At 52.0% G+C, this 71816-nt stretch overlaps 1 protein-coding gene across 1 annotated transcript; it reads right to left on the reverse strand.

Moving 5' to 3' along the window:
• Positions 1-28299: 28299 nt before the first annotated feature.
• Positions 28300-44403, reverse strand: LOC143773841 (uncharacterized). The gene is made up of 4 exons (XM_077261175.1): positions 44286-44403; positions 33385-33580; positions 33069-33231; positions 28300-31419 (listed from the first exon to the last, which is right to left on the reverse strand). The coding sequence occupies exons 1-4, from the start codon at positions 44301-44303 to the stop codon at positions 30978-30980; spliced, it is 819 nt and encodes a 272-aa protein (XP_077117290.1). The 5' UTR covers positions 44304-44403; the 3' UTR covers positions 28300-30977.
• Between the last annotated feature and the right edge of the window lie 27413 nt (positions 44404-71816).

Here is a 71816-nt window from a genome sequence, read left to right on the forward strand (position 1 = left end):
CCGATACCGCAAGTATCGGGTATCGGCTGATACTTGCAGGTATCGGAATTCCGATACCGAGATCCGATACTTTTGTGGTATCGGGAATCGATATCGGGATTAATATCAATGTGTAAAATTAAGAATTAAAATAAAAAATAGGGATATTCTCACCTCTCCGGCGGCTCCTGGAGTTTACCACCGTAACCGGGAGCCGTTGTACCTAAGAATGCGCGCTTGCAGGGCCTTAGATGAGGTCACTGCGCTCTGATTGGTCCGTAGCGGTCGCGTGACCGCTACGCGACCAATCACAAAGCAGTGACGTCACCTAAGGTCTTTCAAGCGCTTGAAATACCTTAGAAGACGTCCGCAGCTTCTGATTGGTTGCGTAGCGGTCGCGTGACCGCTACGCGACCAATCACAAAGCAGTGACGTCTTCTAAGGTATTTCAAGCGCTTGAAAGACCTTAGGTGACGTCACTGCTTTGTGATTGGTCGCGTAGCGGTCACGCGACCGCTACGGACCAATCAGAGCGCAGTGACCTCATCTAAGGCCCTTCAAGCGCGCATTCTTAGGTACAACGGCTCCCGGTTACGGCGGTAAAGTCCAGGCTGCGTCGGAGGGTGAGTATATCCCTATTTTTTATTTTAATTCTTTCTTTTACACATTGATATGGATCCCAGGGCCTGAAGGAGAGTTTCCTCTCCTTCAGACCCTGGGAACCATCAGGGATACCGTCCGATACTTGAGTCCCATTGACTTGTATTGGTATCGGGTATCGGTATCGAATTAGATCTGATACTTTGCCGGTATCGGCCGATACTTTCCGATACTGATACTTTCAAGTATCGGACGGTATCGCTCAACACTAGTCAGCAGCGCTACTATAAAAGTAGTATGTAAATATACAGATAATAAACAAACTTAAAGTGAGTACTACAATGTCAATCCCAAAGGAAACAAGTAAGCATATGCCTCTAACACAGCATGCTCCCATGCACTCAGTGGCAATATAAATCTCCCTTTTTATGTGCGGGAGAATGCAGAAAAAAAAATCAGGCCCACTGTATTACACTACACAGTTTGAGTGGCAGAAAGTGGCTGGCAGATATGCCACAAACAGGACTGACGCAGATGCACTCAGTGGCAATATAAATCTCCCTTTTTATGTGTGGGAGACAGCAGAAAAATCAGGCCCACTGTATTACACTACACAGTTTGAGTGGCAGAAAGTGGCTGGCAGATATACCACAAACAGGACTGACGCAGATGCACTCAGTGGCAATATAAATCTCCCTTTTTATGTGTGGGAGAATGCAGAAAAAAATCAGGCCCACTGTATTACACTACACAGTTTGAGTGGCAGAAAGTGGCTGGCAGATATGCCACCAGGGCCGCCATCAGGGCATTACAGCCGTGACTGGCGTATGGGGCCCGGTGGCCAGAGGGGGCCCGCATCGGGCCCCGTCTCATCTGCTCACTGGGCCCCTACCGGCAGCCGCAGGCTGAACCGGGCCCTTAGCGTCAGCCGGCGCTGCAGCTGTTTAACGCTATTGACATGCGGGCCCGCGCCCGCACGTCAATAGTTAACAGCCGCCAGCCAATCTGAGGCTGGCAGCTGACGTTAGCCGCAGCGTGCATGTCGCCGGCATCTGACGTCATTGTCAGTCACTGGCGAGTGCACGCTTCAGCTGCGTGGAGAGAGCAGGAGCGCGGCAGGTAAGCAGAACTTGTTTTTTTTTTTTTGAGAGCGGCGATCCGGGGGGCCCAGGGCAGAAAGCTGGACAAAGGGGCAGAAAGCTGGACACAGGGGGCAGAAAGCTGGACAAAGGGGGCAGAAAGCTGGACACAGGGGGCAGAAAGCTGGACACGGGGGCAGAAAGCTGGACACAGGGGGCAGAAAGCTGGACACAGGGGGCAGGATGACAGACATGGCGGCATTACTGGAGACACTGGGGCATTACTGGAGACACTGGGGCATTACTGGAGACAGATGGGGCAGGATTGGAAACAGATGGGGCAGAATTGAGACACAGGGGGCATGATTGGAGACGGGGCAGAATGGTGATACGGGCATGATTGGAGACACTGGAGGCAGGATTGGAGACAGATGGGGCAGGATTGGATCATGGGGCAGGATGGATACGATGGAGACAGATGGGGCAGGATGGGGAGATCATATGGGGCAGGATGGATACTCATTAGGGCAGGATGGGAGAACATATGGCTGACGCCAGGAATGAGACACATGGGGGCTAGAATGGCGAATATTATTACTATAGGGGCTAATTAAGGGATATTATTACTACAGTGATGTATTTATTTTATTTTTTGAGTACACTGCTTTAAATGGAGGGGCGGTCCTATTACTGTGTAGAGTGATACTATGTCGCCTTCTTCATGTGGTGTAATGTGGAAGTTGGGAAAATTAAGTAATGTGTTCTGCAAGTGGAGCTCGAGATAACTGTGCTATTTCCTGCAGAGATGAGCCCTGGCTGGATGAAGTGATGGCGGTCTGTGCGGGATGAAAGATGAAGGACTTCACCTAGAGACGTCACTGGTGAGTCAGTGTGTTACCTATACACTGACACTATACACTGTATACTATATACAGAGGTCCTGTGTATAATGTCACCAGTGATCACTGTATTACCTGTACACAGACACTGCATACTAAGTACAGATCTCCTTTGTATAATGGCACTTATGGTGATAGTATTGTGGGGGGTTTTTTATTATTGATCAGTATTGTAGTATTCAGTCACTATGTGGTGTGTTATGACCCCAATGGCGAGGGTCTCAGAGGAACGTGGAAGTCTGCAGAATACAAAAATCCAGCTCATAGGGCAGTGGTAACTGGGTTGACCATATATCTACTCCTAACGCCAACACTAGAAGTAGCCGGGGATCATTCCTACGTTGATTCTAGATGACACGCTCCAGCCGGAGAATCTAGCTACCCCTAGTAGAGGAAAACAAAAGACCTTTCTTGCCTCCAGAGAAGGGAACCCCAAAGCTGGATAGAAGCCCCCCACAAATAATAACGGTGAGGTAAGAGGAAATGACAAACACAGAAATGAACCAGGTTTAGCACAGAGAGGCCCGCTTACTGATAGCAGAATAAAGAAAGGTAACTTATATGGTCAACAAAAACCCTATCAAAATCCACACTGGAAATTCAAGAACCCCCGAACCGTCTAACGGTCCGGGGGGAGAACACCAGCCCCCTAGAGCTTCCAGCAAAGGTCAGGATATAGATTTGGAACAAGCTGGACAAAAATACAAAACCAAAACAAATAGCAAAAAGCAAAAAGCGAACTTAGCTGATATAACTGGAACCAGGATCAGTAGACAAGAGCACAGCAGACTAGCTCTGATAACTACGTTGCCAGGCATTGAACTGAAGGTCTAGGGAGCTTATATAGCAACACCCCTAACTAACGACCCAGGTGCGGATAAAAGGAATGACAGAAAAACCAGAGTCAAAAAACTAGTAACCACTAGAGGGAGCAAAAAGCAAATTCACAACAGTACCCCCCCCTTAGTGAGGGGTCACCGAACCCTCACCACGACCACCAGGGCGATCAGGATGAGCGGCATGAAAGGCACGAACTAAATCGGCCGCATGAACATCAGAGGCGACCACCCAGGAATTATCCTCCTGACCATAGCCCTTCCACTTGACCAGGTACTGAAGCCTCCGCCTGGAGAGGCGAGAATCCAAGATCTTCTCCACCACGTACTCCAACTCGCCCTCAACCAACACCGGAGCAGGAGGCTCAGCAGAAGGAACTACAGGCACAATGTACCGCCGCAACAAGGACCTATGAAATACATTGTGAATAGCAAACGACACAGGAAGATCCAGACGAAAAGATACAGGATTAAGGATTTCCAATATCTTGTAAGGCCCAATAAAACGAGGTTTAAATTTGGGAGAGGAGACCTTCATAGGAACAAAGCGGGAAGAAAGCCATACCAAATCCCCAACGCGTAGTCGGGGACCCACACCGCGGCGGCGGTTGGCAAAGCGCTGAGCCCTCTCCTGTGACAACTTCAAGTTGTCCACCACATGATTCCAGATCCGCTGCAACCTATCTACCACAGAATCCACCCCAGGACAGTCAGAAGGCTCCACATGACCCGAAGAAAAGCGAGGATGGAAACCAGAGTTGCAGAAAAAAGGCGAAACCAAGGTGGCGGAACTAGCCCGATTATTAAGGGCAAACTCAGCCAACGGCAAGAATGTCACCCAATCGTCCTGATCAGCAGAGACAAAACACCTCAAATAAGCCTCCAAAGTCTGATTGGTTCGCTCCGTCTGTCCATTAGTCTGAGGATGGAAAGCAGACGAAAACGACAAATCAATGCCCATCCTACTACAAAAGGATCGCCAGAACCTGGAAACGAACTGGGATCCTCTGTCTGACACAATATTCTCAGGGATGCCGTGCAAACGAACCACGTTCTGGAAAAACACAGGAACCAGATCGGAAGAGGAAGGCAGCTTAGGCAAAGGAACCAAATGGACCATCTTGGAGAAGCGATCACATATCACCCAGATAACGGACATGCCCTGAGATAGCGGAAGATCAGAAATGAAATCCATGGAGATATGTGTCCAAGGTCTCTTCGGGACAGGCAAGGGCAAGAGCAAACCGCTGGCACGAGAACAGCAAGGCTTAGCTCGAGCACAAGTCCCACAGGACTGCACAAATGACCGCACATCCCTTGACAAGGAAGGCCACCAAAAGGACCTGGCCACCAGATCTCTGGTGCCAAAAATTCCCGGGTGACCTGCCAACACCGAGGAATGAACCTCGGAAATGACTCTGCTGGTCCATTTATCCGGGACAAACAGTCTGTCAGGTGGACAAGACTCAGGCCTATCAGCCTGAAATCTCTGCAACACACGTCGCAGATCTGGAGAAATAGCTGACAAGATAACTCCATCTTTAAGAATACCAACAGGATCAGCGACTCCAGGAGCATCAGGCACAAAGCTCCTAGAAAGAGCATCGGCCTTCACATTCTTTGAACCTGGTAAATACGAGACAACAAAATCAAAGCGGGAGAAAAACAATGACCAGCGGGCCTGTCTCGGATTAAGGCGTTTAGCAGACTCGAGATACATCAGATTTTTGTGATCAGTCAAGACCACCACATGATGCTTAGCACCCTCGAGCCAATGACGCCACTCATCAAATGCCCATTTCATGGCCAACAACTCCCGATTGCCCACATCATAATTTCGCTCGGCAGGCGAAAACTTCCTGGAGAAAAAGGCACAAGGTTTCATAACAGAGCAACCAGGGCCTCTCTGCGACAAAACGGCCCCTGCTCCAATCTCTGAAGCATCCACCTCAACCTGAAAGGGAAGTGAGACATCGGGCTGGCACAAAACAGGCGCCGAAGTAAACCGGCGCTTCAACTCCTGGAAAGCCTCCACGGCAGCAGGAGCCCAGTTAGCTACATCGGAGCCCTTCTTGGTCATATCCGTCAAAGGTTTCTGTCATGATCTCAATGGCAAGAGAACATAGTATAAGCATATATAGGAACTAGCTCTTGGAAGATGGGAACTGAGCTGACCATGAACTAAACCTAACGCACAACTAGCAGTGGCCGGGTAGCATGCCTACGTTGATTCTAGATGCCCAGCACCAGCCGGAGGACTAAATAAAGCTAGCAGAGGGAAATATTAGTCCTAGCTCACCTCTAGAGAAATACCCCGAAAGGAGACAGAGGCCCCCCACATGTATTGGCGGTGAGTTAAGATGAAATAACAAACGTAGTATGAAAATAGGTTTAGCAAATTTGAGGTCCACTTACTACATAGCAGAAGACAGAAAGGACACTTTCATGGTCAGCTGAAAACCCTATCAAAACACCATCCAGAAATTACTTTAAAACTCTGGCATTAACTCATAACACCAGAGTGGCAATTCCTGTTCACAAGAGCTTTCCAGACACAGTAACGAAACTACAGCTGTGAACTGGAACAAAAATGCAAAAACAAACATGGACCAGAGTCCAACTTATCTAGTAGTTGTCTAGGAGCAGGAACAAGTACAGAGAGGCTTCTGATAACATTGTTGACCGGCAAGCAACTAACAGAGCAGCCAGGTTATATAGCGACTCCCACATCTTGATGGGAACAGGTGAACAGAGAAGATGAAGACACCAGTTCAATTCCACCAGTAGCCACCGGGGGAGCCCAGAATCCAAATTCACAACAGTACCCCCCCCTCAAGGAGGGGGCACCGAACCCTCACCAGAACCACCAGGGCGATCAGGATGGGCCCTATGAAAGGCACGAACCAGATCGGAGGCATGAACATCAGATGCATTCACCCAAGAATTATCCTCCTGGCCGTATCCCTTCCACTTGACCAGATACTGGAGTCTCCGTCTGGAAACACGAGAGTCTAAGATTTTCTCCACAACGTACTCCAACTCACCCTCAACCAACACCGGAGCAGGAGGCTCAACGGAAGGCACAACCGGTACCTCATACCTGCGCAATAATGACCGGTGAAAAACGTTATGAATAGAAAAGGATGCAGGGAGGTCCAAACGGAAGGAAACAGGGTTAAGAATCTCCAATATCTTATACGGGCCGATAAACCGAGGCTTAAACTTAGGAGAAGAGACCCTCATAGGGACAAAACGAGAAGACAACCACACCAAATCCCCAACAGAAAGCCGAGGACCAACACGACGGTGGCGGTTGGCAAAAAGCTGAGTCTTCTCCTGGGACAACCTCAAATTGTCCACCACCTGCCCCCAGATCTGATGCAATCTCTCCACCACAGCATCCACTCCAGGACAATCCGAAGATTCCACCTGACCAGAGGAAAATCGAGGATGAAACCCCGAATTACAGAAAAACGGGGACACCAAAGTGGCAGAGCTGGCCCGATTATTGAGAGCGAACTCCGCCAATGGCAAAAAAGCAACCCAATCATCCTGGTCAGCAGACACAAAACACCTCAGATATGTCTCCAGGGTCTGATTAATCCGCTCGGTCTGGCCATTCGTCTGAGGATGGAAAGCGGACGAAAAAGATAAATCTATGCCCATCCTAGCACAGAATGCCCGCCAAAATCTAGACACGAATTGGGTCCCTCTGTCAGAAACGATATTCTCAGGAATACCATGCAAACGAACAACATTTTGAAAAAACAGAGGAACCAACTCGGAAGAAGAAGGTAACTTGGGCAGAGGAACCAAATGGACCATCTTAGAAAAACGGTCACACACCACCCAGATGACAGACATCTTCTGAGAAACAGGCAGATCTGAAATAAAATCCATCGAGATGTGCGTCCAAGGCCTCTTAGGAATAGGCAAGGGCAACAATAATCCACTAGCCCGAGAACAACAAGGCTTGGCCCGAGCACAAACGTCACAAGACTGCACAAAGCCTCGCACATCTCGTGACAGGGAAGGCCACCAGAAGGACCTTGCCACCAAATCCCTGGTACCAAAAATGCCAGGATGACCTGCCAACGCAGAAGAATGAACCTCAGAGATGACTCTACTGGTCCAATCATCAGGAACAAACAGTTTATCAGGTGGGCAACGATCAGGTCTATCTGCCTGAAACTCCTGCAAGGCCCGCCGCAGGTCTGGAGAAACGGCTGACAATACCACTCCATCCTTAAGGATACCTGTGGGCTCAGAGTTACCAGGCGAGTCAGGCTCAAAACTCCTAGAAAGGGCATCCGCCTTAACATTCTTAGAACCCGGTAGGTATGACACCACAAAATTAAACCGAGAGAAAAATAATGACCAGCGCGCCTGTCTAGGATTCAGGCGCCTGGCGGTCTCAAGATAAATCAAATTTTTGTGGTCAGTCAATACCACCACCTGATGTCTGGCCCCCTCAAGCCATGGCCAAAAGCTCCCGATTCCCAACATCATAATTCCGCTCAGCGGGCGAAAATTTACGGGAAAAGAAGGCACAAGGCCTCATCACGGAGCAGTCAGAACTTTTCTGCGACAACACTGCCCCAGCTCCGATCTCAGAAGCGTCGACCTCAACCTGAAAAGGTAGAGCAACATCAGGCTGACGCAACACAGGGGCAGAGGAAAAACGGCGCTTAAGCTCCCGAAAGGCCTCCACAGCATCAGGGGACCAATCAGCAACATCAGCACCCTTCTTAGTCAAATCGGTCAATGGCTTAGCAATATCCGAAAAACCAGCAATAAATCGACGATAAAAGTTAGCAAAGCCCAAAAATTTCTGAAGACTCCTGAGAGAAGAGGGCTGCGTCCAATCACAAATAGCTTGAACCTTGACAGGATCCATTTCAATGGAAGAGGGGGAAAAAATATATCCCAAAAAGGAAATCCTCTGTACCCCAAAAACACACTTAGAACCCTTCACACACAAAGAATTAGACCGCAAAACCTGAAAAACCCTCCTGACTTGCTGGACATGAGAGTCCCAGTCATCCGAAAAAATCAGAATATCATCCAGATACACAATCATAAATTTATCCAAATAATCGCGAAAAATATCATGCATAAAGGACTGGAAAACTGACGGAGCATTTGAAAGACCAAAAGGCATCACTAAATACTCAAAGTGGCCCTCGGGCGTATTAAATGCGGTTTTCCACTCATCCCCCTGCCTGATTCGCACCAAATTATACGCCCCACGAAGGTCAATCTTAGAGAACCACTTGGCCCCCTTTATGCGAGCAAACAAATCAGTCAGCAACGGCAATGGGTATTGATATTTAACAGTGATTTTATTCAAAAGCCGATAATCAATACATGGTCTCAAAGAGCCGTCTTTTTTTGACACAAAGAAAAAACCGGCTCCTAAGGGAGATGACGATGGACGAATATGTCCCTTTTCCAAGGACTCCTTTATATATTCCCGCATAGCAGCATGTTCAGGTACAGACAGATTAAATAAACGACCCTTTGGGTATTTACTACCCGGGATTAAATCTATGGCACAATCGCACTCTCGGTGCGGAGGTAACGAACCAAGCTTGGATTCTTCAAAGACGTCACGATAGTCAGACAGGAACTCAGGAATTTCAGAGGGAATAGATGATGAAATGGAAACCACAGGTACATCCCCATGAGCCCCCTTAACATCCCCAGCTCAACACAGACATAGCTCTCCAGTCGAGGACTGGGTTGTGAGATTGCAGCCAAGGCAATCCTAGCACCAAATCATCATGTAGATTATACAGCACCAGAAAGCGAATAATCTCCTGGTGATCCGGATTAATACGCATAGTTACTTGTGTCCAGTATTGTGGTGTATTATTAGCCAATGGGGTGGAGTCAATCCCCTTCAGAGGAATAGGAGTCTCCAAAGGCTCTAAATCATACCCACAGCGTTTGGCAAAGGACCAATCCATAAGACTCAAAGCGGCGCCAGAGTCGACATAGGCGTCCGTGGTAATAGATGACAAAGAGCAAATCAGGGTCACAGATAGAATAAACTTAGACGGTAAGGTGCAAATGGAAACAGATTTACCAAGCTTTTTAGTGCGCTTAGAGCATGCTGATATAACATGAGTAGAATCACCACAATAGAAACACAACCCATTTTTCCGTCTAAAATTCTGCCGCTCGCTTCGGGACAGAATTCTATCACACTGCATACTCTCTGGCGACTTCTCAGTGGACACCGCCAGATGGTGCACTGGTTTGCGCTCCCGCAAACGCCTATCGATCTGAATAGCCATTGTCATGGACTCATTCAGACCCGCAGGCACAGGGAACCCCACCATAACATCCTTAATGGCATCAGAGAGACCCTCTCTGAAAGTCGCCGCCAGGGCGCACTCATTCCACTGAGTAAGCACAGACCATTTACTGAATCTTTGGCAGTAAATTTCCGCTTCATCTTGCCCCTGAGATAGGGACATCAAAGTTTTTTCTGCCTGAAGCTCCAAATGAGGTTCGTCATAAAGCAACCCCAAGGCCAGAAAAAACGCATCCACATTGAGCAACGCAGGATCCCCTGGTGTCAATGAAAAAGCCCAGTCTTGAGGGTCGCCCCGGAGCAAGGAAATCACAATCCTGACCTGCTGTGCAGGGTCTCCGGCAGAGCGAGATTTCAGGGACAAAAATAATTTGCAATTATTTCGAAAATTCTGAAACCCGGATCTATTCCCCGAGAAAAATTCCGGCAAAGGAATTCTCGGCTCAGATACAGGTGCATGACAAACAAAATCTTGCAAATTTTGTACCTTCGTGGCGAGATTATTCAAACCTGCAGTTACACTCTGAAGATCCATTACAAACAGGTGGACACAGAGCCATTCAAAGATTAGAAGGAGAGAAAAAAAAAAATAAAATTTCAGCAGACTACTTATTTCTCTCCTTTCTCAGCCAAGGATTTTAACCCTTTAGTAGGCCGGTCAAACTGTCATGATCTCAATGGCAAGAGAACATAGTATAAGCATATATAGGAACTAGCTCTTGGAAGATGGGAACTGAGCTGACCATGAACTAAACCTAACGCACAACTAGCAGTGGCCGGGTAGCATGCCTACGTTGATTCTAGATGCCCAGCACCAGCCGGAGGACTAAATAAAGCTAGCAGAGGGAAATATTAGTCCTAGCTCACCTCTAGAGAAATACCCCGAAAGGAGACAGAGGCCCCCCACATGTATTGGCGGTGAGTTAAGATGAAATAACAAACGTAGTATGAAAATAGGTTTAGCAAATTTGAGGTCCACTTACTACATAGCAGAAGACAGAAAGGACACTTTCATGGTCAGCTGAAAACCCTATCAAAACACCATCCAGAAATTACTTTAAAACTCTGGCATTAACTCATAACACCAGAGTGGCAATTCCTGTTCACAAGAGCTTTCCAGACACAGTAACGAAACTACAGCTGTGAACTGGAACAAAAATGCAAAAACAAACATGGACCAGAGTCCAACTTATCTAGTAGTTGTCTAGGAGCAGGAACAAGTACAGAGAGGCTTCTGATAACATTGTTGACCGGCAAGCAACTAACAGAGCAGCCAGGTTATATAGCGACTCCCACATCTTGATGGGAACAGGTGAACAGAGAAGATGAAGACACCAGTTCAATTCCACCAGTAGCCACCGGGGGAGCCCAGAATCCAAATTCACAACAGGTTTCACAATGCTAGAAAAATTAGCGATAAAACGACGGTAGAAGTTAGCGAAACCCAAGAACTTCTGAAGACTCTTAACCGACGAGGGCTGAGTCCAATCAAGAATAGCTCGGACCTTGACTGGGTCCATCTCCACAGCAGAAGGGGAAAAAATGAACCCCAAAAAGGGAACCTTCTGTACACCAAAGAGACACTTTGAGCCCTTGACAAACAAAGAATTTTCACGCAAAATTTTAAAGACCAACCTGACCTGCTCCACATGCGAATCCCAATCATCAGAAAAAAACAAAATATCATCCAGATAAACAATCAAAAATTTATCCAGATACTTCCGGAAAATGTCATGCATAAAGGACTGAAAAACTGAAGGCGCATTGGAGAGCCCAAAAGGCATCACCAAGTACTCAAAATGACCTTCGGGCGTATTGAATGCGGTTTTCCATTCATCACCTTGCTTAATGCGCACAAGGTTGTACGCACCACGAAGGTCTATCTTGGTGAACCACTTGGCACCTTTAATCCGGGCAAACAAGTCAGACAACAGCGGTAAAGGATACTGAAATTTGACAGTGATCTTATTTAAAAGCCGATAATCAATACAAGGTCTCAAAGATCCGTCCTTTTTTGCCACAAAAAAGAATCCCGCACCAAGGGGGGAAGAAGACGGACGAATATGTCCTTTCTCCAGAGACTCCTTGATATATGAACGCATAGCGGTATGTTCAGGTACCGACAGATTAAACAGTCTTCCCTTAGGAAATTTACTGCCTGGGATCAAATCTATAGCACAGTCACAGTCCCTATGAGGAGGCAGTGCACTGGACTCAGACTCACTGAAGACATCCTGATAATCAGACAAATACTCCGGAACTTCCGAAGGCGTAGAAGAAGCAATAGACACAGGCAGGGAATCCCCATGAATACCACGACAGCCCCAACTTGAGACTGACATAGCCTTCCAGTCCAGGACTGGATTATGGGTCAGTAACCATGGCAGCCCTAAAACAACCAAATCATGCATTTTATGTAAAACCAGGAAACGTATCACCTCGTGGTGTTCAGGAGTCATGCACATGGTAACCTGTGTCCAATACTGCGGTTTATTTGCTGCCAATGGCGTAGCATCAATACCCCTAAGAGGAATAGGATTTTCTAATGGTTCAAGAGTAAAACCACAGTGCTTAGCAAATGACAGATCCATAAGACTCAGGGCAGCACCTGAATCTACAAACGCCATGACAGGATAAGACGACAGTGAGCAAATCAAAGTTACAGACAGAATAAATTTAGGTTGCAAATTACCAACGGTGACAGGACTAACAACCTTAGCTATACGTTTAGAGCATGCTGAGATAACATGTGTAGAATCACCACAGTAGTAGCACAAGCCATTCCGGCGTCTATGAATTTTCCGCTCATTTCTAGTCAGGATTCTATCACATTGCATTAAATCAGGTGTCTGTTCAGACAACACCATGAGGGAATTTGCGGTTTTTCTATCACATTGCACCGAATTAGGTGTCTGTTCAGACAACACCATGAGGGAATTTGCGGTTTTGCGCTCCCGCAACCACCGGTCAATTTGAATAGCCAGTGCCATAGTATCATTGAGACCTGTGGGAATGGGAAAACCCACCATAACATTCTTAATGGCTTCAGAAAGGCCATTTCTAAAATTAGCGGCCAGTGCACACTCGTTCCAATGTGTCAGCACGGACCATTTCCGAAATTTTTGGCAATACACTTCAGCCTCGTCCTGCCCCTGAGACATAGCCAGCAAGGCCTTTTCTGCCTGAATCTCAAGATTGGGTTCCTCATAAAGTAAACCGAGCGCCAGAAAAAAACGCATCAATATCAGCCAATGCCGGATCTCCTGGCGCCAGCGAAAAAGCCCAATCCTGAGGGTCGCCCCGTAAGAACGAAATAACTATTTTTACTTGCTGAGCAGAGTCTCCAGATGAACAGGGTCTCAGGGACAAAAACAATTTACAATTATTCACAAAATTCCTAAACTTAAACCTGTCTCCGGAAAACAGTTCAGGAATCGGTATTTTAGGTTCTGACCTAGGATTTCTGATAACATAGTCTTGTATGCCCTGCACACGAGTAGCCAGCTGGTCCACACTTGTAATCAAGGTCTGGACATTCATGTCTGCAGCAAGCATAGCCACTCTGAGGTAAAGGGGAAGAAGAAAGAAAAAAAAAAAAAAAAAAAAAAACTCAGAATCTTCTTTCTTATAATCCCTCTTCTGCAATGCATTAAACATTTAATACTGGCCTGGCAAACTGTTATGACCCCAATGGCGAGGGTCTCAGAGGAACGTGGAAGTCTGCAGAATACAAAAATCCAGCTCATAGGGCAGTGGTAACTGGGTTGACCATATATCTACTCCTAACGCCAACACTAGAAGTAGCCGGGGATCATTCCTACGTTGATTCTAGATGACACGCTCCAGCCGGAGAATCTAGCTACCCCTAGTAGAGGAAAACAAAAGACCTTTCTTGCCTCCAGAGAAGGGAACCCCAAAGCTGGATAGAAGCCCCCCACAAATAATAACGGTGAGGTAAGAGGAAATGACAAACACAGAAATGAACCAGGTTTAGCACAGAGAGGCCCGCTTACTGATAGCAGAATAAAGAAAGGTAACTTATATGGTCAACAAAAACCCTATCAAAATCCACACTGGAAATTCAAGAACCCCCGAACCGTCTAACGGTCCGGGGGGAGAACACCAGCCCCCTAGAGCTTCCAGCAAAGGTCAGGATATAGATTTGGAACAAGCTGGACAAAAATACAAAACCAAAACAAATAGCAAAAAGCGAACTTAGCTGATATAACTGGAACCAGGATCAGTAGACAAGAGCACAGCAGACTAGCTCTGATAACTACGTTGCCAGGCATTGAACTGAAGGTCTAGGGAGCTTATATAGCAACACCCCTAACTAACGACCCAGGTGCGGATAAAAGGAATGACAGAAAAACCAGAGTCAAAAAACTAGTAACCACTAGAGGGAGCAAAAAGCAAATTCACAACAGTGGTGGTAATATGTGGTCTGGTCATGATGTTGTGGTATTTGTTCCTTGTATTTGATATTATTCGATCACTGTGGTGGTAATATGTCATCTGGTCATGGTGTGGCGGTATTTGTGCCTTGTAGATAGTATTATAGGTCACTGTGGTAATAATATGGTGTCTGGTCATGGTGCTGTGGTATTTGTTCCTTGTATGTGGTATTATAGGTCATTTTAAAAATTGAAAAATAAATAAAAATATACCTAAATTGTATTGCATATTTTAACAAATATTTAATAGGTTACAGTAGAGTAGGGCCTGGCCAAAAGTGTCTACCTTGTCATTTTGGTGGCTTAAAAAATCTTTTAATAATCAAAATAACTTGGCACTCTGGAGAATATTTGCAAGATGATTATTCCATTTTATTTGTGCATCCAGTTAAAGAATTAAACGTTTTCGGTCCATACATCAGACCTTCATCAGAAATTCCTTATTATCAAACTGGAAAAAACTGCACGTAGGTGTATCAGTGCCAAATACAGAGGGAACCTCTGCCTCCACGCCACATAGCTGGCATATAAGCGCCGTCCGTAGTGGCGATCTTGGCGCCAGTACCCAATACAGCCTCTTCAGGAACACAGAGGCGTGTTTCGCCTCTCTTCATTTTGTCCCGGGGCACCCAAGGCAGGCCTATTTGGCACTGATACACCTACGTGCAGTTTTTTCCAGTTTGATAATAAGGAATTTCTGATGAAGGTCTGATGTATGGACCGAAAACGTTTAATTCTTTAACTGGATGCACAAATAAAATGGAATAATCATCTTGCAAATATTCTCCAGAGTGCCAAGTTATTTTGATTATTGGACTTACGGGCTGGAAACCCTACTTGAGCACCACATAGGAACCTTGAGTGCCGTGTGTAATTCTATTAAAAAATCTTTTGGCCAAAACAAAAGCTGCCGGCTACATGTGTGATCTGGTGATAGGAACTGTCAATGTGTGATAGGTGAGAAGTGGAGTTTTTCCAAGAGAGAGCGGTGGGACTGTGGACAGTTTGAGGGGTGGAGCGTGGAAGCGAGGCTGGGGTGGAGCCTGGGCGGAGTCTCAAGGAGGCCCCAGAAATTTTGCCAGTATGGGGCCCCGAAATTTCTAGTGGCAGCCCTGTATGCCACAAACAGGACTGACGCAGATGCACTCAGTGGCAATATAAATCTCCCTTTTTTATGTGTGGGAGAATGCAGAAAAAAATCAGGCCCACTGTATTACACTACACAGTTTGAGTGGCAGAAAGTGGCTGGAAGATATATAAAAAAATACAAGGGCTGTAGTAGAATTTCAATCTCCCTACAGTGATCAAAGGACAAGTATGGCAGCAATAAGGCTACGTTCACATTCGCGTCTTTGGACGCAGCGTCGTCGCCGCAACGCACGACGCAATGAAAACACATGAAAAACGCATGGTTTTTTGACGCATGCGTTCAACGCATGCATTGGAAAGCGCTGCGTTTTTTGATAAAACCTTTGCGTTGTTACCAAAAAACGCAGCGTTTTCAGAAAAGCGCTGCGTTTTTTGATAAAACCTTTGCGTTGTTACCAAAAAACGCAGTGTTTTCAGACGCATGCGTTTTCCTAAAGTGATGTCATTCTTCAAAAAAAAAAAACCCAAATAGTGTCTAGACACTAGATAAAGACCACCCATGGCTAGAAGAGGGTGGGTGTAATGTAATTGTGTATATATACACTGGCAGAGATGGATTCCTCAGATTTTGCTTGTGTTTCCAGCATCATGATGGAGCGTCCCATGGAGAGTATCTACATGGATATGGAGCTGGATGTTGCCTTGGCTAATGCCTATGCTATTGCCTATTACCAGCAAAGGAAAAGGGATAAACAGAGAAGGAGTCATCGGCGCTTTTGGCTACACCCTATATCCGGGAGAGCCGTGGAGCCTACCATTGCTTGTTTGGCGAGCTAAATGACAACCTGGAAAAACATTTTGAGTATACCAGGATGTCTCAAGACAGCTTCCGCTATCTGCTGCGTCTGGTGGAAGGAGCCATTACCAGGCAGGACACACAGCTCCGGAGATCAATTTCTGCAGAGGAATGGCTGCTGGTGACTCTACGGTACGTAATGTAGCTCTTTGAATGACTGTGATATGTTCTTCCCTTTTTTTTTTCTTTTTTTTTCATTTGTTTGGGGTTGGGTATGGTCAATGTAATTTTAATTATTACAATGTACTTTAATGTAATTTCTTTATTTTTCTTCTTGGCAGTTTCCTGGCTACCGGAGAGACCTTGAGATCCCTGCATTTCCAATTCAGGATTGGAGTCTCCACACTTTCGGGAATTATTGCCGACACATGCCACGCTTTGTGGGACAATCTCCGGGATGAATTTTTACCCCTCCCTACCACAGAAATATGGGAGGACAACGCCAAGAAATTTGAACAACTGTGTTCTTTCCCTAATTGTATTGGAGCGGTGGATGGGAAGCACATTAGAATTACAAAGCCTGCAAGAAGTGGATCTCTGTTTTTCAATTATAAAAAATATTTTTCCACCGTGCTAATGCCAATTGCAGGTGCGGACTGCAGGTTTCTGGCCATGGACATTGGAGCGTTTGGCCGTGCAAATGACTCACGGACATTTAAGGACTCTGATATGGGCCAAAGGTTATATGGGAACAATTTTAATTTCCCCCAGCCACGACCTCTTCCCAACACCGAAGGCCCGGCCATGCCATTTGTTGTGGTTGGGGATGAGGCTTTTCAAATGTGTGCCAACCTACTGAAACCCTACTCCAGTCGGGGCTTGGAGCACACCAAAAGTATTTTTAATTACAGACTGTCCAGGGCCAGAAGAACAGTGGAGTGCGCCTTTGGCATCCTGGTCTCCAAATGGCGTATTTTAGGATCCACCATTAATCTGAAAATTGAGACAGTGGATGAGGTGGTGAAGGCTTGGGTGGTTCTCCACAATTTTATTATGGCCAAAGAGAGACTGAACGTGGAACTTGATGAACCCATACCAAACCCATTGCCCGATTACCAAGATCATCTTCTGAGGACAACTGTTGAAATTGCACAGATGAGGGATCGATTTGCTTCCTATTTTGTATCTGATGTTGCCCGTGTGTCATGGCAAGATACAATGGTGTAGTGCTTATGTTTTGTACTGTCATACTTTATTCAGCTTTCAAATTAAAAATAATACCTTTAGTGCTAAAAAAAAAAAGGTATAATGACAAGAATTCTACACTATTATGTCCAATAAAGTTCACCAGTAGGTGCCTACTGTAATGTTATTTTAAATTGGCCATCTACCTATATTTTCTAAATGTTTGTGTTTTCACTAAACTTACTTTAATGTGCCCTAGAACTTACTATCCCTTTTTTTCAAATGTTGTGTTTTAATAAAAAAAATTTTTACACTTCTTCAAACTCCATTTGCCTACCAACTCCTGTAAAACTTGGTAAAAAAATGCCGAGAATGTTCGGAAGTGATCACCAGCTCCCATATTTACTCAGCAAAAACAACACACTGTTGTTGACATGGCTGTGTGTTCGATAGTTGAGCGAACTTCATCGGCTCCCTCCTTGGCAAACTGTCAAGCTTCCAGACTAGTTGCATAGGGAACACGGCTTTATTGAGCGCGCTGGCTGATCAACTTTTTTCACCCACCGCAGCAGCATGTGTCGCGGCAGTGTGACAGGCAGTACACATGCATGGCGAGGCCAACAAATAGGCTTCGGTTGTTCATGTGTTGTGCCAGTCACACAGCCTTGAAACATGCGGCAGCGTTGCCGGAAAAAAGCAGATCAACCGCACACACGGAGCCGGGTCCATATGCAAGTACTTGGAAAGTGTTTAGCCTGCCAAGGAGGGAGCCGATCTTGTTCGCTCCACTCTTGCGAGTCAAAACTATTGAATTCAGGATGCACAAATACATCCTGATTCAAACAGTGACGACACTTGGCCACGTGAACATTGCAACCACCTCACCAGAGCCAAGACCTTAAGGTACCATCACACATAACGATTTTTTTAACGATATCGTTGCAACGTCACATTTTTTGGTGACGTAGCAACGATACCGCTAACGATCTTGTTATGTGTGACAGCGACCAACAATCAGAACCTTGCTGGGAGATCATTGGTGAATGATCAGGACCATTTTTGGGTCGGTGATCACCCGCTGTCATCGCTGGATCGGCGTGTGTGACGCCGATCCAGCGATGTGTTCACTTGTAACCAGGGTAAATATCGGGTTACTAAACTTAGTAACCCAATATTTACCCTGGTTTCAAGTGAACACATCGCTGGATCGGCGTCACACAGGCCGATCCAGCGATGACAGCGGGTGATCACCGACCAAAACATGGTCCTGATCATTCCCTACGCCCAACGATCTCCCAGCAGGGGCCTGATTGTTGGTCGCTGTCACACGCTAACGAGATCGTTAGCGGAATCGTTGCTACGTCACCAAAAAGGGTGATGTTGCAACGATATCGTTAACAAAATCGTTATGTGTCAAGGTACCTTTACTATACCTTTCTTGTAAGTATACAATCTAATCCTGTTAGTGTTTGTAAACACCTCATAGAACAAAGAGAGACACCCAAAAAAATTAACTTAAAAATGATAAAATAGTGTCTGACATTGCATATAAATGAGGTGTTTAAAACACTAAATGTGTGTAGATGGCGCACGGTGTGAGTTGCCGATAAGTATAGTTTACAATAAATACAAATATTATTTGAAAAAAAAATGTTTATTTGGGGACAACAGAAAGAAAATGGGGGAAGCAAACTAGGGGGTATCAATAGATGCAATCAAATGAGATTGGTAGGTCTGTCATGATCTCAATGGCAAGAGAACATAGTATAAGCATATATAGGAACTAGCTCTTGGAAGATGGGAACTGAGCTGACCATGAACTAAACCTAACGCACAACTAGCAGTGGCCGGGTAGCATGCCTACGTTGATTCTAGATGCCCAGCACCAGCCGGAGGACTAAATAAAGCTAGCAGAGGGAAATATTAGTCCTAGCTCACCTCTAGAGAAATACCCCGAAAGGAGACAGAGGCCCCCCACATGTATTGGCGGTGAGTTAAGATGAAATAACAAACGTAGTATGAAAATAGGTTTAGCAAATTTGAGGTCCACTTACTACATAGCAGAAGACAGAAAGGACACTTTCATGGTCAGCTGAAAACCCTATCAAAACACCATCCAGAAATTACTTTAAAACTCTGGCATTAACTCATAACACCAGAGTGGCAATTCCTGTTCACAAGAGCTTTCCAGACACAGTAACGAAACTACAGCTGTGAACTGGAACAAAAATGCAAAAACAAACATGGACCAGAGTCCAACTTATCTAGTAGTTGTCTAGGAGCAGGAACAAGTACAGAGAGGCTTCTGATAACATTGTTGACCGGCAAGCAACTAACAGAGCAGCCAGGTTATATAGCGACTCCCACATCTTGATGGGAACAGGTGAACAGAGAAGATGAAGACACCAGTTCAATTCCACCAGTAGCCACCGGGGGAGCCCAGAATCCAAATTCACAACAGTACCCCCCCCTCAAGGAGGGGGCACCGAACCCTCACCAGAACCACCAGGGCGATCAGGATGGGCCCTATGAAAGGCACGAACCAGATCGGAGGCATGAACATCAGATGCATTCACCCAAGAATTATCCTCCTGGCCGTATCCCTTCCACTTGACCAGATACTGGAGTCTCCGTCTGGAAACACGAGAGTCTAAGATTTTCTCCACAACGTACTCCAACTCACCCTCAACCAACACCGGAGCAGGAGGCTCAACGGAAGGCACAACCGGTACCTCATACCTGCGCAATAATGACCGGTGAAAAACGTTATGAATAGAAAAGGATGCAGGGAGGTCCAAACGGAAGGAAACAGGGTTAAGAATCTCCAATATCTTATACGGGCCGATAAACCGAGGCTTAAACTTAGGAGAAGAGACCCTCATAGGGACAAAACGAGAAGACAACCACACCAAATCCCCAACAGAAAGCCGAGGACCAACACGACGGTGGCGGTTGGCAAAAAGCTGAGTCTTCTCCTGGGACAACCTCAAATTGTCCACCACCTGCCCCCAGATCTGATGCAATCTCTCCACCACAGCATCCACTCCAGGACAATCCGAAGATTCCACCTGACCAGAGGAAAATCGAGGATGAAACCCCGAATTACAGAAAAACGGGGACACCAAAGTGGCAGAGCTGGCCCGATTATTGAGAGCGAACTCCGCCAATGGCAAAAAAGCAACCCAATCATCCTGGTCAGCAGACACAAAACACCTCAGATATGTCTCCAGGGTCTGATTAATCCGCTCGGTCTGGCCATTCGTCTGAGGATGGAAAGCGGACGAAAAAGATAAATCTATGCCCATCCTAGCACAGAATGCCCGCCAAAATCTAGACACGAATTGGGTCCCTCTGTCAGAAACGATATTCTCAGGAATACCATGCAAACGAACAACATTTTGAAAAAACAGAGGAACCAACTCGGAAGAAGAAGGTAACTTGGGCAGAGGAACCAAATGGACCATCTTAGAAAAACGGTCACACACCACCCAGATGGCAGACATCTTCTGAGAAACAGGCAGATCTGAAATAAAATCCATCGAGATGTGCGTCCAAGGCCTCTTAGGAATAGGCAAGGGCAACAATAATCCACTAGCCCGAGAACAACAAGGCTTGGCCCGAGCACAAACGTCACAAGACTGCACAAAGCCTCGCACATCTCGTGACAGGGAAGGCCACCAGAAGGACCTTGCCACCAAATCCCTGGTACCAAAAATGCCAGGATGACCTGCCAACGCAGAAGAATGAACCTCAGAGATGACTCTACTGGTCCAATCATCAGGAACAAACAGTTTATCAGGTGGGCAACGATCAGGTCTATCTGCCTGAAACTCCTGCAAGGCCCGCCGCAGGTCTGGAGAAACGGCTGACAATACCACTCCATCCTTAAGGATACCTGTGGGCTCAGAGTTACCAGGCGAGTCAGGCTCAAAACTCCTAGAAAGGGCATCCGCCTTAACATTCTTAGAACCCGGTAGGTATGACACCACAAAATTAAACCGAGAGAAAAATAATGACCAGCGCGCCTGTCTAGGATTCAGGCGCCTGGCGGTCTCAAGATAAATCAAATTTTTGTGGTCAGTCAATACCACCACCTGATGTCTGGCCCCCTCAAGCCAATGGCGCCACTCCTCAAAAGCCCACTTCATGGCCAAAAGCTCCCGATTCCCAACATCATAATTCCGCTCAGCGGGCGAAAATTTACGGGAAAAGAAGGCACAAGGCCTCATCACGGAGCAGTCAGAACTTTTCTGCGACAACACTGCCCCAGCTCCGATCTCAGAAGCGTCGACCTCAACCTGAAAAGGTAGAGCAACATCAGGCTGACGCAACACAGGGGCAGAGGAAAAACGGCACTTAAGCTCCCGAAAGGCCTCCACAGCATCAGGGGACCAATCAGCAACATCAGCACCCTTCTTAGTCAAATCGGTCAATGGCTTAGCAATATCCGAAAAACCAGCAATAAATCGACGATAAAAGTTAGCAAAGCCCAAAAATTTCTGAAGACTCTTGAGAGAAGAGGGCTGCGTCCAATCACAAATAGCTTGAACCTTGACAGGATCCATTTCAATGGAAGAGGGGGAAAAAATATATCCCAAAAAGGAAATCCTCTGTACCCCAAAAACACACTTAGAACCCTTCACACACAAAGAATTAGACCGCAAAACCTGAAAAACCCTCCTGACTTGCTGGACATGAGAGTCCCAGTCATCCGAAAAAATCAGAATATCATCCAGATACACAATCATAAATTTATCCAAATAATCGCGAAAAATATCATGCATAAAGGACTGGAAAACTGACGGAGCATTTGAAAGACCAAAAGGCATCACTAAATACTCAAAGTGGCCCTCGGGCGTATTAAATGCGGTTTTCCACTCATCCCCCTGCCTGATTCGCACCAAATTATACGCCCCACGAAGGTCAATCTTAGAGAACCACTTGGCCCCCTTTATGCGAGCAAACAAATCAGTCAGCAACGGCAATGGGTATTGATATTTAACAGTGATTTTATTCAAAAGCCGATAATCAATACATGGTCTCAAAGAGCCGTCTTTTTTTGACACAAAGAAAAAAACGGCTCCTAAGGGAGATGACGATGGACGAATATGTCCCTTTTCCAAGGACTCCTTTATATATTCCCGCATAGCAGCATGTTCAGGCACAGACAGATTAAATAAACGACCCTTTGGGTATTTACTACCCGGGATTAAATCTATGGCACAATCGCACTCTCGGTGCGGAGGTAACGAACCAAGCTTGGATTCTTCAAAGACGTCACGATAGTCAGACAGGAACTCAGGAATTTCAGAGGGAATAGATGATGAAATGGAAACCACAGGTACATCCCCATGAGCCCCCTTAACATCCCCAGCTCAACACAGACATAGCTCTCCAGTCGAGGACTGGGTTGTGAGATTGCAGCCAAGGCAATCCTAGCACCAAATCATCATGTAGATTATACAGCACCAGAAAGCGAATAATCTCCTGGTGATCCGGATTAATACGCATAGTTACTTGTGTCCAGTATTGTGGTTTATTATTAGCCAATGGGGTGGAGTCAATCCCCTTCAGAGGAATAGGAGTCTCCAAAGGCTCTAAATCATACCCACAGCGTTTGGCAAAGGACCAATCCATAAGACTCAAAGCGGCGCCAGAGTCGACATAGGCGTCCGTGGTAATAGATGACAAAGAGCAAATCAGGGTCACAGATAGAATAAACTTAGACGGTAAGGTGCAAATGGAAACAGATTTACCAAGCTTTTTAGTGCGCTTAGAGCATGCTGATATAACATGAGTAGAATCACCACAATAGAAACACAACCCATTTTTCCGTCTAAAATTCTGCCGCTCGCTTCGGGACAGAATTCTATCACACTGCATACTCTCTGGCGACTTCTCAGTGGACACCGCCAGATGGTGCACTGGTTTGCGCTCCCGCAAACGCCTATCGATCTGAATAGCCATTGTCATGGACTCATTCAGACCCGCAGGCACAGGGAACCCCACCATAACATCCTTAATGGCATCAGAGAGACCCTCTCTGAAAGTCGCCGCCAGGGCGCACTCATTCCACTGAGTAAGCACAGACCATTTACTGAATCTTTGGCAGTAAATTTCCGCTTCATCTTGCCCCTGAGATAGGGACATCAAAGTTTTTTCTGCCTGAAGCTCCAAATGAGGTTCGTCATAAAGCAACCCCAAGGCCAGAAAAAACGCATCCACATTGAGCAACGCAGGATCCCCTGGTGTCAATGAAAAAGCCCAGTCTTGAGGGTCGCCCCTGAGCAAGGAAATCACAATCCTGACCTGCTGTGCAGGGTCTCCGGCAGAGCGAGATTTCAGGGACAAAAATAATTTGCAATTATTTCGAAAATTCTGAAACCCGGATCTATTCCCCGAGAAAAATTCCGGCAAAGGAATTCTCGGCTCAGATACAGGTGCATGACAAACAAAATCTTGCAAATTTTGTACCTTCGTGGCGAGATTATTCAAACCTGCAGTTACACTCTGAAGATCCATTACAAACAGGTGGACACAGAGCCATTCAAAGATTAGAAGGAGAGAAAAAAAAAAAAAAAAATTTCAGCAGACTACTTATTTCTCTCCTTTCTCAGCCAAGGATTTTAACCCTTTAGTGGGCCGGTCAAACTGTCATGATCTCAATGGCAAGAGAACATAGTATAAGCATATATAGGAACTAGCTCTTGGAAGATGGGAACTGAGCTGACCATGAACTAAACCTAACGCACAACTAGCAGTGGCCGGGTAGCATGCCTACGTTGATTCTAGATGCCCAGCACCAGCCGGAGGACTAAATAAAGCTAGCAGAGGGAAATATTAGTCCTAGCTCACCTCTAGAGAAATACCCCGAAAGGAGACAGAGGCCCCCCACATGTATTGGCGGTGAGTTAAGATGAAATAACAAACGTAGTATGAAAATAGGTTTAGCAAATTTGAGGTCCACTTACTACATAGCAGAAGACAGAAAGGACACTTTCATGGTCAGCTGAAAACCCTATCAAAACACCATCCAGAAATTACTTTAAAACTCTGGCATTAACTCATAACACCAGAGTGGCAATTCCTGTTCACAAGAGCTTTCCAGACACAGTAACGAAACTACAGCTGTGAACTGGAACAAAAATGCAAAAACAAACATGGACCAGAGTCCAACTTATCTAGTAGTTGTCTAGGAGCAGGAACAAGTACAGAGAGGCTTCTGATAACATTGTTGACCGGCAAGCAACTAACAGAGCAGCCAGGTTATATAGCGACTCCCACATCTTGATGGGAACAGGTGAACAGAGAAGATGAAGACACCAGTTCAATTCCACCAGTAGCCACCGGGGGAGCCCAGAATCCAAATTCACAACATAGGTCCCTGCTTGGGAATGGCGAGAGGAGGAGGAAGAGGAGGATAATGAGGATCCATAGTCTAGTAGACTGGAGGGCAAATCAAAGCCCTCAACATCAGCTGGGGAAGACACAGCAACCTCTGTAGGGGAGGGAGGAGGCAAAAACAGTCTGCTTGATCTTGAATGGCTCTGGCTGCTCCTGCTGCGGCTAGACCCCTGCCGCGATGTAGGTGTCTGTGTTGGAGCAGCCAGAGCCTCAGTAGATGTTCTCTTTCTCTTTGTCTTCCTCCTAGCTTCTCCCGCGGCGGCTTCTGTTATGGACCTGGTGGTTAGGAGCACCCGGAATGACCTGATGAGTAAACTAGTAATCGGGACAAGCTCTGGGGAGTGGGAACTCTGCTGACCGCAAACCCTACTCCTATCACACACACTAGTAATAGCCGTGGAGCGTACCTAACTCTCCCTAGACGCCTCTTCACAGCCTAAGAGCTAACTACCCCTAAAGATAGAAATAGAAGCCTAACCTTGCCTCAGAGAAATTCCCCAAAGGAAAAGGCAGCCCCCCACATATATTGACTGTGAGTGAAGAGGAAAGTTACAAACACAGGAATGAAACAGGTTTTAGCAAAGGAGGCCAGACTTCACTAAATAGTCAGAGGATAGAAAAGGGAACTATGCGGTCAGCACAAAAACTACAAAAACCACGCAGAGTATGCAAAAAGCCCCCCACACCGACTCACGGTGTTGAGGTGCAACTCTGCACCCCCAGAGCTTCCAGCTAGCAAGGGAATATCATGATGGCAAGCTGGACTAGAATTTAGCAGTACTAAGAAATATATTCAGGAAGCAGTAACAACAAATGAACTAGCAAGAACTTAGCTTCTGCTGGAGTAGACAGGTCCTCAGAGAAGTCCAAGAGAGATCTGAACCAATACTGAGACATTGACAGCTGGCATGAAGTAACGATCTGAGTGAAGTTAAATAGGGAAGCAAGCATAGCAATAAACGAGGGCAGCTGAGACAGCAAACCTCAGTGACCAGCAGTTCCGCTCAAAGCCACCAGAGGGAGTCCAAGAGCAGAACTAACCAAAGTACCATTCATGACCACAGGAGGGAGTCCGAGAACGGAATTCACAACAGTACCCCCCCCTTGAGGAGGGGTCACCGAACCCTCACCAGGGCCCCCAGGCCGATCAGGACGAGCCAAATGAAAGGTACGAACTAAATCAGCAGCATGGACATCAGAGGCAACAACCCACGAATTATCCTCCTGACCATAGCCCTTCCACTTAACCAGGTACTGAAGCTTCCGTCTCGAAATACGAGAATCCAAAATTTTTTCCACCACATACTCCAACTCCCCCTCAACCAACACCGGAGCAGGAGGATCAACGGAGGGAACCATAGGCGCCACGTACCTCCGCAACAACGACCTATGGAACACATTATGGATGGCAAAGGAAGCTGGAAGGACCAAACGAAATGACACAGGTTGAGAATTTCAGAAATCTTATAAGGACCAATGAAACGAGGCTTAAACTTAGGAGAAGAAACCTTCATAGGAACATAACGAGAAGACAACCAAACCAAATCCCCAACACGAAGTCGGGGACCAACACAACGACGGCGGTTAGCGAAACGTTGAGCCTTCTCCTGGGACGTCAGATTGTCCACTACGTGAGTCCAAATTTGCTGCAACCTGTCCACCACAGAATCCACACCAGGACAGTCAGAAGGCTCAACCTGCCCTGAAGAAAAACGAGGATGAAAACCAGAATTGCAAAAAAAAGGCGAAACCAAAGTAGCCGAACTAGCCCGATTATTAAGGGCGAACTCAGCCAATGGCAAGAAGGTCACCCAATCATCCTGATCAGCGGAAACAAAGCATCTCAGATAGGTTTCCAAAGTCTGGTTGGTTCGTACGGTTTGGCCATTGGTCTGAGGATGGAAAGCCGAAGAAAAAGACAAATCAATGCCCATCTTAGCACAAAAGGACCGCCAAAACCTAGAGATAAACTGGGAACCTCTGTCCGACACAATGTTCTCCGGAATGCCATGCAAACGAACCACATGCTGAAAAAATAATGGCACCAAATCAGAGGAGGAAGGTAATTTAGGCAAGGGTACCAAATGGACCATCTTAGAAAAGCGATCACAAACCACCCAGATAACAGACATCCTTTGAGAGACAGGAAGATTTGAAATAAAATCCATGGAAACATGCGTCCAAGGCCTTTTCGGGACCGGCAAGGGCAAAAGCAACCCACTGGCACGAGAACAGCAGGGCTTAGCCCGAGCACAAGTCCCACAGGACTGCACAAAAGAACGCACATCCCGTGACAATGAAGGCCACCAAAAGGACCTAGCCACCAAATCTCTGGTACCAAAAATCCCAGGATGACCAGCCAACACCGAGCAATGAACCTCAGAAATAACTCTGGTAGTCCATCTGTCGGGGACAAACAGTTTCTCCGCAGGACAACGGTCAGGTCTATCAGCCTGAAACTCCTGCAGCACCCGCCGCAAATCTGGGGAGATGGCAGACAGAATAACCCCCTCTTTGAGAATACCAGCCGCCTCAGGGACTCCCGGAGAATCAGGCACAAAACTCCTAGAAAGGGCATCTGCCTTCACATTCTTAGAACCTGGAAGGTATGAGACCACAAAATCGAAACGGGAGAAAAACAGCGACCATCGAGCCTGTCTAGGATTCAACCGCTTGGCAGACTCGAGATAAGTCAGATTCTTGTGATCCGTCAAGACCACCACGCGGTGCTTGGCTCTCTCAAGCCAATGTCGCCACTCCTCGAATGCCCACTTCATAGCCAGCAGCTCCCGGTTGCCAACATCATAATTACGCTCAGCAGGCGAAAACTTTCTAGAAAAGAAGGCACATGGCTTCATCACAGAGCCATCAGAACTTCTTTGAGACAAAACAGCCCCTGCTCCAATCTCAGAAGCATCAACCTCGACCTGAAAAGGGAGCGAAACATCTGGCTGACGCAACACAGGGGCCGAAAAAAAACGACGTTTCAGCTCCTGAAAAGCCTCAACGGCCGCAGAGGACCAATTCACCACATCAGCACCTTTCTATGTCAGATCAGTCAAAGGTTTAACCACACTAGAAAAATTAGCGATGAAGCGACGGTAAAAATTAGCAAAGCCCAGGAATTTCTGAAGACTCTTCACAGATGTAGGTTGAGTCCAATCATGAATGGCCTGAACTTTAACAGGATCCATCTCAATAGTAGAAGGGGAAAAAATGAAGCCCAAAAAGGAAACCTTCTGAACTCCGAAGAGACATTTAGACCCCTTCACAAACAAGGAATTAGCACGAAGGACCTGGAATACCATTCTGACCTGCTTCACATGAGACTCCCAATCATCCGAAAAGACCAAAATATCATCCAAATATACAATCATGAATCTATCCAGATACTTTCGGAAGATGTCATGCATAAAGGACTGAAACACAGATGGAGCATTAGAAAGCCCGAATGGCATCACCAGGTACTCAAAATGGCCCTCGGGCGTATTAAATGCTGTTTTCCATTCATCGCCCTGTTTAATACGCACAAGGTTATACGCCCCTCGAAGATCTATCTTGGTGAACCAACTAGCCCCCTTAATCCAAGCAAACAAATCAGACAGCAGAGGCAAAGGGTACTGAAATTTGACCGTGATTTTATTGAGAAGGCGGTAATTTATACAGGGTCTCAGAGAACCATCCTTCTTGGCCACAAAAAAGAACCCTGCTCCCAATAGTGATGAAGACGGGCGAATATGCCCTTTCTCCAAGGACTCCTTTATATAACTCCGCATAGCGGTGTGTTCTGGCACAGATAAATTGAAAAGTCGGCCCTTAGGAAACTTACTACCAGGAATCAAATTTATAGCACAATCACAATCCCTATTAGGGGGTAGGACACTGGATTTGGGCTCATCAAATACATCCTGGTAATCCGACAGAAACTCAGGGACTTCAGAAGGAGTGGAAGAAGAAATTGACACCAACGGAACATCGCCATGTACCCCTTGACAACCCCAACTAGACACAGACATTGATTTCCAGTCCAATACTGGATTATGAACCTGTAGCCATGGCAAACCCAACACGACCACATCATGCAAATTATGCAACACCAAAAAGCGAATATCTTCCTGATGTGCAGGAGCCATGCACATGGTCAACTGAGTCCAGTACTGAGGTTTATTCTTGGCCAAAGGCGTAGCATCAATTCCCCTTAATGGAATAGGATACTGTAAAGGCTCCAAGAAAAAACCACAGCGCCTGGCAAACTCCAAGTCCATCAAATTCAGGGCAGCGCCCGAATCCACAAATGCCATAACTGAGTAGGACGACAATGAGCAAATCAGAGTAACAGACAAAAGAAATTTAGGCTGTACAGTACCAATGGTGACAGACCTAGCGAACCGCTTAGTGCACTTAGGACAATCAGAGATAGCATGAGTGGGGTCACCACAGTAGAAACACAGCCCATTCTGACATCTGTGTTCCTGCCGTTCAGTTTTGGTCAAAGTTCTATCACATTGCATAAGCTCAGGCCTCTGCTCAGAGGACACCGCCAGATGGTGCACAACCTTGCGCTCGCGCAAACGCCGATCAATTTGAATGGCCAAGGACATTGACTCATTCAGACCAGCAGGCGTGGGAAACCCCACCATAACATCCTGAAGGCCCTCAGAAAGACCCTTTCTAAAAATTGCTGCCAGGGCACACTCATTCCATTGAGTAAGCACAGACCATTTTCTAAACTTCTGACAATATACCTCCGCTTCATCCTGACCCTGACATAGAGCCAGCAAGATTTTCTCTGCCTGATCCACTGAATTCGGTTCGTCATAAAGCAATCCAAGCGCCAGAAAAAACGCATCTACATTAAGCAATGCAGGATCTCCTGGCGCAAGGGAGAATGCCCAGTCTTGAGGGTCGCCACGCAACAAAGAAATAATAATTTTTACTTGCTGAATGGGGTCACCAGAGGAGCGGGGTTTCAAAGCAAGAAACAGTCTACAATTATTTTTGAAATTCAGAAACTTAGATCTATCCCCAGAAAACAAATCAGGAATTGGAATTCTAGGCTCTAACATTGGATTCTGAACTACATAATCTTGAATGCTTTGTACCCTTGCAGTGAGCTGATCCACACAGGAGGACAGACCTTGAATATCCATATCTACACCTGAGTCCTGAACCACCCAGAGGTTAAGGGGAAAAGAGAGACAAAACACACTGCAAAGGAAAAAAAATGGGTTCAGAACTTCTCTTATCCCTCTTTTGAGATGCATTAACACTTTGTAGGCCAGCTGTACTGTTATGGACCTGGTGGTTAGGAGCACCCGGAATGACCTGATGAGTAAACTAGTAATCGGGACAAGCTCTGGGGAGTGGGAACTCTGCTGACCGCAAACCCTACTCCTGTCACACACACTAGTAATAGCCGTGGAGCGTACCTAACTCTCCCTAGACGCCTCTTCACAGCCTAAGAGCTAACTACCCCTAAAGATAGAAATAGAAGCCTAACCTTGCCTCAGAGAAATTCCCCAAAGGAAAAGGCAGCCCCCCACATATATTGACTGTGAGTCAAGAGGAAAGTTACAAACACAGGAATGAAACAGGTTTTAGCAAAGGAGGCCAGACTTCACTAAATAGTCAGAGGATAGAAAAGGGAACTATGCGGTCAGCACAAAAACTACAAAAACCACGCAGAGTATGCAAAAAGCCCCCCACACCGACTCACGGTGTGGAGGTGCAACTCTGCACCCCCAGAGCTTCCAGCTAGCAAGGGAATATCATGATAGCAAGCTGGACTAGAATTTAGCAGTACTAAGAAATATATTCAGGAAGCAGTAACAACAAATGAACTAGCAAGAACTTAGCTTCTGCTGGAATAGACAGGTCCTCAGAGAAGTCCAAGAGAGATCTGAACCAATACTGAGACATTGACAGCTGGCATGAAGTAACGATCTGAGTGAAGTTAAATAGGGAAGCAAGCATAGCAATAAACGAGGGCAGCTGAGACAGCCAACCTCAGTGACCAGCAGTTCCGCTCAAAGCCACCAGAGGGGGTCCAAGAGCAGAACTAACCAAAGTACCATTCATGACCACAGGAGGGAGTCCGAGAATGGAATTCACAACAGGCTTCCCCAGCAGGACGGGTACGGGAGGTTGAGGGCCTAGCAGGAGCAGGACTCGGCGGCTCGATGTGATGGTGTCTGTGGTGGCGTCCCTCGGCACGTGGACCTCGGTGGAGTGGCTGGAGTGGCTCTGCAGCAGGAGTCGGAGTCATGCTAGCCAGCGATGGTACTACGGGCATTGTAGTCGCTGACTGCATGATCCGAGCCTGCTGCAGAGCCCTCACTTAGGCAGTGTTGCTGGCCTGCATCACCGAAATCTGGAGTTCCGGCATAAGGTGTTCCACCATGCCCTTCGCAATGGCACTAAAAAAATGTTTTGCCGGCCTCGAGAGCTCGGATTCCATTGTTTCAAGGCGCCGGTCGATATTGGACAGAACAGTGTCCATTCTATCGCCCAGCGCCTTGAAACAATTCTGGAAGACCGTGCCCAAATGCAAAAATTCGGGCATTAGCGGCCTGTCCGAGGCCCGCTGACGCTGGCGGGAATAGCCAAACGAAGGAGCGACAGAGGCCTCGGCCAGGGGAACACCTGATGGACCGGCTGCCGGTTCACCAGAAAGTGGTACAAGCCAGCTCTCGCTGTGGGATGGCTGTGACGGGTCAGATGGCGATTCACGAAGGACTGCTCCAGATGGGCGAACAGGCTCGAGGGTGCTGCTGTGTGTTCTGTGAAAAGATAAGGGAAACATTAAGGTACCTTCACACTGAACAACTTAACAACGATAACGATAGCGATCCGTGACGTTGCAGCGTCCTGGATAGCGATATCGTTGTGTTTGACACGCAGCAGCGATTTGGATCCTGCTGTGATATCGCTGGTCGGAGCTAGAAGTCCAGAACTTTATTTGGTCGTAAGATCGGCGTGTATCGTTGTGTTTGACAGCAAAAGCAACGATGCCAGCAATGTTTTACAATGGTAACCAGGGTAAATATCGGGTTACTAAGCGCAGGGCCGCGCTTAGTAACCCGATATTTACCCTGGTTACCATTGTAAAAGTAAAAAAAAAAACAGTACATACTCACCTTCTTATGTCTGTCACGTCCGCCGGCGTCCGCGCTGCTGCTCAGAGCTTCCTGCACTGAATGTGTCAGTGCCGGCCGTAAAGCAGAGCACAGCGGTGACGTCACTGATCTGCTTTAGGGCCGGCGCTTACACAGTGCAGGAAAGCGGACGCCGTGGGACGCAACAGACACCGGAATGTAAGTATGCAGTGTTTGTTTTTATTTACATTTACACTGATAACCAGGGTAAACATCGGGTTACTAAGCGCGGCCCTGCGCTTAGTAACCCAATGTTTACCCTGGTTACCCGGGGACTTCGGCATCGTTGGTCGCTGGAGAGCTGTCTATGTGACAGCTCTCCAGCGACCACACAACGACGAAACAGCGACGCTGCAGCGATCGGCATCGTTGTCTATATCGCTGCAGCGTTGCTTAATGTGACGGTACCTTTAGTCTTCAAAAAATCACATACGCCAACTCCTGTAATAATAAAGTTAACATTACATCACACAACAATAGATTACAATCCTCTGTCTCTCAGTCTGTCTGGCCTTTAAACAATCGCTGATTGTTATCGCCAGCTGCCTGTTATGGCTGACGGGACCAATCATCGACGGGCCTACTGCAGAAGAAAATGAGCGCTCCTTCCCGCTGCCAAAGCCTTTTGCCCGCATACTCAACACTGTCATCGGCAAACACACGGCTGGCGTTAATTTTTTTTTTGTAAAAAAAACATTGGTGTCATAAACTCTTTAGTATTGACGCTGCCTATGCCGCATCAATATTAAACAATTTAAAGTTACAAACTTGATTAGAAAAAAAAAAACCCAGCTATGCTTGACCTAGAGTGGCTTTTCAGACGACTGCCATTTTTGACGCTGATCGCAGGAACTGCCATGACGTTAGGGTCATGTGATCGAGACGTCATCACAATTCCTGCGATCAGACCTACCCTGGCTCGGAATGGAACCTGTCATGGACTACAAGGACTCACGCGGTTAACAAAAAAAATAACAAAAATGGATGGGCAATATACCATCCCACTAGGGAAAAAGTAACGTGGATGGCCAATATACTACGCTGACTACGTGGATGGCCAATACACTATGTGCCTGGGCAATATACTATGTGGATACGTGGCTAGAACATGTACTATGTGGCTGCGCAATTAGTGGCCTGGCAATATACTATGTGGATGCGCAATGTAATACGTGGCTGGGCAATGTACGATGTGGCTGTGCAATATGCTATGTGGCTGGGCAATATGGTATGTGGACATGCATATTGTGCAGTACCGGATGTTAAATACTTACTGTCGGCGGCCAAGGATCGGTCTCAGGAACTGCAACGCCCTATTGTACTTGTAGGTCGCAGACCTGGCCGCAGCAGCACCACTGCGAGCTTTCTTCTCCTGATTACGTAGGCCCTTATTGAAACGGTCCTTCATGGATCGCCATCTGGTCTTCAACTTTTTGACTGTGAATGCAAACAACAAAAATGGTTACATATTTTGCATTTCAAAATGATAACACAACCGTGTGCGATGCAAAGTTGAAGGCGTTGATCGCATCACACACGGTTGTGTTATCCTGGCCTGATGGGTCATAGCGGCGTATCAGCAATACTCACCAAAGTTGTCTTTGTCCGTGGATGAAGCGCTGTCAAAGCCATCCCACAGCGTTTTTGCCACCTCAACCCACATCCGCCTCAACACCACCTGGTCCGCGTGCCGGGGGTCACGGCTGTCCCACAACGGGCCACGCTCCTGTATGCTTGATATTAGGAGGTCCACATTGATACTCTCCTCGCGGTCCCGTTGTGAAACCTAGAATAATAGAAAAACATTAAGGTTATGAAGATTTGAAAAAATTACACACAAAAAAAAAGATATTAACAATAGCCAAAGAAATAGCAAACTAGTGTTAAACGCCATACTTTACAATTACAACAAGACATGATCCAAAACAACACCATCTTGTGACATAGAACCACAGAAATACATCAGAAACAGATAATAAAAACCATTCTATATAAAGCAATAAACATTATGGTACAACCGCTGTTAAAATATACAGCAACCCAATACAAGATAAACCACAGTCAAATACAAAAAACCCATGAAAAAGAAAAAATAACAGGCCCCCCCCAAAAAAACCAATACATTATCCATACTCCATACTTTACAATCCAAACAGTCAAAGAAGGAGATATATGCCATACGGTTACAAACGCCGGAAATACATCAGAAACAGATAAAAAAAAATTAATAAAATATATAAAAACATAAAAATACAATGGAAAATAAAATGGCATATAGCAGCACGGAACAACCCAATCCAAATTTCCTGAAACATCATAAATGTAGCCCCCCCACCACCAAGAAAAGACACTCAGGAAAAAAAAAAAAAATACGGTAAAGAAAAGGCAATCCCAACAGCATACAATAAATAATAAGTTTTACAATAAAACACAGCAAGACATGAGCCAAGAAAACGCCATACGGTTACCCCAAGAAATAGAAACCAGAATAAAAAGACATACACCAGAAATTTAACAAGAAAAAATCCTTAAAAAAAAAAGAAATTGAACAACCGCATGACACCAGAACAACCCAAAATCCATTAAAACCAATCCAAAAACCAGCAAGGCCGGAGACAAGAAACGCCATCATGTAACGCCAGAAATACATCAGAACCAGATTTAAAACCACAAATTTTCACTAAAAACCCACAGTGGCATAACCGTACAATAGCACAGACCAAACATTGCACAAATTGCATTCAAAATCAAGAAATAAAACACAGAAGAAAAATGCAATGAGAAATTATATACTTACAGGTTTTGAAAGCAGATTGCTCGTCTCTGTAGCCTTGTGTCTTAATGCCAAGTGAAAGACAATGCCAACCCCTTTTTTTTATATTAGAATAGAACTAGGCAACATATTATCTGGGAGATTAAAGCACTGAATCGTGCCAGAAAAACCCAAAGTCCCAAGGACAAAAAAACTCCATAAGAACCTTAGAAAAAAGGAGTAAACCGGAGCAAACAAATATTATAAATATAATTTATTGATTATACAAAAGTTGGTGCATAAATATATAATAACAGTACAGAAAGGATGGTAAGAGTAGAGTGAGTCCCTACCGGTACAAAACACCACCTCAATAAGAATACAAATATAACATAGCCAGTAGTACTAGGAAGGCAGCCACCCATGTGTGTGAGGTTAACCCCTGGAGACACAAATTTATCCCCCACAATGTAAATACCGGCAACCAAACAGGCGCTTACCAAGAAGATACGGAGGTGGTGTATACCGGGCAGGATTCAGTCCAATAGGACCCCCGACGCGCGTTTCGCCAGCGCGGGTGCTTTAGCTTTCTCAAGGGGAATGTACCAGACCAATACAGGACCTCTCAAATAGTGCCGAATCTATATCACGTGAGTAATCACGTGTAAAACTTCTACCAATAGTAGCTACCCCACGTCCGGAACGGCGTCAAGCGTCGCTGAGACGCAGTGGGGAGAGGAGGTCCCACCGCGCCTGCGCGAGGCAGAGAGACGCCGTCCGGACTGGGAACCAAGGCAACCAGAAGCCACGCATGCGCACCCAGGCTAGTATACTTACGGCGTAATCAAACATAAGTACCTGACTGCAAGCCGCGGTGTGCAGGGAATCTGTCAGCAGCAAACCCTGGTACATATACATGTATATAAGCAAGAGTGCCACAAGTTAACCGGGTAATTACCGTGAACAGGATACCACGATGTAACGATCGGCTTAATAAGCAGAAAAGCACAAAGAGAAAAAGGGGGGGGGGGGGTAGAAAAAAGGGGGGCTGCACTATGTCACATATGTCTGAGGAACCCATCGACGGAAAAAACATACCATGTATATATACACACATTTGCAAAGTAAACAGGCATATCTATTGCCAACAGTATGCAAATTAGGCAAATAATTGCCGTAAATGGAGTACACTGTATATATAACATTCGGCTAACAAAGTAGCCTGTAGGGTATTTCAAAGCTGCAGCCAAAGTGGTCCATATGAGAAGTCCAAGATGGGTCGGGGTACATCAGATGCACAGTATACAAACTAAAAATAATAGAAAAAGAAAATAATCAATAAAAACACAATGAAAATGAACAGAAAATCCCACCAAGGGATCCACTCAGTTAGGGGCCAGGAGGATGCACGGGTACAGAAATCACATAATGATATAATAGATCAAAAATAAATAAAGAGCAAGGGTTGGAAATTAAAGATTAAAAGGGTCCACAGTTTATCCCAAAAAGGAGGAGAAACTAAGGGATTCATTGAGTCCACTTGGGGTCAGAGTGTTGAGGCGCACAATCCAAGCAGCCTCTCGCTGTGCCAATGCCTTTTTATAATTACCACCTCTGACCCCAAGATGGACACAATCGATGCCCCTGACCTGAAGAGTCCCCACGTCACAATTATGGAATTTTTTAAAATGACGGGGGAGTGTCTTCAGGTCAGATTCATCGGTGGCTGTGCGTGCGGCTTGGATGTCTCTGACGTGTTCCCGGACACGTATCCGAAGCTCCCTGGACGTAAGTCCTATGTAGATCAGAGAGCATCCACATGTAGCATAATATATGACATTAGACGTACCACATGTAATGTGTTGTCTAATGTCATATATCTTGGAACCATCAGAGGATTTAAAAGTCGAAATCCGTATTATGTTAGTGCAAGCTACGCAGTGGCCACACTTGAATGAGCCTAGTACTGGGCCCCTAGAGCTGAATGGGTTAGCCACAGGAGGGACATAATGGCTCCTCACCAATAGGTTACCCAAATTGGGAGATCTCCTGGCGGTCATTGATGGAAAATCGCCCAAAACTGAGGTGAGTGCGGGCTCTGTTAGTAAGACCGGCCAGTGCTTTTTCAATATCTCCCGCATATGTAGCCACTCATGGTTATATGTGGTTATAAACCGGACCTTGTCACCATCTGTTTGCGTTCTTTGTCTGTTGATCTTTGGATATAATAGATCCCTCCGTGGTGTCCTCCTAGCCCTTTCAAACCCCTGCCTAATAGTCCTACGGCTGTTTCCACGGGACTCAAAGCGTCCCCTAAGGTCCTCCGCCTGTGCGAGGAATTTATCAGTGGAGCAGATCCGCCTCATCCTCAGGAACTGTCCGACCGGGACGGCCCTAATTGTGCTATAGTTGTGGGATGAGCCAGCATGTAGCAAGGCATTGACAGATGTCGACTTCCGGTAAACGTCTGTCTGAATCAGACGGGCGTTGTCAACCTCAAAAGTGACGTCCGGAACGGCCGTGGGGCGGGGCGCCATGGCTGCGCATGCGCCGTTATTATGGCTACTATTGGTAGAAGTTTTACACGTGATTACTCACGTGATATAGATTCGGCACTATTTGAGAGGTCCTGTATTGGTCTGGTACATTCCCCTTGAGAAAGCTAAAGCACCCGCGCTGGCGAAACGCGCGTCGGGGGTCCTATGGGACTGAATCCTGCCCGGTATACACCACCTCCGTATCTTCTTGGTAAGCGCCTGTTTGGTTGCCGGTATTTACATTGTGGGGGATAAATTTGTGTCTCCCAGGGTTAACCTCACACACATGGGTGGCTGCCTTCCTAGTACTACTGGCTATGTTATATTTGTATTCTTATTGAGGTGGTGTTTTGTACCGGTAGGGACTCACTCTACTCTTACCATCCTTTCTGTACTGTTATTATATATTTATGCACCAACTTTTGTATAATCAATAAATTATATTTATAATATTTGTTTGCTCCGGTTTACTCCTTTTTTCTAAGGTTCTTATGGAGTTTTTTTGTCATTGGGACTTTGGGTTTTTCTGGCACGATTCAGTGCTTTAATCTCCCAGATAATATGTTGCCTAGTTCTATTCTAATTTATGTTTCTGTGTTTATCACAGTTTTTTGCAGGCTTATGATGGATTTCCGGGCGCGGGATTCCACTTGGCGCGCCCAAATTAATGACACTTTTAAGGATGGTCTGAATGGGGGCCCGGATGGGCTGGGCAGGGACCTACAGGAGACGATTGCACAATTTAAAGAGCTTCTGCGAAGAAGAACAAGGGTTTGGTGGAACCACGCTTACCTCGAAAAATACCTAGAAGGGGGTTTAATACCACGTGGCTTAAGAGTCCAAGTATTTCCATCATTTCCCATTATGGACGATGAATTTAAAAATAAGTGGGAGGAGTTATCCACAAACTGTGCTCTGGGTTTTATCACCTTATTGAAAGGTCTAGATCTGCAGAAGCTTAATGATATAGAGAAAGAAATCGAAGGGGTACAACAAGTGTTGCAAAGAGACATGTCTGGAGAGGCTATTAAAAAACTTAATGATGAGGTGGATGTGGATCTACAAAAATGGGTCAATGATATACAAAATTCAAAAGCAAGAAAATTCAAACGTGATGTTCACGACAAACAGATCGGTAATGTGTATAGATGGCGTAGTTCTAATGATCGTGCATGCCCTCGTCTTAGGAATTATTCCACTTCTCTATCCAGATCCAGATCCACTGCCTCCAATATCCCATCAGATGACAATATGTCTTATCCTGAGCCTTCCAGAAATCAATCTGGGCCCAAGCTACAATCTAATAAAATTGTGACACGACAGGCCTCTAAAACCAAGAATCCATCGGGCAAACAACAAGGGGCTGGTAGTAGCAGCAACCTTCAGGTACTAAATTTGTCCACACGTACCTTTTCTAAAGATCAAATTGAGGTACTTAGTAGAGGCCTGAGTTTCTCTCCGACTAACCCCTTTGATTTCTTTGTAGCTTTGAAGGATCTTCATTTGTTTTCCCGGAAGCTAGTCCTAAAAAAATTGCACTCTAAGAACTACTCACCTCAGGGGTCTGCGACTCGGATGGAGATGGAGGCTTTACAGGCATTGGAGGAACTCTTGGAGGAGCAGACCATCGCACCCCAAGGTAGGTTCCCACCTGCCATCATGCCCAGATCGACGAGGTTCCCCCCCTTGGCGTTATGTCCAGCGGTAGAGATATTTACACGTTTAGTCACCGAGGATCTAAAACAGCTTTCCTCGAGACGGAGGTTTGATAACCTTACGTTTAAACAAAGAGTGGCTATTAATGAGTTAAAATCCTATAAAGACGTGGTATTTAAGCCCGCGGACAAGGGGGGGAACATCGTCGTCTGGCCATGTGACAAATATGAGAGGGAGGTCTTCCGCCAATAAAGGGATTCCTCCACTTATACTAAATTATCATATAATCCAATGGCCTCCTTCTCCTCCAAGTTGCAGATTATCCTTGGGAGGGCGCTGGAGGATGGGATCATAGACAAGAAAGTGTTGGAAGGACTCACGGTTAGATCACCAAGGACACCGACCTTTTATCTTTTACCTAAAGTCCACAAGGATCCCGTCAACCCACCGGGGCGTCCGATTGTGTCAGGCATTGACGGCTTGTGTGACCCAGTGTGTAAATTCATAGATTTTTTCTTAAAACCACTAGTGGAGGTCCTGCCGTCGTACATCAGAGACACAACGAACGTCCTATCACGTGTTGACGGGGTCCTTGTCGACCCCGGTGTCCTTTTGGTGACCGCCGACGTCCAAACACTTTATACATGTATTGACCATGAGCACGGTTTGTCGGCTGTCCGCCTTTTCCTCGGGGCCTCCGACCTGGGCGGCCCTATGTGCGACTTAGTCCTCAGTTTGCTGCGCTTTGCCCTCACCCACAACTTTTTCGTCTTTAAAGATAATTACTATCTACAGAGGCGCGGCACAGCCATGGGCACGGCCTGCGCGCCCTCGTACACCAATCTCTTCCTGGGAGCATGGGAGAGATCGATTTTTGGCGACGGGGGCGCGCGGTCCGTGGACCATGTGCTGTGCTGGATGCGCTATATAGACGACGTTCTCTTTCTGTGGGGGGGGGGGACGGCGCAGCAGCTGGGGGAATTTATGAGCCGGCTGAATGACAATGAGTTGAATATAAAGCTTACATATCATTTTCACCATCAACGTATCGACTTCCTGGACGTCACTTTTGAGGTTGACAACGCCCGTCTGATTCAGACAGACGTTTACCGGAAGTCGACATCTGTCAATGCCTTGCTACATGCTGGCTCATCCCACAACTATAGCACAATTAGGGCCGTCGCGGTCGGACAGTTCCTGAGGATGAGGCGCATCTGCTCCACTGATAACAAATTCCTCGCACAGGCGGAGGACCTTAGGGGACGCTTTGAGTCCCGTGGATACAGCCGTAGGACTATTAGGCAGGGGTTTGAAAGGGCTAGGACACCACGGAGGGATCTATTATATCCAAAGATCAACAGACAATGAACGCAAACAGATGGTGACAAGGTCCGGTTTATAACCACATATAACCACGAGTGGCTACATATGCGGGAGATATTGAAAAAACACTGGCCGGTCTTACTAACAGAACCCGCACTCACCTCAGTTTTGGGCGATTTTCCATCAATGACCGCCAGGAGATCTCCCAATTTGGGTAACCTATTGGTGAGGAGCCATTATGTCCCTCCTGTGGCTAACCCATTCAGCTCTAGGGGCCCAGTACTAGGCTCATTCAAGTGTGGCCACTGCGTAGCTTGCACTAGCATAATACAGATTTCGACTTTTAAATCCTCTGATGGTTCCAAGATATATGACATTAGACAACACATTACATGTGGTACGTCTAATGTCATATATTATGCTACATGTGGATGCTCTCTGATCTACGTAGGACTTACGTCCAGGGAGCTTCGGATACGTGTCCGGGAACACGTCAGAGACATCCAAGCCGCACGCACAGCCACCGATGAATCTGACCTGAAGACACTCCCCCGTCATTTTAAAAAATTCCATAATTGTGACGCGGGGACTCTTCAGGTCAGGGGCATCGATTGTGTCCATCTTGGGGTCAGAGGTGGTAATTATAAAAAGGCATTGGCACAGCGAGAGGCTGCTTGGATTGTGCGCCTCAACACTCTGACCCCAAGTGGACTCAATGAATCCCTTAGTTTCTCCTCCTTTTTGGGATAAACTGTGGACCCTTTTAATCTTTAATTTCCAACCCTTGCTCTTTATTTATTTTTGATCTATTATATCATTATGTGATTTCTGTACCCGTGCATCCTCCTGGCCCCTAACTGAGTGGATCCCTTGGTGGGATTTTCTGTTCATTTTTATTGTGTTTTTATTGATTATTTTCTTTTTCTATTATTTTTAGTTTGTATACTGTGCATCTGATGTACCCTGACCCATCTTGGACTTCTCATATGGACCACTTTGGCTGCAGCTTTGAAATACCCTACAGGCTACTTTGTTAGCCGAATGTTATATATACAGTGTACTCCATTTACGGCAATTATTTGCCTAATTTGCATACTGTTGGCAATAGATATGCCTGTTTACTTTGCAAATGTGTGTATATATACATGGTATGTTTTTTCCGTCGATGGGTTCCTCAGGCATATGTGACATAGTGCAGCCCCCCTTTTTTCTACCCCCCCCCCCCTTTTTCTCTTTGTGCTTTTCTGCTTATTAAGCCGATCGTTACATCGTGGTATCCTGTTCACGGTAATTACCCGGTTAACTTGTGGCACTCTTGCTTATATACATGTATATGTACCAGGGTTTGCTGCTGACAGATTCCCTGCACACCGCGGCTTGCAGTCAGGTACTTATGTTTGATTACGCCGTAAGTATACTAGCCTGGGTGCGCATGCGTGGCTTCTGGTTGCCTTGGTTCCCAGTCCGGACGGCGTCTCTCTGCCTCGCGCAGGCGCGGTGGGACCTCCTCTCCCCACTGCGTCTCAGCGACGCTTGACGCCGTTCCGGACGTGGGGCGGGGCGCCATGGCTGCGCATGCGCCGTTATTATGGCTACTATTGGTAGAAGTTTTACACGTGATTACTCACGTGATATAGATTCGGCACTATTTGAGAGGTCCTGTATTGGTCTGGTACATTCCCCTTGAGAAAGCTAAAGCACCCGCGCTGGCGAAACGCGCGTCGGGGGTCCTATTGGACTGAATCCTGCCCGGTATACACCACCTCTGTATCTTCTTGGTAAGCGCCTGTTTGGTTGCCGGTATTTACATTGTGGGGGATAAATTTGTGTCTCCCAGGGTTAACCTCACACACATGGGTGGCTGCCTTCCTAGTACTACTGGCTATGTTATATTTGTATTCTTATTGAGGTGGTGTTTTGTACCGGTAAGGACTCACTCTACTCTTACCATCCTTTCTGTACTGTTATTATATATTTATGCACCAACTTTTGTATAATCAATAAATTATATTTATAATATTTTGTTTGCTCCAGTTTACCCTTTTATATATATATATATATATATATATATATATATATATATATATATATAGTGACTTTTGTCAGTGTCTAGACACCGTCTAGACACTTTTCCTATTTTTAAATTAAAAAACGCATGCGTCGTACAACGCACTGCGATGCAAGTACTTGCGTCCTCTGCGTTGTCAATACACTTCAATGGGGACGCATACACGACGCATGCGTTTTTTAAAATGTAGACAACGCTGAAAAAATGCAACATGTTGCGTTTGCCACGCCCTGCCAGGTGCGCCCAAACGACGCATGCGTTGCAAAACGCAACACAACGCATGACAACGCATGTCCATGCGGCCCCAATGTTAAATATAGGGCCGCACGACGCATGCGTTGTTTTGCGGCGACAACGCTGCGTCCAAAGACGCGAATGTGATCGTAGCCTAAAAAGGACTGCTGCACACAAGAGTGTGGATAAAGAAACAAGAGAACTTTGCAGAAAGGAGCAACAGGATTTTTGCTTTTAAAAAAGCTGTTGGTTTGCACAGCGGCGTACAAACAGCAATGCACCTATCATGGAGCCTTATAAGGCAGCCCAATAAGCTACACAGCTGATACACAAAAATATACCCTCCACTGTCCCTGCAACAAAAAGGTGGTGTTGGACAGTGGAAATCGCTATAGCACAAGCAGTTTGGGGGTTAATTTTCCCTCCCTAACTATATCCCTGCTTCTGATGAAGCTGCAGCAACCTCTCCCTAAGCTCAGATCGGCAGCATTAAGATGGTGGTCGGTGTGCATGCCCCTTTATAGCCCCTGTGATGCCGCAGAAAGCAAGCCAATCACTGTCATGCCCTTCTCTAAGATGGTGGGGACCGAGACCTATGTCATCACGCTGCCCACACTCTGCGTCCTCCTTCATTGGCTGAGAAATGGCGCTGAAAGTGTCATATGAAACGCGACTTTGGTGCGAAGATCGCCGACCGCATGGCCAATCGATCCCGACTTTGCCAAAAGTCGGCGACTTTTGAAATTGTCCGATCCGTTTCGCTCAACCCTAGTAGACAACAATGACTGATTGCTGGTGTACTAATGTCAATTAATAGTGACTTATGTACCTGAACTACCCACATTTATTTGTTATGTAATGTTGGTATACTTGTGCAAGATTTGTGTCCCAATATTTTATATACTGCTGTTTGCATTGCTGCTGTAATAACGTAATTTCCCCCGGGGTCCATAAAGCGTATCGTATTGTATGTCTCTCCACACTGCCTCAATGTCTCTCCACTCTGGCCCCATAGTACCCTATGTCTATCCATACTGCCCCCATGTCTCTAAGGGTATGTGTCCACGTTCAGGATTGCATCAGGATTTGGTCAGGATTTTTCATCAGTATTTGTAAGCCAAAACCAGGATTGGGTGATAAATGCAAAAGTGGAGCATATGTTTCTATTATACTTTTCCTCTAATTGTTCCACTCCTGGTTTTGGCTTACAAATACTGATGGAAAATCCTGACCAAATCCTGATGCAATCCTGAACGTGGACACATACCCTAAGGTTTTCCCCATGGTGCGGCTTTAGAAAAAAAAAGTAAAGAAAAAAGTAAGTTTCTCCTTACCCGACCGAAGTGCAGTGGTGTCCTCTCCCCTATTCATATGCGGAGCTGATGTGCAGGAGTACTGTAGTGATGTCATACATCGGTGACCTGTGTTCTGATGTCAGCTGCTGGCCTGGGATTGGCTGGCAGCTTTTAACTGTGACTGTGCGAGGTTTCCCGCACTGCAATACAGATTTTACCATCTGAGGCTGCAAGTCCAGTTACTGTGCCGGCAGAACTATGCCACTGGGGCCCAGTAAGCAGAAGAGAGGGAGCCGGGCCCAGGACCCTTCTGCTCACCTGGCCCCCATACGCCAGGATTGGCAGTTAGGCCCTAATGAGGGAACTGAGCATCCGGCTTGGAATGTCACATCGCCTCTTTGCATATATAATGCACATTTTTCATTCTATTTTTGTGTTAATACATTATTTATTTTACAGTTCTCTTTTGGATAAAGTTGAACGGTGACAATCCCCATTGATATCACATTGCATTGTCTTTCCTTGATATTGCAGAGGAGCCGTGTTCACACTAATAACATCCAGTCCTGTCCACAAGTGTTCACATATGTTACACCTTTGAATACCACCGTGATTGTTCCACCCACCATTCTCTGCTTTATCATATGATTAGATATATCCCATTCTCTCACAGCACACACCGCTACGTCGGTTCCAAACACGCATGCACTGGCGTCACCGCTGTCATGACAACGGCACGCTACATGCGTTTGCACAACGCCGCTGTCTCAAGTGCTACTGCGCATGCGCAGGCAGATCAAGGCGGCTGTGACAAATGGAGAACCTCTCACGTGACACGGCTCCACTGATGACGCATTTCCGGTGCGACCTCTATAAATGCCTGCCACGTGCATTGTGATACCTGTCAGAAGCGCGGGAACGCTCACCTGTCCAGATCGTCAGAGCAAGGTTATGATCTGCTGCATTCTATGGCTGGGCCGGCAAAGTATGCATTTGTCTAAGGCACACCACGCATTCGCTATGGGGCCCGATGCCAGCTCCCCCCATCAACTGTGTCAGAGTTATAGATGCCGATACAGCTGAAAGCAATGGCAGAGGAGAAAGCGTCACCTGACCTCCCACTCCTAGCATTCCCCCTCTACGTTTCACGCAGCGGGCATAATGTCGTCACTTCATTACGCCCCACGCTGCTGAGGAGCAGGGGGGAGGGGAGAAATAGGTGAGAATTGTACTTAATTTATTTTTTAAACTGTGTTTACAACTGTGCCGAGGCTACGTCGTTCGTTATGTCTATATGCTGTGGTGGGCTGTGCTGTGTGTGGTGGGCTGTGCTGTGTGTGGTGGGCTGTGCTGTGTGTGGTGGGCTGTGCTGTGTGTGGTGGGCTGTGCTGTGTGTGGTGGGCTGTGTGCTGAGAATTGGGTGAGATAGGTGAGAATTGTACTTCATTTATTAAACTGTGATTACAACTCTACAGAGGCTACGTTGTTAAATATGTCTATGCGCGCCGTGGGGGCTCTGTTAAATATGTCTATGCGCGCCGTGGGGGCTCTGTTAAATATGTCTATGCGCGCCGTGGGGGCTCTGTTAAATATGTTTATGCGCACCGTGGGGTCTCTGTTAAATATGTCTATGCACGCCGTGGGGGCTCTGTTAAATATGTGTATGCGCGCTGGGGAGCTCTTGCTCTGTGTGCCGAGAATTGGGTGAGAATTGTACTTTATTAGTTTTTTAAACTGAGATTACAACTCTACCGAGGCTACGTTGTTAAATATGTCTATATGCTGTGGGGGGCTCTGTTAAATATGTCAATATGCTGTGGGGACTCCGTTAAATATGTCTATGCGCGCCGTGGGGAGCTCTGCTCTGTGTGTGCCGAGAATTGGGTGAGAATTGTACTTTATTCATTTTTAAAACTGAAATTACAACTCTACCGAGGCTACGTTGTTCAATATGTCTATATGCTGTGGGGGTTCTGTTAAATATGTCTATGTGCCGTGGGGGCTCTGTTATTTGTCTATGCGCGCCGTGAGGAGCTCTGCTCTGTGTGCACCGAGAATTGGGTGAAAACTCATTTTTTAAACTGAGATTACAACTCAGCCAAGGCTACGTTGTTCAATATGTCTATATGCTTGTGGGGAGCTCTGCACTGTATATGCTGTGGGGAGCTTTGCACATTGTGTGCTCTGTGGGCCACTGCATTCCGTGCTCTGTGGGGATCTCTACACTGTACGTTATGGGGGCCTCTGCATTGCTTGCTCTGTGGAGGGGGCCCCCTCTGCACTGCGTGCTCTGTGGAGGGGGCCCCCTCTGCACTGCGTGCTCTGTGGAGGGGGCCCCCTCTGCACTGCGTGCTCTGTGGAGGGGGCCCCCTCTGCACTGCGTGCTCTGTGGAGGGGGCCCCTCTGCACTGCGTGCTCTGTGGAGGGGGCCCCTCTGCATTGCGTGCTCTGTGGGGGGCCCCTCTGCATTGCGTGCTCTGTGGGGGGCCCCTCTGCATTGCGTGCTCTGTGGGGGGCCCCTCTGCATTGCGTGCTCTGTGTGGGAGGGCCCTCTGCATTGCGTGCTCTGTGGGGGGGGCCCTCTGAATTGCGTGCTCTGTGGGGGGGCCCCCCTCTGCATTGCGTGCTCTGTGGGGGGCCCCCCTCTGCATTGCGTGCTCTGTGGGGATCTCTACGCTATGGGGGCCTCTGCATTGCGTGCTGTGGGGGGGCCTCTGCATTGGGTGCTCTGTGTGGGGGGCCCCTCTGCATTGCGTGCTCTGTGGGGGACCCCTCTGCATTGCGTGCTCTGTGTGGGAGGGCCCTCTGCATTGCGTGCTCTATGGGGATCTCTACACTGTACGCTATGGGGGCCCCCTCTGCATTGCGTGCTCTGTGGGGGGGCCTCTGCATTGCTTGCTCTGTGTGGGGGGCCTTCTGCATTGCGTGCTTTGTGGGGGGGCCTTCTGCATTGCGTGCTCTGTGGGGGGCCCCTCTGCATTGCCTGCAGTGAGGGGGCCCTCTGCATTGCGTGCTCTATGGGGATCTCTACACTGTACGCTATGGGGGCCCCCTCTGCATTGCGTGCTCTGTGGGGGGGCCTCTGCATTGCTTGCTCTGTGTGGGGGGCCTTCTGCATTGCGTGCTCTGTGGGGGGCCCCTCTGCATTGCGTGCTCTGTGGGGGGCCCCCTCTGCATTGCGTGCTCTGTGGGGGGCCCCCTCTGCATTGCGTGCTCTGTGGGGGGCCCCCTCTGCATTGCGTGCTCTGTGGGGGGGCCTCTGCATTGCGTGCTCTGTGGGGGGGGGGGAGACGCTCTGCATTGCGTGCTCTGTGGGGGGACCCTCTTGCATTGCGTGCTTTGTGGGGGGCCCCTCTGCATTGCCTGCAGTGAGGGGGCCCTCTGCATTGCTTGCTCTGTGTGGGGGGCCTTCTGCATTGCGTGCTCTGTGGGGGGGGCTTCTGCATTGCTTGCTCTGTGTGGGGGGCCTTCTGCATTGCGTGCTTTGTGGGGGGCCCCCTCTGCATTGCGTGCTCTGTGGGGGTCCGCCTCTGCATTGCTTGCTCTGTTGGAGGGCCCTCTGCATTGCCTGCTCTGTGGGGGGCCCCCTCTGCATTGCGTGCTCTGTGGAGGGCCCTCTGCATTACTTTATTCATTTTTAAAACTGAAATTACAACTCTACCGAGGCTAAGTTCTTCAATATGTCTATATGCTGTGGGGGGCTCTGTTAAATATGTCAATATGCTGTGGGGGGCTCTGTTAAATGTCTATGCGTGCCATGGGGAGCTCTGCTCTGTGTGCGCTGAGAATTGGGTTAGAATTGTACTTCATTTTATAAACTGAGATTACAACTCTACCGAGGCTACGTTGTTCAATATGTCTATATGCTGTGCGGGTTCTGTTAAATATGTCTATGTGCCGTGGGGGCTCTGTTATTTATGTCTATGCGCGCCGTGGGGAGCTCTGCTCTGTGTGCACCGAGAATTGGGTGAAAACTCATTTTTTAAACTGAGATTACAACTCAGCCAAGGCTATGTTGTTCAATATGTCTATATGCTTGTGGGGAGCTCTGCACTGTGTATGCTGTGGGGAGCTTTGCACATTGTGTGCTCTGTGGGCCACTGCATTCCGTGCTCTGTGGGGATCTCTACACTGTACGTTATGGGGGCCTCTGCATTGCTTGCTCTGTGGAGGGGGCCCCTCTGCACTGCGTGCTCTGTGGAGGGGGCCCCTCTGCACTGCGTGCTCTGTGGAGGGGGCCCCTCTGCATTGCGTGCTCTGTGGGGGGCCCCTCTGCATTGCGTGCTCTGTGGGGGGCCCTCTGCATTGCGTGCTCTGTGGGGATCTCTACACTACGCTATGGGGGCCTCTGCATTGCGTGCTGTGGGGGGGCCTCTGCATTGGGTGCTCTGTGTGGGGGGCCCCTCTGCATTGCGTGCTCTGTGGGGGGCCCCTCTGCATTGCGTGCTCTGTGTGGGAGGGCCCTCTGCATTGCGTGCTCTGTGGGGGGGGCCCTCTGCATTGCGTGCTCTGTGGGGGGGCCCCCTCTGCATTGCGTGCTCTGTGGGGGGGCCCCTCTGCATTGCGTGCTCTGTGGGGGGGCCCCCTCTGCATTGCGTGCTCTGTGGGGGGGCCCCCTCTGCATTGCGTGCTCTGTGGGGGGGCCCCCTCTGCATTGCGTGCTCTGTGGGGGGGCCCCCTCTGCATTGCGTGCTCTGTGGGGGGGCCCCCTCTGCATTGCGTGCTTTGTGGGGGGCCCCTCTGCATTGCCTGCAGTGAGGGGCCCCCTCTGCATTGCGTGCTCTGTGGGGGGGGGGACCCTCTGCATTGCGTGCTCTGTGGGGGGGGGGACCCTCTGCATTGCGTGCTTTGTGGGGGGGCCACCTCTGCATTGCTTGCTCTGTTGGGGGGCCCCCTCTGCATTGCGTGCTCTGTGGGGGGCCCCTCTGCATTGCCTGCAGTGAGGGGGCCCTCTGCATTGCGTGCTCTATGGGGATCTCTACACTGTACGCTATGGGGGCCCCCTCTGCATTGCGTGCTCTGTGGGGGGGCCTCTGCATTGCTTGCTCTCTGTGGGGGGCCTTCTGCATTGCGTGCTCTGTGGGGGGCCCCCTCTGCATTGCGTGCTCTGTGGGGGGCCCCCTCTGCATTGCGTGCTCTGTGGGGGGGCCTCTGCATTGCGTGCTCTGTGGGGGGGGGGAGACCCTCTGCATTGCGTGCTCTGTGGGGGGACCCTCTGCATTGCGTGCTTTGTGGGGGGCCCCTCTGCATTGCCTGCAGTGAGGGGCCCCCTCTGCATTGCGTGCTCTGTGGGGGGCCCCTCTGCATTGCCTGCAGTGAGGGGGCCCTCTGCATTGCGTGCTCTATGGGGATCTCTACACTGTACGCTATGGGGGCCCCCTCTGCATTGCGTGCTCTGTGGGGGGGCCTCTGCATTGCTTGCTCTGTGTGGGGGGCCTTCTGCATTGCGTGCTTTGTGGGGGGGCCCCCTCTGCATTGCGTGCTCTGTGGGGGTCCGCCTCTGCATTGCTTGCTCTGTTGGAGGGCCCTCTGCATTGCCTGCTCTGTGGGGGGCCCCCTCTGCATTGCGTGCTCTGTGGAGGGCCCTCTGCATTACTTTATTCATTTTTAAAACTGAAATTACAACTCTACCGAGGCTAAGTTCTTCAATATGTCTATATGCTGTGGGGGGCTCTGTTAAATATGTCAATATGCTGTGGGGGGCTCTGTTAAATGTCTATGCGTGCCATGGGGAGCTCTGCTCTGTGTGCGCCGAGAATTGGGTTAGAATTGTACTTCATTTTATAAACTGAGATTACAACTCTACCGAGGCTACGTTGTTCAATATGTCTATATGCTGTGGGGGTTCTGTTAAATATGTCTATGTGCCGTGGGGGCTCTGTTATTTATGTCTATGCGCGCCGTGGGGAGCTCTGCTCTGTGTGCACCGAGAATTGGGTGAAAACTCATTTTTTAAACTGAGATTACAACTCAGCCAAGGCTACGTTGTTCAATATGTCTATATGCTTGTGGGGAGCTCTGCACTGTGTATGCTGTGGGGAGCTTTGCACATTGTGTGCTCTGTGGGGATCTCTACACTGTACGTTATGGGGGCCTCTGCATTGCGTGCTCTGTGGAGGGGGCCCCTCTGCACTGCGTGCTCTGTGCAGGGGGCGCCTCTGCATTGCGTGCTCTGTGGGGGGCCCCTCTGCATTGCATGCTCTGTGGGGGGCCCCTCTGCATTGCGTGCTCTGTGGGGGGCCCCTCTGCATTGCGTGCTCTGTGGGGGGCCCCTCTGCATTGCGTGCTCTGTGGGGGGCCCCTCTGCATTGCGTGCTCTGTTGGGGGCCCTCTGCATTGCGTGCTCTGTGGGGATCTCTACGCTATGGGGGCCTCTGCATTGCGTGCTGTGTCGGGGCCTCTGCATTGGGTGCTCTGTGTGGGGGGGGCCCCTCTGCATTGCGTGCTCTGTGTGGGAGGGCCCTCTGCATTGCGTGCTCTGTGGGGGGGCCCTCTGCATTGCGTGCTCTGTGGGGGGGGCCCCCTCTGCATTGCGTGCTCTGTGGGGGGGCCCCCTCTGCATTGCGTGCTCTGTGGGGGGCCCCCTCTGCATTGCGTGCTCTGTGGGGGGCCCCCTCTGCATTGCGTGCTCTGTGGGGGGGGCCCCTCTGCATTGCGTGCTCTGTGGGGGGCCCCCTCTGCATTGCGTGCTCTGTGGGGGGCCCCCTCTGCATTGCATGCTCTGTGGGGGGGCCCCCTCTGCATTGCTTGCTCTGTGTGGGGGGCCTTCTGCATTGCGTGCTTTGTGGGGGGCCCCCTCTGCATTGCGTGCTCTGTGGGGGGCCGCCTCTGCATTGCTTGCTCTGTTGGAGGGCCCTCTGCATTGCCTGCTCTGTGGGGGGGCCCCCTCTGCATTGCGTGCTCTGTGGGGGCCCCTCTGCATTGCCTGCAGTGAGGGGGCCCCTCTGCATTGCGTGCTCTGTGGGGGGGCCCTCTGCATTACGTGCTCTATGGGGATCTCTACACTGTACGCTATGGGGGCCCCCTCTGCATTGCGTGCTCTGTGGGGGGGCTTCTGCATTGCTTGCTCTGTGTGGGGGGCCTTCTGCATTGCGTGCTCTGTGGGGGGGCCCCCTCTGCATTGCGTGCTCTGTGGGGGGGCCCCCTCTGCATTGCGTGCTCTGTGGGGGGCCCCCTCTGCATTGCGTGCTCTGTGGGGGGGGGACCCTCTGCATTGCGTGCTCTGTGGGGGGACCCTCTGCATTGCGTGCTCTGTGGGGGGACCCTCTGCATTGCGTGCTCTGTGGGGATCTCTACACTGTACGCTATGGGGGCCTCTGCATTGCTTGCTCTGTGTGGGGGGCCTTCTGCATTGCGTGCTCTGTGGGGGGCCCCCCTCTGCATTGCGTGCTCTGTGGGGGGCCCCCCTCTGCATTGCCTGCTCTGTGGGGGGGCCCTCTGCATTACTTTATTCATTTTTAAAACTGAAATTACAACTCTACCGAGGCTAAGTTCTTCAATATGTCTATATGCTGTGGGGGGCTCTGGTAAATATGTCAATATGCTGTGGGGGGCTCTGTTAAATGTCTATGCGTGCCATGGGGAGCTCTGCTCTGTGTGCGCCGAGAATTGGGTTAGAATTGTACTTCATTTTATAAACTGAGATTACAACTCTACCGAGGCTACGTTGTTCAATATGTCTATATGCTGTGGGGGTTCTGTTAAATATGTCTGTGCCGTGGGGGCTCTGTTATTTATGTCTATGCGCGCCGTGGGGAGCTCTGCTCTGCGTGCGCCGAGAATTGGGTGAAAACTCATTTTTTAAACTGAGATTACAACTCTGCCAAGGCTACGTTGTTCAATATGTCTATATGCTTGTGGGGAGCTCTGCACTGTGTATGCTGTGGGGAGCTCTGCACTGTGTATGCTGTGGGGAGCTTTGCACATTGTGTGCTCTGTGGGCCACTGCATTCCGTGCTCTGTGGGGATCTCTACACTATGCTATGGGGGCCTCTGCATTGCGTGCTCTGTGTGGGGGGTCCCTCTGCATTGCGTGCTCTGTGTGGGGGGTCCCTCTGCATTGCGTGCTCTGTGTGGGGGGGCCCTCTGCATTGCGTGCTCTGTGTGGGGGGGCCCTCTGCATTGCGTGCTCTGTGGGGGCCCCCTCTTCATTGCGTGCTCTGTGGGGGCCCCCTCTTCATTGCGTGCTCTGTGGGGGGGCCTCTGCATTGCGTGCTCTGTGGGGGGCCCCCCTCTGCATTGCGTGCTCTGTGGGAGGCCCCCCTCTGCATTGCGTGCTCTGTGGGGGGCCCCCTTCTGCATTGTGTGCTCTGTGGGGGGGCCCCCTCTGCATTGCATGCTCTGTGGTGGGGCCCCCTCTGCATTGCATGCTCTGTGGTGGGGCCCCCTCTGCATTGCCTGCAGTGAGGGGGCCCCTCTGCATTGCCTGCAGTGAGGGGGCCCCTCTGCATTGCCTGCAGTGAAGGGGGCCTCTGCATTGCGTGCTCTGTGGGGGGACCCTCTGCATTGCGTGCTCTGTGGGGGGACCCTCTGCATTGCGTGCTCTGTGGGGGGGCCCCCTCTGCATTGCGAGCTCTGATGGGGGGGCGGACCCTCTGCATTGTGTGCTCTGTGGGGGGGGGGACCCTCTGCATTGCGTGCTCTGTGGGGGGGGGACCCTCTGCATTGCGTGCTCTGTGGGGGGGGGACCCTCTGCATTGCGTGCTCTGTGGGGGGGGGACCCTCTGCATTGCGTGCTCTGTGGGGGGGGGACCCTCTGCATTGCGTGCTCTGTGGGGGCCCCCCTCTGCATTGCTTGCTCTGTTGGAGGGCCCCCTCTGCATTGCGTGCTCTGTGGGGGGCCCCTCTGCATTGCCTGCAGTGAGAAGGCCCCTCTGCATTGCGTGCTCTGTGGGGGGGGGCCCTCTGCATTGCGTGCTCTGTGGGCATCTCTACACTGTACGCTATGGGGGCCTCAGCATTGCTTGCTCTGTGTGGGGGGCCTTCTGCATTGCGTGCTTTGTGGGGGGGCCCCCTCTGCATTGGGTGCTCTGTGGGGGGGCCCCCTCTGCATTGCGTGCTCTGTGGGGGCCCCCCTCTGCATTGCTTGCTCTGTTGGAGGGCCCTCTGCATTGCCTGCTCTCTGGGGGGGCCCCCTCTGCATTGCGTGCTCTGTGGGGGGCCCCCTCTGCATTGCTTGCTCTGTTGGAGGGCCCTCTGCATTGCCTGCTCTGTGGGGGGCCCCCCTCTGCATTGCGTGCTCTGTGGGGGGCCCCTCTGCATTGCGTGCTCTGTGTGGGGCCCCTCTGCATTGCGTGCTCTGTGGGGGGCCCTCTGCATTGCGTGCTCTGTGGGGATCTCTACACTACACTATGGGGGGCCTCTGCATTGCGTGCTCTGTGGGGGGCCCCTCTGCATTGCGTGCTCTGTGTGGGGGGCCCCTCTGCATTGCGTGCTCTGTGTGGGGGGCCCCTCTGCATTGCGTGCTCTGTGTGGGGGGCCCCTCTGCATTGCGTGCTCTGTGTGGGGGGCCCCTCTGCATTGCGTGCTCTGTGTGGGGGGCCCCTCTGCATTGCGTGCTCTGTGTGGGGGTCCCTCTGCATTGCGTGCTCCGTGTGGGGGGGTCCCTCTGCATTGCGTGCTCTGTGGGGGGCCCATCTGCATTGCGTGCTCTGTGGGGGGGGCCCTCTGCATTGCGTGCTCTGTGGGGGCCCCCTCTTCATTGCGTGCTCTGTGGGGGGGCCTCTGCATTGCGTGCTCTGTGGGGGGGACCTCTGCATTGCGTGCTTTGTGGGGGGGGGACCCTCTGCATTGCGTGCTCTGTGGGGGGGGGACCCTCTGCATTGCGTGCTCTGTGGGGGGACCCTCTGCATTGCGTGCTCTGTGGGGATCTCTACACTGTACGCTATGGGGGCCTTCTGCATTGCGTGCTTTGTGGGGGGGCCCCCTCTGCATTGCGTGGTCTGTGGGTGGCCCCCTCTGCATTGCTTGCTCTGTTTGAGGGCCCTCTGCATTGCCTGCTCTGTGGGGGGCCCCCTCTGCATTGCGTGCTCTGTGGGGGGCCCCTCTGCATTGCGTGCTCTGTGGGGGGGCCCTCTGCATTGCGTGCTCTGTGGGGATCTCTACACTGTACGCTATGGGGGCCCCCTCTGCATTGCGTGCTCTGTGGGGGGGGCCTCTGCATTGCGTGCTCTGTGGGGGGGCCTCTGCATTGCTTGCTCTGTGTGGGGGGCCTTCTGCATTGCGTGCTCTGTGGGAGGGCCCCCTCTGCATTGCGTGCTCTGTGGGAGGGCCCCCTCTGCATTGCGTGCTCTGTGGGGGGGCCCCCTCTGCATTGCGTGCTCTGTGGGGGGGCCTCTGCATTGCTTGCTCTGTGTGGGGGGCCTTCTGCATTGCGTGCTCTGTGGGGGTCCGCCTCTGCATTGCTTGCTCTGTTGGAGGGCCCTCTGCATTGCCTGCTCTGTGGGGGGCCCCCTCTGCATTGCGTGCTCTGTGGAGGGCCCTCTGCATTACTTTATTCATTTTTAAAACTGAAATTACAACTCTACCGAGGCTAAGTTCTTCAATATGTCTATATGCTGTGGGGGGCTCTGTTAAATATGTCAATATGCTGTGGGGGGCTCTGTTAAATGTCTATGCGTGCCATGGGGAGCTCTGCTCTGTGTGCGCCGAGAATTGGGTTAGAATTGTACTTCATTTTATAAACTGAGATTACAACTCTACCGAGGCTACGTTGTTCAATATGTCTATATGCTGTGGGGGTTCTGTTAAATATGTCTATGTGCCGTGGGGGCTCTGTTATTTATGTCTATGCGCGCCGTGGGGAGCTCTGCTCTGTGTGCACCGAGAATTGGGTGAAAACTCATTTTTTAAACTGAGATTACAACTCAGCCAAGGCTACGTTGTTCAATATGTCTATATGCTTGTGGGGAGCTCTGCACTGTGTATGCTGTGGGGAGCTTTGCACATTGTGTGCTCTGTGGGGATCTCTACACTGTACGTTATGGGGGCCTCTGCATTGCTTGCTCTGTGGAGGGGGCCCCTCTGCACTGCGTGCTCTGTGGAGGGGGCCCCTCTGCACTGCGTGCTCTGTGGAGGGGGCGCCTCTGCATTGCGTGCTCTGTGGGGGGCCCCTCTGCATTGCGTGCTCTGTGGGGGGCCCCTCTGCATTGCGTGCTCTGTGGGGGGCCCCTCTGCATTGCGTGCTCTGTGGGGGGCCCCTCTGCATTGCGTGCTCTGTGGGGGGCCCCTCTGCATTGCGTGCTCTGTGGGGGGCCCCTCTGCATTGCGTGCTCTGTTGGGGGCCCTCTGCATTGCGTGCTCTGTGGGGATCTCTACACTACGCTATGGGGGCCTCTGCATTGCGTGCTGTGTCGGGGCCTCTGCATTGGGTGCTCTGTGTGGGGGGGGCCCCTCTGCATTGCGTGCTCTGTGTGGGAGGGCCCTCTGCATTGCGTGCTCTGTGGGGGGGCCCTCTGCATTGCGTGCTCTGTGGGGGGGGGCCCCCTCTGCATTGCGTGCTCTGTGGGGGGCCCCCTCTGCATTGCGTGCTCTGTGGGGGGCCCCCTCTGCATTGCGTGCTCTGTGGGGGGCCCCCTCTGCATTGCGTGCTCTGTGGGGGGGCCCCCTCTGCATTGCGTGCTCTGTGGGGGGCCCCCTCTGCATTGCTTGCTCTGTGTGGGGGGCCTTCTGCATTGCGTGCTTTGTGGGGGGCCCCCTCTGCATTGCGTGCTCTGTGGGGGGCCGCCTCTGCATTGCTTGCTCTGTTGGAGGGCCCTCTGCATTGCCTGCTCTGTGGGGGGGCCCCCTCTGCATTGCGTGCTCTGTGGGGGCCCCTCTGCATTGCCTGCAGTGAGGGGGCCCCTCTGCATTGCGTGCTCTGTGGGGGGGCCCTCTGCATTACGTGCTCTATGGGGATCTCTACACTGTACGCTATGGGGGCCCCCTCTGCATTGCGTGCTCTGTGGGGGGGCCTCTGCATTGCTTGCTCTTTGTGGGGGGCCTTCTGCATTGCGTGCTCTGTGGGGGGCCTTCTGCATTGCGTGCTCTGTGGGGGGCCCCCTCTGCATTGCGTGCTCTGTGGGGGGGCCCCCTCTGCATTGCGTGCTCTGTGGGGGGCCCCCTCTGCATTGCGTGCTCTGTGGGGGGGGGACCCTCTGCATTGCGTGCTCTGTGGGGGGGGACCCTCTGCATTGCGTGCTCTGTGGGGTGACCCTCTGCATTGCGTGCTCTGTGGGGATCTCTACACTGTACGCTATGGGGGCCTCTGCATTGCTTGCTCTGTGTGGGGGGCCTTCTGCATTGCGTGCTCTGTGGGGGGCCCCCCTCTGCATTGCGTGCTCTGTGGGGGGCCCCCCTCTGCATTGCCTGCTCTGTGGGGGGGCCCTCTGCATTACTTTATTCATTTTTAAAACTGAAATTACAACTCTACCGAGGCTAAGTTCTTCAATATGTCTATATGCTGTGGGGGGCTCTGGTAAATATGTCAATATGCTGTGGGGGGCTCTGTTAAATGTCTATGCGTGCCATGGGGAGCTCTGCTCTGTGTGCGCCGAGAATTGGGTTAGAATTGTACTTCATTTTATAAACTGAGATTACAACTCTACCGAGGCTACGTTGTTCAATATGTCTATATGCTGTGGGGGTTCTGTTAAATATGTCTGTGCCGTGGGGGCTCTGTTATTTATGTCTATGCGCGCCGTGGGGAGCTCTGCTCTGCGTGCGCCGAGAATTGGGTGAAAACTCATTTTTTAAACTGAGATTACAACTCTGCCAAGGCTACGTTGTTCAATATGTCTATATGCTTGTGGGGAGCTCTGCACTGTGTATGCTGTGGGGAGCTTTGCACATTGTGTGCTCTGTGGGCCACTGCATTCCGTGCTCTGTGGGGATCTCTACACTATGCTATGGGGGCCTCTGCATTGCGTGCTCTGTGTGGGGGGTCCCTCTGCATTGCGTGCTCTGTGTGGGGGGTCCCTCTGCATTGCGTGCTCTGTGTGGGGGGTCCCTCTGCATTGCGTGCTCTGTGTGGGGGGGCCCTCTGCATTGCGTGCTCTGTGGGGGCCCCCTCTTCATTGCGTGCTCTGTGGGGGGCCCCCCTCTGCATTGCGTGCTCTGTGGGGGCCCCCCTCTGCATTGCGTGCTCTGTGGGGGGCCCCCCTCTGCATTGCGTGCTCTGTGGGGGGCCCCCCTCTGCATTGCGTGCTCTGTGGGGGGCCCCCCTCTGCATTGTGTGCTCTGTGGGGGGCCCCCTCTGCATTGCATGCTCTGTGGTGGGGCCCCCTCTGCATTGCATGCTCTGTGGTGGGGCCCCCTCTGCATTGCATGCTCTGTGGTGGGGCCCCCTCTGCATTGCCTGCAGTGAGGGGGCCCCTCTGCATTGCCTGCAGTGAGGGGGCCCCTCTGCATTGCCTGCAGTGAGGGGGCCCCTCTGCATTGCCTGCAGTGAAGGGGCGCCTCTGCATTGCGTGCTCTGTGGGGGGACCCTCTGCATTGCGTGCTCTGTGGGGGGACCCTCTGCATTGCGTGCTCTGTGGGGGGGCCCCCTCTGCATTGCGTGCTCTGATGGGGGGGGGGACCCTCTGCATTGCGTGCTCTGTGGGGGGGGGGGACCCTCTGCATTGCGTGCTCTGTGGGGGGGGGACCCTCTGCATTGCGTGCTCTGTGGGGGGGGGACCCTCTGCATTGCGTGCTCTGTGGGGGGGCCCCCTCCGCATTGCGTGCTCTGTGGGGGGGCCCCCTCTGCATTGCGTGCTCTGTGGGGGGGCCCCCTCTGCATTGCGTGCTCTGTGGGGGGGGCCCTCTGCATTGCTTGCTCTGTGTGGGGGGCCTTCTGCATTGCGTGCTTTGTGGGGGGGCCCCTCTGCATTGCGTGCTCTGTGGGGGGCCGCCCTGCATTGCTTGCTCTGTTGGAGGGCCCTCTTGATTGCCTGCTCTGTTGGGGGGCCCTCTGCATTGCGTGCTCTGTTAAAGGGCCTCTCTGCATTGCGTGCTCTGTGTGGGGGCCCCTCTACACTGCGTGTTCTGTGGGGATCTTCACACTGTATGCTATGGGGGCCTCTGCATTGCGTGTTCTGTGGGGGGGCCCCTCTGCATTGCGTGCTCTGTGGGAATCCTCTGCATTGGGGGGGGCCCTCTGCATTCCGTGTTCTGTAGGGATCTCTACACTGTACGCTATGGGGGCCTTCTGCATTGCATGCTCTGTGGGGGGGCCCCCTCTGCATTGCTTGCTATGTGGGGGGCCCCTCAGCATTGCGTGCTCTGTGGGGGGCTCCTCTGCATTGCGTGCTGTTGGGGGGGCCCCTCTGCATTGCGTGCTCTGTGGGGGGCCCCTCTGCAGTTCGTGCTCTGTTGGGGGGCCCCTCTGCATTGCGTGCTCTGTGGGGGCCCCCTCTGCATTCCGTGCTCTGTGGGGATCTCTACACTGTACGCTATGGGGGCCTCTGCATTGCATGCTCTGTGGGGGGGGGCTTCTGCATTGCTTGCTATTGGGGGCGCCCCTCTGCATTGCGTGCTGTTGGGGGGGGGCCCTCTGCATTGCTTGCTCTGTTCAGGGCCCCTCTGCATTGCGTGCTCTGTGGGGGGGGGGCCTCTACATTGCGTGCTCTGTGGGGATCTCTATACTGTATGCTATGGGGGCCTCTGCATTGCGTGCTCTGTTGGGGGCCCTCTGCATTGCGTGCTCTGTGGGGGGGCCTCTGCATTGCGTGCTCTGTGGGGGGGCCTCTGCATTGCTTGCTCTGGGGGGGGCACCTCTGCATTGCGTGCTCTGTGGGGGGGAACCTCTGCATTGCGTGCTCTGTGGGGGGGCCCCTCTGCATTGGGGGGCCCTCTGCACTCCGTGCTCTGTGGGGATCTCTACACTGTACGCTATAGGGGCCTTCTGCATTGCTTGCTATGTGGGGAGGCCCTCTGCATTGCTTGCTCTGGGGCGGGGGCCCTCGGCATTGCATGCTCTGTTGGGGGGCCCTCTGCATTGCGTGCTCTAAGGGGCCCCTCTGCATTGCGTGCTCTGTGGGGGGGCCCCTCTGCATTGCGTGCTCTGTGGGGGGGGCCCTCCTGCATTGCGTGCTCTGTGGGGGGCCCCTCCTGCATTGCGTGCTCTGTGGGGGGCCCCCTCTGCATTCCGTGCTCTGTGGGGGGCCCTCTACACTGCGTGCTCTGTGGGGATCCTCTGCATTGGTAGGCCCTCTGCATTCCATGCTCTGTGGGGATCTCTACACTGTACGCTATGGTGGCCTTCTGCATTGCGTGCTCTGTGGGGTGGCCCCTCTGCATTGCGTGCTCTGTGGGGGGCCCCCTCTGCATTGCGTGCTCTGTGGGGGGCCCTCTGCATTGCGTATTCTGTGGGGGGGCCCCTCTGCATTGCGTACTCTGTGGGGGGGGCCCTCTGCATTGCGTGCTCTGTGGGGGGCCCCCTCTGCATTGCGTACTCTGTGGGGGGGGCCCCTCTGCATTGCGTGCTCTGTGGGGGGGGCACCTCTGCATTACGTGCTCTGTGGGGGGGCACCTCTGCATTGCGTGCTCTGTGGGGGGGCACCTCTGCATTGCGTGCTCTGTGGGGGGGCACCTCTGCATTGCGTGCTCTGTGGGGGGGGCACCTCTGCATTGCGTGCTCTGTGGAGGGGGCACCTCTGCATTGCGTGCTCTGTGGGGGGGCACCTCTGCATTGCGTGCTCTGTGGGGGGGCACCTCTGCATTGCTTGCTCTGGGGGCCCCCTCTGCATTGCGTGCTCTGTGGGGGGCCCCCCCTATGCATTGCGTGCTCAGTGGGGGGGCCCCTCTGCATTGGGGGGCCCTCTGCATTCCGTGCTCTGTGGGGATCTCTACACTGTACTCTATGGGGGCCTTCTGCTTTGCTTGCTATGTGGGGAGGCCCTCTGCATTGCATGCTCTGTGGGGGCCCCCTCTGCATTGCGTGCTGTTGGGGGGGCCCCTCTGCATTGCTTGCTCTGGGGGGCCCTCTGCATTGCGTGCTCTGTGGGGGGGCCCTCCTGCATTGCGTGCTCTGTGGGGGGCCCCCTCTGCATTGCGTGCTCTGTGGGGGGCTCCCTCTGCATTCCGTGCTCTGTGGGGGGGCCCCTCTGCATTGCGTGCTCTGTCGGGGGGCCCCTCTACACTGCGTGCTATGTGGGTATCTACACTGTACGCTATGGGGGCCTCTGCATTGCTTGCTCTGTGGGGGGCTTCTGCATTGCGTGCTGTTGGGGGGACCCCTCTGTATTGCGTGCTCTGTGGGGGGGCCCCTCTGCATTGCGTGCTCTGTGGGGGGGCCCCTCTGCATTGCGTGCTCTGTGGGGGGGCCCCTCTGCATTGTGTGCTCTGTGGGGGGGGGGGGCACCTCTGCATTGCGTGCTGTTAAATGGGCCCCTCTGCATTGCTCTGGGGGCCCCCCTCTGCATTGCGTGCTCTGTGGGGGGCCCCCCTATGCATTGCGTGCTCTGTGGGGGGGGGCCTCTCTACATTGGGGGTCCCTCTGCATTCCGTGCTCTGTGGGGATCTCTACACTGTACGCTATGGGGGCCTTCTGCATTGCTTGCTCTGTGGGGAGGCCCTCTGCATTGCGTGCTCTGTGGGGGGGCCTCTGCATTGCGAGCTCTGTGGGGGGGCCCTCTGCATTGCGTGCTCTGTGGGGGGGCCCTCTGCATTGCGTGCTCTGTGGGGGGCCTTCTGCATTGCGTGCTCTGTGGGGGCCCTCTGCATTGCGTGCTCTGTGGGGGCCCTCTGCATTGCGTTCTCTGTGGGGGGGCCCTCTGCATTGCGTGCTCTGTGTGGGGGGCCTTCTGCATTGTGTGCTCTGTGGGGGGCTCCCTCTGCATTCCGTGCTCTGTGGGGATCTCTACACTGTACGCTATGGGGGCCTCTGCATTGTGTGCTGTTGGGGGGGCCCCTCTGCATTGCGTGCTGTTGGGGGGCCCTCTGCATTGCTTGCTCTGTTCGGGGCCCCTCTGCATTGCGTGCTCTGTGGGGGTGCCCCTCTACACTGCGTGCTCTGTGGGGATCTCTACACTGTATGCTATGGGGGGCCTCAGCATTGCGTGCTCTGTGGGGGGGGCCTCTGCATTGCGTGCTCTGTGGGGGGGCCCCCTCTGCATTGCGTGCTCTGTGGGGGGGCCCCCTCTGCATTGCTTGCTCTGTGTGGGGGGCCTTCTGCATTGCGTGCTCTGTGGGGGGGCCCCCTCTGCATTGCGTGCTCTGTGGGGGGCCCCCTCTGCATTGCGTGCTCTGTGGCGGGGCCTCTGCATTGCGTGCTCTGTGGGGGGCCCCCTCTGCATTGCGTGTTCTGTGGGGGGGCCCCTCTGCATTGCGTGCTCTGTGGGGTTCCTCTGCATTGGGGGGCCCTCTGCATTCCGTGTTTTGTGGGGATCTCTACACTGTACGCTATGGGGGCCTTCTGCATTGCATGCTCTGTGGGGGGGCCCTCTGCATTGCGTGCTCTGTGGGGGCCCTCTGCATTGCGTGCTCTGTGGGGGGGCCCTCTGCATTGCGTGCTCTGTGGGGTGCCTTCTGCATTGCGTGCTCTGTGGGGGCCCTCTGCATTGCGTTCTCTGTGGGGGGGCCCTCTGCATTGTGTGCTCTGTGGGGGGCTCCCTCTGCATTCCGTGCTCTGTGGGGATCTCTACACTGTACGCTATGGGGGCCTCTGCATTGTGTGCTGTTGGGGGGAGCCCCTCTGCATTGCGTGCTGTTGGGGGGCCCTCTGCATTGCTTGCTCTGTTCGGGGCCCCTCTGCATTGCGTGCTCTGTGGGGGGGCCCCTCTACACTGCGTGCTCTGTGGGGATCTCTACACTGTATGCTATGGGGGGCCTCAGCATTGCGTGCTCTGTGGGGGGGCCCTCTGCATTGCGTGCTCTGTGGGGGGGCCCCTCTGCATTGCGTGCTCTGTGGGGAGGCATTGCGTGCTCTGTGGGGGCCCCCTCTGCATTGCGTGCTCTGTGGGGGGGCCCCCTCTGCATTGCTTGCTCTGTGTGGGGGGCCTTCTGCATTGCGTGCTCTGTGGGGGGGCCCCCTCTGCATTGCGTGCTCTGTGGGGGGCCCCCTCTGCATTGCGTGCTCTGTGGCGGGGCCTCTGCATTGCGTGCTCTGTGGGGGGCCCCCTCTGCATTGCGTGCTCTGTGGCGGGGCCTCTGCATTGCGTGCTCTGTTGGGGGCCCCTCTGCATTGCCTGCAGTGAGGGGGCCCCTATCCATTGCGTGCTCTGTGGGGGGGCCCTCTGCATTGCGTGTTCTGTGGGGGGGCCCCTCTGCATTGCGTGCTCTGTGGGGTTCCTCTGCATTGGGGGGCCCTCTGCATTCCGTGTTTTGTGGGGATCTCTACACTGTACGCTATGGGGGCCTTCTGCATTGCATGCTCTGTGGGGGGGGGGGCCCTCTGCATTGTGTGCTCTGTGTGGGGGGGGCCCTCTGCATTGTGTGCTCTGTGGGGGGCCCCCTCTGCATTGCGTGCTCTGTGGGGGGGCCCCCTCTGCATTGCGTGCTCTGTGGGGGGGCCCCCTCTGCATTGCGTGCTCTGTGGGGGGGGCCCTCTGCATTGCTTGCTCTGTGTGGGGGGCCTTCTGCATTGCGTGCTTTGTGGGGGGGCCCCTCTGCATTGCGTGCTCTGTGGGGGGCCGCCCTGCATTGCTTGCTCTGTTGGAGGGCCCTCTTGATTGCCTGCTCTGTTGGGGGGCCCTCTGCATTGCGTGCTCTGTTAAAGGGCCTCTCTGCATTGCGTGCTCTGTGTGGGGGCCCCTCTACACTGCGTGTTCTGTGGGGATCTTCACACTGTATGCTATGGGGGCCTCTGCATTGCGTGCGTGTTCTGTGGGGGGGCCCCTCTGCATTGCGTGCTCTGTGGGAATCCTCTGCATTGGGGGGGCCCTCTGCATTCCGTGTTCTGTAGGGATCTCTACACTGTACGCTATGGGGGCCTTCTGCATTGCATGCTCTGTGGGGGGGCCCCCTTTGCATTGCTTGCTATGTGGGGGGCCCCTCAGCATTGCGTGCTCTGTGGGGGGCTCCTCTGCATTGCGTGCTGTTGGGGGGGCCCTCTGCATTGCGTGCTCTGTGGGGGGCCCCTCTGCAGTTCGTGCTCTGTTGGGGGGCCCCTCTGCATTGCGTGCTCTGTGGGGGGCCCCCTCTGCATTCCGTGCTCTGTGGGGATCTCTACACTGTACGCTATGGGGGCCTCTGCATTGCATGCTCTGTGGGGGGGGGCTTCTGCATTGCTTGCTATTGGGGGGGCCCCTCTGCATTGCGTGCTGTTGGGGGGGGGCCCTCTGCATTGCTTGCTCTGTTCAGGGCCCCTCTGCATTGCGTGCTCTGTGGGGGGGGGGGGCCTCTACACTGCGTGCTCTGTGGGGATCTCTATACTGTATGCTATGGGGGCCTCTGCATTGCGTGCTCTGTTGGGGGCCCTCTGCATTGCTTGCTCTGTGGGGGGGCACCTCTGCATTGCGTGCTCTGTGGGGGGGGAACCTCTGCATTGCGTGCTCTGTGGGGGGGCCCCTCTGCATTGGGGGGCCCTCTGCACTCCGTGCTCTGTGGGGATCTCTACACTGTACGCTATAGGGGCCTTCTGCATTGCTTGCTATGTGGGGAGGCCCTCTGCATTGCTTGCTCTGGGGCGGGGGCCCTCGGCATTGCATGCTCTGTTGGGGGGCCCCTCCTGCATTGCGTGCTCTGTGGGGGGGCCCCTCCTGCATTGCGTGCTCTGTGGGGGGCCCCTCCTGCATTGCGTGCTCTGTGGGGGGCCCCCTCTGCATTCCGTGCTCTGTGGGGGGCCCTCTACACTGCGTGCTCTGTGGGGATCCTCTGCATTGGTAGGCCCTCTGCATTCCATGCTCTGTGGGGATCTCTACACTGTACGCTATGGTGGCCTTCTGCATTGCGTGCTCTGTGGGGGGCCCCCTCTGCATTGCGTGCTCTGTGGGGGCCCTCTGCATTGCGTATTCTGTGGGGGGGCCCCTCCTGCATTGCGTATTCTGTGGGGGGGCCCCTCCTGCATTGCGTGCTCTAAGGGGCCCCTCTGCATTGCGTGCTCTGTGGGGGGCCCCTCTGCATTGCGTGCTCTGTGGGGGGGCCCCTCCTGCATTGCGTGCTCTGTGGGGGGGCCCCTCCTGCATTGCGTGCTCTGTGGGGGGCCCCCTCTGCATTCCGTGCTCTGTGGGGGGCCCTCTACACTGCGTGCTCTGTGGGGATCCTCTGCATTGGTAGGCCCTCTGCATTCCATGCTCTGTGGGGATCTCTACACTGTACGCTATGGTGGCCTTCTGCATTGCGTGCTCTGTGGGGGGCCCCCTCTGCATTGCGTGCTCTGTGGGGGCCCTCTGCATTGCGTATTCTGTGGGGGGGCCCCTCTGCATTGCGTACTCTGTGGGGGGGGCCCCTCTGCATTGCGTGCTCTGTGGGGGGCCCCCTCTGCATTGCGTACTCTGTGGGGGGGCCCCTCTGCATTGCGTGCTCTGTGGGGGGGGGCACCTCTGCATTGCGTGCTCTGTGGGGGGAGCACCTCTGCATTGCGTGCTCTGTGGGGGGAGCACCTCTGCATTGCGTGCTCTGTGGAGGGGGCACCTCTGCATTGCGTGCTCTGTGGGGGGGCACCTCTGCATTGCGTGCTCTGTGGGGGGGCACCTCTGCATTGCGTGCTCTGTGGGGGGGGGCACCTCTGCATTGCGTGCTCTGGGGGCCCCCTCTGCATTGCGTACTCTGGGGGCCCCCTCTGCATTGCGTACTCTGTGGGGGGGCCCCTCTGCATTGCGTGCTCTGTGGGGGGGGCACCTCTGCATTGCGTGGTCTGTGGGTGGCCCCCTCTGCATTGCTTGCTCTGTATGAGGGCCCTCTGCATTGCGTGCTCTGTGGGGATCTCTACACTGTACGCTATGGGGGCCCCCTCTGCATTGCGTGCTCTGTGGGGGGGGCCTCTGCATTGCGTGCTCTGTGGGGGGGCCTCTGCATTGCTTGCTCTGTGTGGGGGGCCTTCTGCAGTGCGTGCTCTGTGGGAGGGCCCTCTCTGCATTGCGTGCTCTGTGGGAGGGCCCCCTCTGCATTGCGTGCTCTGTGGGGGGGCCCCCTCTGCATTGCGTGCTCTGTGGGGGGGCCCCCTCTGCATTGCATGCTCTGTGGGGGGGGCCCTCTGCATTGCGTGCTCTATGGGGGGGCCTCTGCATTGCTTGCTCTGTGGGGGGCCTTCTGCATTGCGTGCTTTGTGGGGGGGGCCCCTCTGCATTGCGTGCTTTGTGGGGGGCCCCCCTGCATTGCTTGCTCTGTGTGGGGGGCCTTCTGCATTGCGTGCTCTGTGGGGGGGGGAACCTCTGCATTGCGTGCTCTGTGGGGGGGCCCCTCTGCATTGGGGGGCCCTCTGCACTCCGTGCTCTGTGGGGATCTCTACACTGTACGCTATAGGGGCCTTCTGCATTGCTTGCTATGTAGGGAGGCCCTCTGCATTGCTTGCTCTGGGGCGGGGGCCCTCGGCATTGCGTGCTCTGTTGGGGGGCCCTCTGCATTGCGTGCTCTAAGGGGCCCCTCTGCATTGCGTGCTCTGTGGGGGGGCCCCTCTGCATTGCGTGCTCTGTGGGGGGGCCCCTCCTGCATTGCGTGCTCTGTGGGGGGGCCCCTCCTGCATTGCGTGCTCTGTGGGGGGGCCCCTCCTGCATTGCGTGCTCTGTGGGGGGGCCCCTCCTGCATTGCGTGCTCTGTGGGGGGGCCCCCTCTGCATTCCGTGCTCTGTGGGGGGCCTTCTACACTGCGTGCTCTGTGGGGATCCTCTGCATTGGTAGGCCCTCTGCATTCCATGCTCTGTGGGGATCTCTACACTGTACGCTATGGTGGCCTTCTGCATTGCGTGCTCTGTGGGGTGGCCCCTCTGCATTGCGTGCTCTGTGGGGGGCCCCCTCTGCATTGCGTGCTCTGTGGGGGGCCCTCTGCATTGCGTATTCTGTGGGGGGGCCCCTCTGCATTGCGTACTCTGTGGGGGGCCCCTCTGCATTGCGTGCTCTGTGGGGGTGGGGGCCCCCTCTGCATTGCGTGCTCTGTGGGGGGGGGGCCCTCTGCATTGCGTGCTCTGTGGGGGGGCACCTCTGCATTGCGTGCTCTGTGGGGGGGCACCTCTGCATTGCGTGCTCTGTGGGGGGGCACCTCTGCATTGCGTGCTCTGTGGAGGGGGCACCTCTGCATTGCGTGCTCTGTGGGGGGGCACCTCTGCATTGCGTGCTCTGTGGGGGGGCACCTCTGCATTGCGTGCTCTGTGGGGGGGGCACCTCTGCATTGCGTGCTCTGGGGGCCCCCTCTGCATTGCGTGCTCTGTGGGGGGCCCCTCTGCATTGCGTGCTCTGTGGGGGGGCACCTCTGCATTGCGTGCTCTGTGGGGGGGCACCTCTGAATTGCGTGCTCTGTGGGGGGGCACCTCTGCATTGCGTGCTCTGTGGGGGGGCACCTCTGCATTGCGTGCTCTGTGGGGGGGCACCTCTGCATTGCGTGCTCTGGGGGCCCCCTCTGCATTGCGTGCTCTGTGGGGGGGCCCCTCTGCATTGGGGGGCCCTCTGCATTCCATGCTCTGTGGGGATCTCTACACTGTACTCTATGGGGGCCTTCTGCATTGCTTGCTATGTGGGGAGGCCCTCTGCATTGCATGCTCTGTGGGGGGCCCCCTCTGCATTGCGTGCTCTGTGGGGGGCTCCCTCTGCATTCCGTGCTCTGTGGGGGGGCCCCTCTGCATTGCGTGCTCTGTCGGGGGGCCCCTCTACACTGCGTGCTATGTGGGTATCTACACTGTACGCTATGGGGGCCTCTGCATTGCTTGCTCTGTGGGGGGCTTCTGCATTGCGTGCTGTTGGGGGGACCCCTCTGTATTGCGTGCTCTGTGGGGGGGCCCCTCTGCATTGCGTGCTCTGTGGGGGGGCCCCTCTGCATTGCGTGCTCTGTGGGGGGGCCCCTCTGCATTGTGTGCTCTGTGGGGAGGGGGGGGGCACCTCTGCATTGCGTGCTGTTAAATGGGCCCCTCTGCATTGCTCTGGGGGCCCCCCTCTGCATTGCGTGCTCTGTGGGGGGCCCCCCTATGCATTGCGTGCTCTGTGGGGGGGGGGGCTCTCTACATTGGGGGTCCCTCTGCATTCCGTGCTCTGTGGGGATCTCTACACTGTACGCTATGGGGGCCTTCTGCATTGCTTGCTCTGTGGGGAGGCCCTCTGCATTGCGTGCTCTGTGGGGGGGCCCCTGCATTGCGTGCTCTGTGGGGGGGCCCTCTGCATTGCGTGCTCTGTGGGGGGGCCCTCTGCATTGCGTGCTCTGTGGGGGGCCTTCTGCATTGCGTGCTCTGTGGGGGCCCTCTGCATTGCGTTCTCTGTGGGGGGGCCCTCTGCATTGCGTGCTCTGTGTGGGGGGCCTTCTGCATTGTGTGCTCTGTGGGGGGCTCCCTCTGCATTCCGTGCTCTGTGGGGATCTCTACACTGTACGCTATGGGGGCCTCTGCATTGTGTGCTGTTGGGGGGGCCCCTCTGCATTGCGTGCTGTTGGGGGGCCCTCTGCATTGCTTGCTCTGTTCGGGGCCCCTCTGCATTGCGTGCTCTGTGGGGGGGCCCCTCTACACTGCGTGCTCTGTGGGGATCTCTACACTGTATGCTATGGGGGGCCTCAGCATTGCGTGCTCTGTGGGGGGGCCCTCTGCATTGCGTGCTCTGTGGGGGGGCCCCTCTGCATTGCGTGCTCTGTGAGGGGGGCATTGCGTGCTGTGGGGGGGCCCCCTCTGCATTGCGTGCTCTGTGGGGGGGCCCCCTCTGCATTGCTTGCTCTGTGTGGGGGGCCTTCTGCATTGCGTGCTCTGTGGGGGGGCCCCCTCTGCATTGCGTGCTCTGTGGGGGGCCCCCTCTGCATTGCGTGCTCTGTGGCGGGGCCTCTGCATTGCGTGCTCTGTGGGGGGCCCCTCTGCATTGCCTGCAGTGAGGGGGCCCCTATCCATTGCGTGCTCTGTGGGGGGGCCCTCTGCATTGCGTGTTCTGTGGGGGGGCCCCTCTGCATTGCGTGCTCTGTGGGGTTCCTCTGCATTGGGGGGCCCTCTGCATTCCGTGTTTTGTGGGGATCTCTACACTGTACGCTATGGGGGCCTTCTGCATTGCATGCTCTGTGGGGGGGCCCTCTGCATTGCGTGCTCTGTGGGGGGGCCCTCTGCATTGCGTGCTCTGTGGGGGGGCCCTCTGCATTGCATGCTCTGTGGGGGCCCTCTGCATTGCGTTCTCTGTGGGGGGGCCCTCTGCATTGCGTGCTCTGTGTGGGGGGGCCTTCTGCATTGTGTGCTCTGTGGGGGGCTCCCTCTGCATTCCGTGCTCTGTGGGGATCTCTACACTGTACGCTATGGGGGCCTCTGCATTGTGTGCTGTTGGGGGGGCCCCTCTGCATTGCGTGCTGTTGGGGGGCCCTCTGCATTGCTTGCTCTGTTCAGGGCCACTCTGCATTGCGTGCTCTGTGGGGGGGGCCCCTCTGCATTGCGTGCTCTGTGGGGGGGCATTGCGTGCTCTGTGGGGGGGGCCCCTCTGCATTGCGTGCTCTGTGGGGGGGGCCCCTCTGCATTGCTTGCTCTGTGTGGGGGGCCTTCTGCATTGCGTGCTCTGTGGGGGGGCCCCCCTCTGCATTGCGTGCTCTGTGGGGGGCCCCTCTGCATTGCGTGCTCTGTGGGGGGCCCCTCTGCATTGCGTGCTCTGTGGGGCCCCCCTCTGCATTGCATGCTCTGTGGGGGGGCCCCTCTGCATTGGGGGGCCCTCTGCATTCCGTGCTCTGTGGGGATCTCTACACTGTACGCTATGGGGGCCTTCTGCATTGCTTGCTATGTGGGGAGGCCCTCTGCAATTGCGTTCTCTGTGGGGGCCCCCTCTGCATTGCGTGCTGTTGGGGGGCCCCTCTGCATTGCTTGCTCTGGGGGGCCCTCTGCATTGCGTGCTCTGTTGGGGGGCCCTCTGCATTGCGTGCTCTAAGGGGCCCCTCTGCATTGCGTGCTCTAAGGGGCCCCTCTGCATTGCATGCTCTGTGGGGGGGGCCCCTCCTGCATTGCGTGCTCTGTGGGGGGGGGGGGCCTCCTGCATTGCGTGCTCTGAGGGGGGCCCCCTCTGCATTGCGTGCTCTGTGGGGGGCCCCCTCTGCATTCCGTGCTCTGTGGGGATCTCTACACTGTACGCTATGGGGGCCTCTGCATTGCTTGCTCTGTGGGGGGCTTCTGCATTGCGTGCTCTGTGGGGGGGGCCCTCTGCATTGTGTGCTCTGTGGGGGGGGGGCCCTCTGCATTGCGTGCTCTGTGGGGGGGCCCCTCTGCATTGCGTGCTCTGTGGGGGGGCCCCTCTGCATTGCGTGCTCTGTGGGGGGGCCCCTCTGCATTGCGTGCTCTGTGGGGGGGCCCCTCTGCATTGCGTGCTCTGTGGGGGGGCCCCTCTGCATTGCGTGCTGTTAAATGGCCCCCTCTGCATTGCTTGCTCTGGGGGCCCCCTCTGCATTGCGTGCTCTGTGGGGGCCCCCTCTGCATTGCTTGCTCTGTGGGGGGCCCCCCTATGCATTGCGTGCTCTATGGGGGGGCCCCCTCTGCATTCCGTGCTCTGTGGGGATCCCTACACTGTACGCTATGGGGGCCTTCTGCATTGCTTGCTATGTGGGGAGGCCCTCTGCATTGCGTGCTCTGTGGGGGCTCCCTCTGCATTGCGTGCTGTTGGGGGGGCCCTCTGCATTGCGTGCTCTTTGGGGATCTCTACACTGTACGCTATGGGGGCCTTTCATGGCTTACTATGTGGGGGGACCCCTCTGCATTGTGTGCTCTGTGGGGATCCTCTGCGTTGCGTGCTCTGTGGGGATCCTCTGCATTGCATGCATTGTGGGGGGCCTCTGCATTGCGTTCTCTGTGGGGGCCTCTGCATTGCATTTTCGGTGTGGGGGCCTCTGCATTGCGTACTCTGTGGGGGGGGGGGGCTCTGCATTTGTGCTCTGTGGGGATCTCTACACTACAGTGTGGGGGGCCTATGCCTTGTGGGGGGCCTCTGCATTGCATTCTCTGTGGGGGCCTCTGCATTGCATTCTCTGTGGGGGGGGGGGCCTCTGCATTGCGTTCTCTGTGGGGGGGGGGCCTCTGCATTGCGTGCTCTGTGGGGGGGGCCTCTGCATTGCGTGCTCTGTGGAGGGCTCTACACTGTACGCTATGGCGGCTTCTACACCGCGTACATAGAAAGTGGGTAATAGGATAAGAACCTTAAATTATGGTACAGTGTACAAGGTACGGGATTTAGCCATCACCTAATTTACTGATTTGAGTATACAGGTATGTCATAATGAACTGAATAAAACCATATAGCCATGAACAGCTTCAGTCTGTTTTCAATTGCTTTGTTTTCATTTTTATGGATAATGGTGTGTTTACAGGTAAGTGTTCTTGTCTTTTTGTATTATTGTTTCATTAATTGTCTATTAAGTACACAGGACAGGCAGTGCGCAAATTACTCTTGTCCCATCTGAATGTGCATGGTGCTGCAATGTGTGCTCTGTGGGAACTCTACACGGTACGCAATGGGGGCCTCTGCACCATGTACATAGAAAATGGGTAATATGAAAAGAACCTTATGTTATGATACAGTGTATATGGTGGAGGATTTTACCATCACCTAAATTAGTAAATTTATTTTAAAATGTGTAAAAGGTTACCCATATGTCATAATGACCTGAATAAAACATTTTAGCCATAAACAGCTTCAGAGTGTTTTCTGTTGCTTTGTTTCATCTGTATGGAAAATACTGTGTTAACAGGTAAGTGTTCTTGACATTCTGTATTAATGTATAATTTATTGTCGGTTAGATACACAGGACAGGCAGTGCACAAATTGCTCCTATTCGTCTGAATGCACATGCACGACTGTAAATGGGGACTAAAGGTACCTTCACACTAAACGATATCGCTAGCGATCCGTGACATTGCAGCGTCCTGGCTAGCGATATCGTTTAGTTTGACACGCAGCAGCGATCAGGATCCTGCTGTGATATCGCTGGTCGTTGAACAAAGTTCAGAACTTTATTTGGTCGTCAGACCGGCGTGTATCGTCGTGTTTGACACCAAAACCAACGATACCAGCGATGTTTTACACTGGTAACCAGGGTAAACATCGGGTTACTAAGCGCAGGGCCGCGCTTAGTAACCCGATGTTTACCCTGGTTACCAGTGTAAAATGTAAAAAAAACAAACCGTACATACTTACCTTCGCGTCCCCCGGCGTCCGCTTCCCACACTGACTGAGCGCCGTAAAGTGAAAGTGAAAGTACAGCACAGCGGTGACGCCACCGCTCTGCTGTTAGGGCCGGCGCTCAGTCAGTGCAGGAAGCGGACGCCAGGGACGCGAATGTAAGTATGTACTGTTTGTTTTTTTTTACATTTTACGCTGGTAACCAGGGTAAACATCGGGTTACTAAGCGCGGCCCTGTGCTTAGTAACCCGATGTTTACCCTGGTTACCAGGGGACCTCGGCATCGTTGGTCGCTGGAGAGCTGTCTGTGTGACAGCTCTCCAGCGACCAAACAGCGACGCTGCAGCGATCGGCATCGTTGTTGCTATCGCTGCAGTGTCGCTTAATGTGAAGGTACCTTAAGACATTACCCTTTCACAGAGGACAGAGAAGTGTCTGGTTGCCTGGAGCATGGGGTTGTGTAGTGGCTCCGCACTGTACAACAAAGGATCTAGTCCTAAATGTCCAAGTACAGAGTAGAGGGGTGAAAACTAGCTCTTCACCCCTATGGGTGCCTAACCCTTTATGCAAAGAGTGCAAAGAGTTAGCCTTATGCCTAGCCAACACTAGTTCCCTTGCCTTATGCCTAGCCGGCACTTGTGCCCCTGCCTTATGCCTAGCCAGCACTTGTGCCCTTGTCTTATGCCTAGTGAGCAATTGTGCCCCTGCCTTTAGCCTAGCCAGCACTTGTGCCCCTGCCTTTAGCCTAGCCAGCACTTGTGCCCCTGCCTTTAGCCTAGCCAGCACTTGTGCCCCTGCCTTTAGCCTAGCCAGCACTGGTACCCCTGCCTTTAGCCTAGCCAGCACCGTTGCCCCTGCCTTTAGCCTAGCCAGCACTGGTGCCCCTGCCTTATGCCTAGCCAGCACTGGTGTGCCCCTTTTATTTTTGTTTATTTATGTCTTTGTTTTCATGTCGGTTATGCACACAAAGCAGACTTTACGCTCTTCGCTCTTGTCCCG

This window comes from Ranitomeya variabilis, chromosome 5 (genome assembly GCF_051348905.1).
Source record: "Ranitomeya variabilis isolate aRanVar5 chromosome 5, aRanVar5.hap1, whole genome shotgun sequence".
Taxonomy (NCBI): domain Eukaryota; kingdom Metazoa; phylum Chordata; class Amphibia; order Anura; family Dendrobatidae; genus Ranitomeya; species Ranitomeya variabilis.

Bases quoted from the DNA above. Each gene is read 5' to 3' on its own strand.
- LOC143773841 (XM_077261175.1), bottom strand. The intron at 33,232-33,384 runs GTGAGTATTGCT...TTGCATTCACAG, and splicing joins CACGGACAAAGACAACTTTG to TCAAAAAGTTGAAGACCAGA. The intron at 31,420-33,068 runs GTAAGTATTTAA...ATCTTTTCACAG, and splicing joins CCGATCCTTGGCCGCCGACA to AACACACAGCAGCACCCTCG.